Source organism: Diospyros lotus, chromosome 9 (genome assembly GCF_014633365.1).
Source record: "Diospyros lotus cultivar Yz01 chromosome 9, ASM1463336v1, whole genome shotgun sequence".
Classification (NCBI taxonomy): Eukaryota; Viridiplantae; Streptophyta; class Magnoliopsida; order Ericales; family Ebenaceae; genus Diospyros; species Diospyros lotus.
In genome coordinates this window covers 8,358,282-8,430,370 of record NC_068346.1, presented here as the reverse complement: position 1 = coordinate 8,430,370, position 72,089 = coordinate 8,358,282, and the positions used below count along the sequence as shown (strand labels likewise).

Here is a 72,089-nt window from a genome sequence, read left to right as displayed (position 1 = left end):
AGGAAAATTAATTATTCATACAATCATATAGTTGCATATATATAATATGAATGATGATTAATTAGAGGCATTCAAATAATCCAAACCGTAACATCATGTTTGGACTAAAGATGCAATAGAAATTGATGAAGAAAAAAGTGTCTTTCTCTAGAATAATAGTAAGAGAATATAGAATAAAATGAAAATTTTAAAAGTTGTTCACCTATTCTCTTTTCATTTAAGTTTTCTTTTATTTCTCTTTAATTGAGCGACTATGGAATGGGAAATGATAAAAAAAAAGACTTAATTTTGTTTATTGAAAATATTAATCTTAATAATTAAACTTTACAATTGACTTAGGAGGATATAGTGACTGGTTATTGTTTTGATAACGTTGCACTCCACCATCTTCTTTGCTCTTCCAAAGTAAGGCAAAACATTATATTTTACTTTTTATCCCTTATTCCTTTAAATAAAAAAATATTTTTTATTACATTAATTCTACTATTTTCCATTGCTTTCCAATATTAATTCTCTTGTAAACAAAGTCTAGTAACGAACATTTTGACAACATTAATTTCATATTTTTATGGGTTCTACTTCTACACTCTTCAGATTTTGTTTTTTTGGGCTAAACCCACTCGGCTGATTCACTATTGGCAGACACACAAAAAAGCAATAGATGGATGTCTTGTCTTCTCTCGTCTTGTCTACATTGCGTTGCCGAGCAACCAAACTGGACTGGATCGAAATCTCAATAAGTCTAGCCCAAGGGTTCTGGGCCAATTGGCCCGTGGTGTATGTAGCTACCCAACAAAAGAGTCCACCTGGTAATACATACTTCAGGGCATTGCGAAGAGAAGCCCATTGTTTCTTTTTCTTTTTTTTTTTTCTGAATAAAACAAATTGGCAGCGATTGATCAAAATTAAAAAATATATATATTTTTATGATAAAAAAGACATATATATATAAGAAAAATATTCCATATTCAATTATTCTAACTGTTACTTAGATGTTCTTCACCTTACTTTCATGATTTTATTAGTTGAATTAATATGTAATTGATTTTATGCTTAAAATGTATTTATATTCATAAAAAACTATAAAAGGGATATAAATATGTTAAGGCACTGATTTTCATAGCTAACTCAATATCTTATATGCATGGAGTACAATCTTTTACTCCATCCATAATAGAATGATATGTGAAACTCATTCTATGCTTATATCATCTAAGACAAATTATGTAAGTAATAAGACGAAAGTCTCCCATATCTAAGAGTACAATCAAATGGTAATTAAAAAACAACTATACAAGGATGAAGATGGAGGAGAGTCATCCTCTAATTATAAGATATAGACTCCAAGGTGTCATAAGGGGCTAATGTATGAACTCTTAAGTGATAAGGAGGTAATTGCTGATTAGGAAGTTGATTCATGTCTTCACTGGGTCTTTATTGCTATACTTAAGTGTTGGCTGGTAATACATATTATGGGTGTATTTGGCTTGAAATTCAACTATTCAGTATTTAGGGTGTGTTTGATTGTATTTAGTTGAAAAAAATATATTTTTCAACTTCAAAAACAGAAACCATCACCCTCTTAGAATTAATCTTTCATAAAAATAGATCAAAATATGCTGTAAAGGTTTATACCATAAAATTTAATTTTATAAAAATACAGTGTGTTAAATAAATTTAATTCCTTAGATATGACATTTTCTATAAAATTTTTAAACTATCAAACACACTTAAATTTTTTTTGCCATTGGCTCAGTTAGTCTATTAATTATTAATGTGATGACTCTTGTCACATTATCAATCAAAACGTAAAAGTATATCATATCTGAATCGTTATAAAATTATAATAAAACAATTTCATGAAATAAAAATAAAACATGCAAGTTTAATTTTAACATTACACAAGATTAGAGTTTCATAAGAAAATATCGGGGCATGAAGAAACAAAATGATTCAAGTCCCTGGGTCGTAGATTTGGATGAGCCCTCACAATATCTATCACTCTCCATAACCAGCACTCCTAGTCATTGCTATGGAGGCGAAACATCTAATCCTAATATTGAAACTGATAATTAATACCTCAAGATTGTAGCAAATAAGCTGGGGGAAAAATAATCACGCAACATATATATATATTTCCAACTAACTAAACTAAGAAAGTGGGGGCATCTGACCGGGTAATATCCCTATCCGTATATCACCGCATGTTGTTCGCTCTAAAAAATCTATGAGTAAATCAACCTTATAAGTCTTTGGCCCAAAGTTGATTGGGACCTTCGTTTCTAGTGATACACGAGCTATTGAATCAGGAGCCGAACATATATGGCTACCAGTCTAGGTATACAAACAAAGAGGTATCCCTTCAAACATACAGAAAGCTTCTGCAGGGTAACCGCATGCCACCAGTCTAGGTATACAAGATACATGTCTTCCTCGTCTGGGCTCTTAGTCCTTTTCTCTTTGCTACGTGCCCATTGTACGTAGATGCCTAACTAAAGTATCAAAGGGCTATTCTAGGCAAGGCCTCAAGCAGTCTACAGTCCAGGTTTCTTGCAAGATGATTGCGCGTGAAATTAAGGCAAGGTGAAAATGGAAGCCAAATCTCTAGCGAGGACCCACTATTTCAATGAGACCCTGTATCCGATCCAATTCGATTCTTATTTGGCGCAATTTGCTTTGAATAAATAAAAACTCTACTTTCATAATACATATGTATATATATAATAAATCATCTTCATAATAATTGTGACACCCAAGCAAGCGATGCGCCGACAGCACTCAACAATTTTCCTTAATTTTCATGGCGACGAAACCTTAGAAACGTAGAGATTAACCAACGCCAGAGCATTGCTCGTAACCTTCTTCGCCTCCCCAACCCGATCGCAGACCCCCATTTTCACGCCACCGTCCGGCACGTCCTCGAATCCATCCGTACACGTGTCCTCATTCGTGAGGGCGGCGCTCATACACGTCTGCACGTTGCTGAGCTGGAACTTCAGCGGCTCTCCGCCGGACCCCAGCTTCCCCATCTGCCCGAGCGAGTCGCGGAGCTGCGCCACGGCGTCGTGGAACACCTCCACGCAGTCGTGCAGGGCGGCGGCTGTGCGGTCGCGGCCGCTGCTGGCTTGGCGGGAGATGTTGGAGAGGAAGCAGGCTGTGTCGCGGGCGGTGGACAGGCTGACGTTGATGGCTGCGCAGGCGAGGCGCGCAGGGTCTTGCAGGACGTCGCCAGCGTAGGCAGAGAGAGAGGCGTAGCAGAGGTCTGGGTATTGGGTTTGGCCGCAACTTGTGCGGATGAATTCGTCGTCGGCGGCGGCACTGGAAGAATTGGGTGGAAGCTCGGAAGAGTATTCTGCAGAGACAGAGTAGAAGAGGAAGACGATCGCAGAGACTGAACGTAGAGTGGAGAGAGAAAATGGGGACTGGTTTTTCATGGTTACTTTAAAGATTGAAACTTTTCCGATTGAGATATCGAATGGAAAAAAGAAAGTTCCAGCGAAGAGAAGAAATCGCTTTGTCTCCCACGTTATACATGTATATATAGGCAATCAGTATCCACAGAATCATGGAAAATATTATAAAATTGGAAGTTTCTGTATCAATCCCCCAATAAAATTTGTAATTCTACATAAATAATAGTAAGAAAATCCCATCATTTTTTAATAAGAAAACAACATTGACATGATATTTTTAAAATCTATTGTGAAAAATGAAAATGATATGACTCAATATTGATTATAATGTACAAAAGTTATCACTAATATTTGTATATAAAAGTTATCACAAATATTTTTATTATAGTCTTCATTTAGAAGATAAGAGCATCACCAAAATTTATAGGGTATTTTTTTTTCTGTATATTATATTTTAATATTTTATTATTTTAACTTTTAAATGCAACTTTGAATGTTTTTTAGATGAAAAATATTCATGTTAGTTATAGATTGTTTCTTTTTAACTAATATGTTAAACAAATAGAATGACCGCAATATATCATTTTTATCTATTAATTTTAACTTAATTTATAATATTTAGTTGTTAGTTGGTTAATATCTATGTTAGTTACTTTTTAATGATTAACTGTTAATTTTAATTTATCTGTTATTTATATTTATTGTATGTATATTATTGTTTATTTTACATTTACATAGTTGTATATTTTGTATATATTATTATGTATTGTGTATATATTATTGATGATTTAAACAAGAAATCATTAGAAAATGTGTAAATTAAAAATAAAAAATTATTATGTTAATTTTTTAATAAAATATTAATTATATATAAAAAATAAAAGAAATATAATTTGATTTGTAAAAATTGGTCTTAAGTAGTTATTTATTAAATATATTATAATAATTTTAAATAAAAAACTTAGTATTTTAATTAGTTCTCATTTGTATTTTAAAATTAGAAGTACAAATATAATGTTATAAATATTGTTGGTGAGTTAGTTATTTATTAAATACAAGTTTTAAAATTAAAACTACAAAGATAATGTATAATTTCAATAAAAAATTATTTATTTGGGAAAAAATTTAAAACTATTTATGTTTGAAAGTACAATAAAAAATAATATTTATAAACTTCAATAGTTAAAAAATAAATTGTAAATTATTTTTATTACGATGATTTAAAAAGTAATTAGTTTAAGTAAATTATAGACTATTTAGTTTTTGTAATTATTTATAGATAAATTATAATTTTTCATGTTATTTTAAAAGATTTTAATATTTATTTTTTTCTTTAAATTAATGATTATATAAATAAATTTTTAATTTCTATTTAATTAATTACAATAAATTATTAATTATCAAAAATTTATTTATTTATATAAAAATTTACATTCAAATTTTAATTTATATTTTTATATATTTTATATTATTATTTTATTTACGATTAAAATTTAATTTTTTATTTTTTTTAATTAACTACGAAATCGACCACGGAAACATCCCATCACTAATGAGTGATGGAAAAATTTCTCATTACTAATTCTGTCATTGAAATCTTATGTCGCTAAATTTCGTCGTTAAAATTTAGTGCCAATTTTAACGACGGAATTTATCCATCATTAAATCCGTTACTAAATAATTTAGTTACAGAATTTTTAATTTTAGTAATAAATTTTTTAATCGCTAAAAGTTAAATTTTTTATAGTGAGTCCCATAATTGATGGCGGGTGAAAACTTTTTAATTCCTAAAAACTTGACTTGACATGCCTACTTTATGAATGTTTTCCCGTGGAAATAGCCAATGATAATGACCTAATTAAACTCAAGTCTGCAAGGGAGGCTTATATATATATGTATATAGTATTAGAAAGTTGATGCTTTAGGGTTTAGATGGACCATTGAAATGAAGCAACATCCACATCTCTTGTATCAACTTTACGAAAGGAATGTTTCATTTACACCTTCAAGTGAAGCAACCTATTATTGCTTCCACGCCATTTTATCAAATACCCTGTTGATATATATATACAAATTAATTAAAAGAACCAAATGTGGGTTGCAATACGTTGAGTTCCGGCAACGTTTGCATTACATTGTTAGCAATTATCTAACTGAAATTTGAACTTTACAATTTCAGTTAGTGATGAGGAGAATACCTTTGGGTCCGTAATTACTCCCATGCCCTGAGAAGGCGTCCTATAGCAGTCGTGCCACGTGTTCGCTTAAGGGGTACTTCGCATATGCTATCTTGTTTGGATCTAGAAGGACACGTGGCAGATATGTATCGCTACGCTAGTTGGCAGGATGCTCGATAAGTAAGTCTCCGAAATCTTAAGGACTAATCCTTTCGCCAAAGATGACGGAGGAAGAAAGCTATCCTGAACTCTTCGGAGAGGGCGACTATTAAGGAATCTTTATCGATAAGATTCCAAGAAAAGTGGGATAGAGATCTCGAAGATCTCTACCCAGAATCTTGATCTCAACGCAAGGATAAAAGAAGGAGGAAGGGTAAAGGTAAGGGAGGGAATCATCTTTTGATAATGAGAGCATAAGTAATTATACTGGTTTTTGCTGGTAAAAAGCTATCTGACTTGATTGTCGGAGATTGACCGGGGGAGTAAGTCCCCATCTCCATTGCAGGCACACTGGAAGAGGCGAAAGAGGGTGATCGGCTACCGCATCATCAATTGGCGTCCACCGTGGGGCCGAGGCATTTTCTTTTCTGTCTCTCCAACACAGTAGGTCGGGACATTCTTTAGTAATCTCCTTTTACTATAATAGCGATAAGAATGCAGCAATCTCGAGCCGCTAAGGGTAACCCCGTTCCAGAGCCCAGTCAGCAGAATCCTCCAAGAAGCCCACTAGGGAGAGATCGGAGTCTGGAGGGGCCTCCACCCCTTCCTGATCGGATAGCACTCCTAAAAGGTCAGGTGCAGCGGCTAACGAAGTTACTCACGGGCTTCTTGGATCGACAGTAAGCCCAGCATTCTCGGAAGGAGGAAAGACAAGGGCCCCCGAGGGAGGAGGAGTCATATCTGTGAGAGGCAAATTCACGGAGGCTAGGGCAAGACGACGGGCATGGCGAGGCAGTCGAATCTTATGACTTGTCGTATGTGCAGCAGCGGCAAGAAAGGAGACTACGACAATTGGAAGAGGAGATCACCGCCCTGAAGCCGAAGTCTGAAGAGGCTCAGGGGACAAGGGTGAATCAGCCCCTCAACCCGGAGATCATGGCGGCGGTACTGCCTAAGCGTCTTCGCATTCCGACCATCAAACCTTATGCAGGGACCTCTGACCCAATAGACCACCTCGATCTTTTTACCTCTCATATAATGGTGCAGGATGCCTCAGATGCGATGTGGTGTAGGGTCTTCTTGGCAACCTTGGAAGGGCACGCACGGGCTTGGTATTCCAACCTGGCCCACCATTTGGAGGCAGCTTTCTGGCACATTTTGCACCTCTTCGGAGGCATCGAAGGTCCACCATGGCCCTTGTAAGTATGAAGCAGAACACGCAGAGAAGAAAGACAAAAAGAAGCACCCCGAGGAAAGGAAGAATGATGACCGGAAGGAAAAACATTGTCCTTGGTGGGACTCGGGTGGTTTTACCCCTCTGAATGCCCCAAGAGCGAAGATCCTGGCCACCATCGAGGGTAAGGACTATCTAAAGAAGCCTCGACCAATGAAGGCACCGTTTGATAAAAGGAACCGGAATAAATACTTTGTTTCCATCGGGATCATGGCCACGATACGGAGGAATGTCACTAGTTAAAAAAGGAGATCCAGGAGCTCATCAACTGAGGTGTCTTAAGGAGTTATGTGGCCAAGGAAGGCAATTCTCGAAGAAGGAAGGATCGGCGGTCGCGGTCGAGGAGTCCCCCCAAGAGTGACTGAACGGACGATCGAGATCATGCTCGACGTTCGCCTCGAAGAGAGAGATCGCAGCGGGGAGAAGATGATCATCCCCAACTTCCAGTATTCCATACACTCGCTGCAGGGGAGGTCCCAGTCGTGAAAAGCGAGCGAGGCGCTGGTGGTCGAGCCATTGGGTTAAAAAGGTCGAGGTATGGTGAACCAATCTCTTTTTTAGATAGTGACCTCCTGGGGTACCCGAATCGAAATGATCTGCTAGTGATAACAGCCGAGCTCGGGAAATGGGAGCTTCGACGGATCCTCGTGGATCCAGGAAGTTCCTCTGAAATCTTGTATCGGCAAGCCTTCTTAGGCATGGGGTACGAAATGGCACAACTAAGGCCAACGATGGTCCCTTTAGTGGGATTTGATGGGGAGGCCGTATATTCAAAATGGATCATTCAACTTCCGCTGACTGTAAGGAAAGGCTCCCAAACTTCTCAAGTCATGCTAGATATCCAGGTAGCAAACGTGCCTTCGGCCTATAACATGATTCTAGGAAGATCTGGCCTTAATGCCCTTCAGGCTATTCCTAGCACGTATCATATGATAATGAAGTTTCCTACAGACAGTGGAACAAGCGAAGTACAGGGAGATTTGCGCTCAGCACGCGAGTGTTATATGGCCTCTATAGGCATAGCAAAAGATAGAGAAGCAATGTTGCAAGGAGAAGCTCCAGGTTCCCGAAGGGATTCCCAAAGAAGAAAGGGAGAAGATCCTCCGAAGAAGGTCAGTTTTCTACTAGAAGGACTGGAAGATCCAAAAACAGCAGAGCTGGTGGATAAATTGGAAGAAGTACCTTTGAAGGAAGATTGCCCAGATCGTTGTATAAGGATGAGTGCAAAATTAAAAGACCTGTTAAGGGGTCGGATCTTAGCACTTCTTAGGCAGTATGCGAACATCTTTGCATGGACTGCTCAGGACATGCCAGGAGTAGATCCAGAAGTTATGACGTACAAACTGGGAATACGACCGGGCTTCCGACCTGTCAAGCAGAAGAAGTGAAGGTTCGCTCCCAAAAGAGCTCGAGCAATTGAGGAGGAAGTTACGAAGTTAACGGAGGCACAGTATATTCGGGAAGTTGATTATCCGGAATGGTTAGCAAATGTCGTGTTGGTCCTAAAAGGGAAGAGCAAGTGGAGGCTTTGCATTGATTTCACTGATCTTAATAAAGCTTGCCCGAAGGACAGCTACCCTCTTCCGAGAATTGATGCCCTGATTGATGGGACTGCCGGTTGTTTACTTATGAGTTTTCTGGATGCTTTCCAGGGATACCACCAAATTCCATTACACTCGGAAGATCAAGAGAAAACAACATTCATTACTAATAAGGCAACTTACTGCTACACAGTGATGCCTTTTGGTTTGAAAAACGCAGGAGCCACTTACCAGCGCTTAGTAAATAAGCTTTTTTAACACCATCTCGGGAGAAATATGGAAGCATACGTGGATGACATGTTAGTGAAAAGCATGGAGGTAGAGCATCATCTAGAAGATTTAGAGGAATGCTTCAAAACCCTTCGTAAGTTCCATGTAAAACTTAACCTTGTTAAATGTGCTTTTGGCGTCTCTGTAGGAAAGTTTTTGGGCTACATAGTACACCACCGAGGGATTGAGGTAAACCCACAAAAAGTTAAAGCCATTATGGATATGCCAGCCCCGAGGAGTATCAAGGAAGTGTAGAGTCTTACGGGCAGGATGACGGATTTAGGGAGATTCCTCTCTCGTTTGGCAGAAAAAGGCCTTCCTTTCTACAAGGTCCTAGCAAAGGAAAACAACTTTGCATGGAACGATGAATGTCAGAGAGCCTTCGAAAAGCTGAAAGAGCATCTGGCTATGCCTCTGATTCTTACCAAGCTAAAGCTAGGAGAACCATTGTATATCTATTTGTCGGTGGCCGAAGAAGTCGTAAGCTCGGTGCTAGTACGAGAAGAAGATAAGATACAGAGGCCCGTTTATTATGCAAGTAAGCGGTTAACAGGAGCGGAGGTCCGGTATCCTCCCATGGAGAAGTTGGCCTCTGCCTTGATAGTTTCGGCTAGGAAGCTTTGGCCCTATTTTCAAGCTCATACGATTATTATGCGTACTAACCAACCTTTGAGGCAGGTTCTTAGCGAACCAGAACTTTCAGGGAGAATGTTGAAATGGGCAATGGAGCTTACCGCTTTTGACATTGAATATAAGCCACAGCCGGCTATTAAGGCATAGTCATTGGCGGACTTTATCTCCGAAGGGATAGGGACTCCCAAAGGGGTAGAGGAAAATCAGAGACCATGGACAGTAGCTGTAGATGGAAGCTCAACCTCGGGTGGTGGAGGAGTAGGATTAATGATAAAGAGTCCCGAAGGACAGATATGGCCTTATGCTTTACATTTTGAATTCCGAGTATCTAACAACGAGGTGGAGTATGAGGCTTTGTTGGCAGAATTGAGATTGGCATAGCAGTTGGGAGCTTAGAGCATCGAGGTGAGTTCAGATTCTAATTTAGTAGTGCAACAGGTGAATGGAGAGTACGAAGCTCAGGAAGGCCATATGGCACGATACCTAGCCATGGTTAGAGAATTAATGGCACGTTTCCAACATGTAAAGGTGGAGTATGTCCCCCGGGCTAGGAATGCGGAGGCAGACCTGTTGTCCCGAATTGCCTCTTTCTCTTTCCCTACAAGCTCTCGAGAAATCCGGATCGAGTCCTTACCACAGAAAAGTATTGAAGAGGTCGTTAATCAATAATGTGTGGAGGACGAGCCTAGCTGGATGGATCTTTTCCTGTTGTACCTAAGGGAGGAGAAACTCCCCGAAGATGATGCAGAAGCTCAGGAGGTTAGACGAAAGGCCCGAAGCTTCGTGTTAGTCAATGGGGAGCTTTACAGAAGGTCATTTTCGTAGCCATTGCTCTCAAGTGTATTCGACCCCGCGAAGCAGATTATATCTTGAGAGAGATTCATGAGGGCATATGTGGAAGCCACATCGGAGCCCGAGCTCTCAGCCAAAAAGCTCTTCGGCAGGGGTATTATTGGCCAACGATGGTAAAAGATTCAGAACAGTTAGTCAAGACCTGCGATCGATGCCTGCAGACATCCAACTTGGTCCATGTACCGACGGTCGCACTAGCTCATTTGGCTACGCCTTGCCCCTTCACTCAATGGGGTATTGACATCTTGGGGCCTTTTCCCCCAGCGGCTGGTCAGGTTAAATATATCATGGCCGCTATTGATTATTTTACAAAGTGGGTCGAAGCCAAGGCAGTGGCCTCTATCACCGCCCGGCGTGTGAAGCAATTTCTATGAAAAATGTGGTCTGTCGTTTTGGAATTCCTCGGGTACTAATCTCCAATAACGGCACTCAATTTACTGATCGACCTGTTCAAGAATGGTGCCAAGCATTGGGAATTAGGCAGCAATTCACCTCGGTAGCCCATCCACAGGCTAATGGACAAATTGAGCTCGCCAACAGGACTTTGTTACGCGGTCTGAAAGCGCGAGTGGATGAGGCAAATGGAAGCTGGGTGGAAGAACTGTCGAACATCCTGTGGTCTTACCATACCACGGTGAAAGTATCCACGGGTGAAACCCCTTTTAGCTTATGCTATGGCTCGGAAGCATTAATCCCAGTTGAAATTGGGGTGCCTATGCTAAGGGTGGAGCTTTTTAGCCCTGAATCCAACGAACAAAATTTGAGGGACAACCTTGACCTCTTTGATGAATTTCGTGATCATGTAAAGATTCGACAAGCTGTTTACAATCAGCGCATAGAAAGATACTACAATCGAAGGGTAAGGGCGCAAAATTTTCTTCTGAGAGATTGGGTATTGCGGCGAGCAGATGTTCGGGGGGCGCGAGAAGCAAATAAACTAACACCCAATTGGGAAGGTCCTTATAGGGTAACGGAGGTTCTCAGCCTTGGCGCCTACAAACTCCAGACCCCCGAGGGTACACCAATGAAAAACGCGTGGAACGTGTAGAATTTAAGAAAGTTCTACCAGTAATGATTTCTTTATTATTGTCATATGTTCTGTTGGTAATAATTCTTTATTACTTTCATATGTCCTGGCAACAGTATTTCTTTGTTATTTTCATATGTTATTCAGGAATAAACTTATTCTTTCCCCTATGAGTAAAAACTCTTCGTTTCCAAAGATCCAGGAGGGCGCACCTGAGTAAAGTGAGCCTAACTTCAGAGGGCCTCAAGCCCTAAACCTGAAAGCAACAGGATCAAATGCAATCCTCGGGGGGCCCAAACCCTCAACAAAAATAAAGGATCGGATGCGATCCTCGGGGGGCCCGAACCCTCGACAAAAACAAAGGATCGGATGCGATCCTCGGGGGGCCCAAACCCTCGACAAAAATAAAGGATTGGATGCGATCCTTAGGGGGCATAAGCCCTCAACAAAAATGAAAGGAATCAGACGTGATCCTTGGGGGGCCAGAACCCTGGGAGCAAATGAGAAGATCAAATTCAGCGATAAACAAAATAAATGAAGGATTAAGCCTGATTCCCCTTGATCCCTAAAGCAAAACGAAGGCAAAACGAAGGCAAAACGAAGACGACAAAAGCAAGGCAGTAGCTAAGGAAAATTTCCAAAGATCAGACGAAAAGATAAAAATTTTATTATGAAGTTTGAATACAAAGATATCTACTCTAAGGAGGATAAGGCAGCAGTAACATCGAAGGGGATGGAGTCCACATCCAGGTTCAGAAAACGCTCATTTGTAAGTTTCTTCATATGCTCGAACCTGCCCCGGAGTGTTGAGTTCTAACCTAGTCAAGAGGGGGGGGTGAATTGACACCTTTTAAAAACTTTAATGCAAAACCTATGCACGTATATATATGAGAAAACAAATTTAATATAAACCAAAATTGTAGTTGAGAGTACGGGAGCACTTAAATACTAGATGGATAATATGATATCCGCCAGCTGTGCTAGTATGTGCTTAGATCCAATATACTCTTCAAATTACAACTTGGTGAAAAACATGTGATTTGAATGCACACAATAACAAGACTTTAAATAAACCAAATGGAATATTGAATGAGTACAAAGAATGATCAATTAAAGCAAATCAGAATATAATAGCCAACAAGAATGTAGGCCTTAGGATTTGGCCACACAAAAACAAAAACAACAAGTATAATCAAGCAAGAATAAGTAAAGAGTGAAGAGAAGAAGGACACAGCGATTTATAGTGGTTCGGCCCTTATGGCTTACATCCACTACCTAAGGATTCCCTTCCTTAGGATTTTCAATCAAATCCACTATATAAAACTTTTCTTACAACCACCAAAGCCTTCACTTGGCTTCACCACCACCAAACTATTTCTGGAGTCTCACACTCACTAGTTTGGATTTTGTACGCTCTTTACAAGATAGTAGAGATTGAAAAATAGGGTTCTCTCAAAAATAATACAATGAAGTGTAGAGAACTCTCTTAGTTTTCTCTCAAGAAGATAGAGGAAAAGAAAGACTTGGAGAGAATGAGAATCTTGGCTAATGATGTAGAGAATGATAGGGCTTCCAAAAGTTATTCCAAAGCCTTCAAGAGACCCTTTTATATAGTGCTAGAGAAGGCTTTCCTTGATCAATCTCAGCCCTCCATGTGTCAAGTCTTCAAGCCAATCTCAACCCTTCATTTGAATTCTTGATTTAGCTTCCATAATCAGCTAACTTGATTGATCATCAAGATCTTTGACTTTTGTTGATCTCCAATCAGCCTTAAATGAGAAAATCAATTCCAATAATGCATGACTGATTTTAAGGATTAAAATATCATCAAAATCCTTCATAATTCGTGAAAAATCGACCATAAATAAGAAATAATAAATTTTGACTTCTAGTTGAATCTTCAATCACCTTTGATTGTGTAATTGGCTCCTTAGCTTCCATAACAAGCATAGCTAATTTGAAATTTGAATTTAAACCTCTAAATGGTGGAAAATCCATCCAAATATTCTCAAATAATGAAGCAAATTTGTCCAACAATGAAGATATCAATCATAACTTCAAAAGCCCTTAATTGATCAAGTTTCCATACTAAAAATGTTGACAATAAGAAGAGAATCAATTGGTGTAGCTGAATATATGCAAGATATCCTTAGAATATTCTCCCATAATGAAGATATCAATTAGCTATAATGAGGATATCAATTAGTCATAATGAGTAGGATAATTGATTCCATGATTTGAGTAGAGGATCCTTTTAATAAAAGAGAATCAGCAATAAAGGAAAATAATATCAATCAAGGTTTAACTTTCAAACCTTAATATCCTCCATTAATGTTGAACAATAAGGCTGAATCATTAACTTCTTCATTTGAATGCAACTCAAAAATTCTTCCATATTTAACTGAGTAAAGAAGCTTCTAAGAACCTTTAAATTTACTCCATGATTCTCTTACCATATTTAAACCAACGAGATGATGTAACCTTGATGAGTGTGCTCCACGTGGCTGCCATGTCATCAAAATGCCACATTAACAATGCCATGTCGCCAAGATACATATATGGCAACTCCATATAGTGGACTACTCCAATCTCCTCAAAAACTTCCATATATATCTTTTGAACTTCCCATATATGAACAAGGATTCCATATATATAACTTCTAGACTTTCCATTCCAAGAACTTTCCATACATAGCTCAAATACTCAAATTTCTAGAAAGCTCTCTAAAAACTTGTTTCCATATATAATGAAATCTCTATATAAGAATAAGAAGTTTCCATATATAACTTATGCACATTCACATTCACACATGCCAATCATCAAAATCTACACTCAACAATCTCCCCCTGTTTGATGATTGCAAAAACGTGAAAGAAGCTATACTTAAATGATTTAGCAAAAATATGATTTTCCCTTAAGCTTGCTCTTGCTCCCCCTTAACTTGCTCTCTCCCCCTTAATTTAGTCTCCCTCTTATCCTTTTAAATCACTATTTATCTACATATTTTCTCTCCCCCTTTTTTGTAATCTATCAAAAAAAATACATGAGAAAGAAAAAAAAATACAATTAGGGAATAGGAATCATACCAAGTGAGTTTCGAAGAAAAAGAAAATTTTCATTTGAAAGAGGCTTAGTAAAAATATCAGCAAGTTGATTCTTGGTATCCACATATTTAATCACAATATCACCTTGTAACACATGCTCTCTAATAAAATGATGTCTAACTTCTATGTGTTTAGCTTTGCTATGATACACCGGATTCTTAGATAAGTGGATAGCACTTGTGTTATCACAATAAATGGAAATATTCTTGAACTCTAAACCAAAATCCTCTAATTGATGTTTAATCCAAAGCAATTGTGAAGTGCAACTACTTATGGCCATATACTCAGCTTCAATAGTGGAGAGTGCTACACTTGATTGTTTCTTAGAAAACCATGAAATGAGCTTATTTCCTAGAAATTGACAAGTGCCAGTAGTACTTTTTCTATCCAATCTACAACCAGCATAATCCGAGTCACTATAAGCATACAAATCAAATAAAGAACTCTTATCATACCAAAGACCAAGAGTAGAGGTATCTTTTAAGTATCTAAAAATCCGTTTTACCGCGATTAAGTGTGATTGTCTAGGATTAGATTGAAATCTAGCAAACAAACACATAGCATGCATAATATCGGGTCTAGATGCAGTAAGATATAACAGTGAGCCAATCATAGATCTATATAGCTTTTGGTCTACTTCATTACCATTTATGTCACTATCAAGCTTTGTATTTGCAACCATGGGGGTAATACAAGGTTTAGCTAAATCCATGCCAAATCTAAATAGCAAATCTTTAGTATATTTAGCTTGACTAATGTGAATGCCATTCTCACTTTGTTTTATTTGCAAACCTAAAAAGAACGTTAGTTCACCCATCATGCTCATTTGGAATTCACCACTCATACAATCAGCAAAATCTTTACACAAAGAATCATTAGTTGATCCAAAAATAATATCATCCACATACACTTGTACAATAAGCAAATCATTATTTTTATGCTTCACAAACAAAGTACTATCAATTTTCCCACGATTAAAATCATTTTGAAGCAAGAACTTTGATAAACGATCATACCACGCTCTAGGAGCTTGTTTTAAGCCATAAAGAGATTTAAAAAGCTTGTAAACATGATTTGGGAACTTTTGATTTTCAAAACCAGGGGGTTGCTTCACATAAACATCTTCTTGAATAAAGCCATTTAAAAATGCACTCTTAACATCCATTTGAAACAATTTAAAACCTTTAAAGCATGCAAATGCCATTAACAACCTAATAGCTTCTATTCTAGCTACCGGTGCAAACGACTCATCATAATCTACTCCTTCTTCTTGACTATATCCTTGTGCCACTAATCTAGCCTTATTCCTAACCACTTTTCCATTTTCATCCATTTTGTTTTTGAAAACCCATTTTGTACCAATAATAGAATGATTTTCAGGTTTAGGAACTAAACTCCACACTTTGTTTCTTTCAAACTCATTTAACTCTTCTTGCATTGCTATTACCCAATCGGGTGCTTTTAGAGCATCATTAATACACTTAGGCTCAATTTCACAAATCAAAGCAAGAGAACTAAAATGATGCACACCATGAGATGATCTAGTTTTAACTCCATGAGAAATGTCACCTATTATTAATTCTTTTGGATGTCGGTGCTTATTTTTAATTTGATACCAATTTTGATCATGCAAAGGACCTATCAATTCATTATTTTCTTGCGATTCTAAGTGAGTCTCATTTTCCAATTTATCTGCTTCTATATATGAATCCATGTTATTAGGTGTAGATTCCTTTAAACTAGACTCTATTTGTGGTTCAAAAACTACATCTTCATCTTCTTCAATATTAGAACTCTTAGCTAGTGATTCATCAAATTTTACATGAATGGACTCTTCTATTGTTTTTGTCCTAGAGTTATAAACTCTATATGCTCTACTAGTAGAAGAAAAACCAACCAAAGAACCTACATCAGATTTAGCATCAAACTTATCCAAATTATATTTAGTGTTCAAAATGTAACATTTACACCCAAATGGTCTAAGATAATCTACTTTAGGTGTCTTACCATGCCAAAGTTCATATGGTGTCTTATTTAGCCCTTTTCTAATAGACAACCTATTTAACACATAACTTGCATGATTAATTGCTTCAGCCCAAAATGACTTAGGTAAACCACTTTCAATTAATATAGTTCTACCAATTTCTTGTAATGACCTATTTTTTCTTTCAACTACTCCATTTTGTTGTGGAGACCTAGGTGCAGAAAACTATTGAGAAATACCATATTTATCACATAACTCACCAAAACCAAAGTTATCAAACTCACCACCATGATCACTCCTAATCTTAATTACACATGCATTTCGTTGATTTTGTAGTTTTCGAATTAGACTATCAAAAACATGTAATGCCTCACTTTTATGAGAAATAAACAAGCACCAAGTAAAACGAGAAAAGTCATCCACAATCACAAATGCATATGATTTACCACCTAAACTTTTAACCCTACTAGGACCAAACAAATCTAAATGAAGTAATTCTAATAGCCTAGTTGTGGTAACATCTTGTTTTGATTTAAATGACTCTCTAACTTGTTTTCCTCTAATGCATGCATCACACATATGTAGGTCATTCAAATTCAATTTAGGCACTCCTCTAATCAGATTTTTCTTTATTAGTTTAGAAAGAGTAGATGTGCTAATATGACCTAATCTTCTATGCCATAGATCCATAGAGTTATCATTCACCATAAGACAAGTAGCATCATTAACACATAAAGAATTCAGATTTAGCACATAAATGTTTCCTTCTCTAATGCCTTTTAAAACAATCTTATTTAAAGAATCTTTAATCAAGCACTCATTACCTTCAAATGCAACCATGTAGCCTTTGTCAATTAATTGACTTATGCTAAGCAAGTTGTAGGATAAGCCACTCACAAATAAGACATCTTCAAACATGAGTTTAGAAGGATTACCCACATTTCCAATGCCTACAATTTTCCCTTTTGAGCCATCGCCAAAAGTAACATTACCTCCATGCTTTTTAGCTTTAAGAGACGAAAATAAGGTGGCATCTCCAGTCATGTGCCTTGAACATCCGCTATCCAAGAACCATTGGCTTGAAGTACCTTTGGCCTTCAAGCAAACCTATTAAGCAAATCAAGGAACCTTAGGTACCCAAACTTTGGGTCCTTGGGGGTTAGAGAACATGAAATCATAGCCATATGTATCAAATATATGTTCCTTAGCTTTTTGATCATTTAAACCCTTAGGAATCCAAAAACTCCTAGTTTTAACAACTTTATTATTTCTAGTTCTAGCTAGTTTTGCATATTTAGCTCTAGGGAGATATTTTGCTCCTTTAATGATTCTAGCATGATGCACACACCTAGAATGAGTAAGATGAGTGGAAGAACCAGTTTTTTGGATTTTCTCTTTTAGTTTACTAGGGTCAAAACCAAGACCAGCCTTTTCAAAATATGGTTTTTGAGATGCAAGCAAAGAATCCAATTTACTGGAACTCAAAGAGAATTTTAAAAATGATTTTTCCAAGTGCTCATTCTTTTCTTTTAAACATGCTATTTCATTTAGTAACTCAGAATGATCACATACAATGCATTCGTGCTCCCTAAGACTATCAATAGTGTCATGCAATTCATTTATAGTATCTTTTAATGCACACACTTCATTTGGTTTATTTTCTTCCATTTTCCTAATTTTAGAGTTCAACTCATCTATTTCTTCCATGTACTCTTCCTCTTTCTTTTCTAATCTACCATTTTCTCTTTTAAGCTCCTTGATTTCTCTAATAGCCATTTTATGTTTTTTAAACAGAAAATCAAACTCTTCTAGCAATGCATCCATTTCAGAAGTGTTTACCTCCTCATCTGTGGAAGATGAGTTATTTTCTCCTTTGGCCATCAAACAAAAGTTGGCCTTTTCTTCTTCTTCATCGCTTGAAGATGATTCAGATTCACTAGAAACATCCCAAGTTGCTTTGAATGCTTTTCTATCTTTCTTCTCTTCCTTTCTCCTTCCTTTGGATCTACCCTTCTTTGATTTGGGACATTCGGACTTGTAGTGTCCAATCTTGCCACACTTGTAGCAAGTAACCTCCACTTTCTTTTCATTTGAGGCTTCTACGGGCTTAGTCTTGCTGAAACTCCTTTTATTCTTTTTCATAAAGTTTCGAAGCCTCCTAGCCAACATGGCAATCTCCTCTTCTGAATCCTCCTCTCCATTGGATTCCTGTGCAACAGGTAAAGCAATTGATTTAGATTTTAAAGAATCTTCTTTGTTTTTATACCTGTTTTTGAGAGTAAGCTCATGTGTCATTAGTGAACCCATTAGTTCATCTAGTGACAACTTCTTAGTATCCTTGGCCTCTTGAATGGCTGTCACCTTTGGATCCCATGCCTCCGGTAAAGATCTTAGAACCTTTTGCACCTTTTCAAAATCTGAAAATGATTTACCAAGAGACTCAAGAGAGTTAAGAATATCAGTCAAGCGAGTATACATTTCAGAGATAGATTCATTAGGTTTCATAGAAAACAATTCAAAATCATGTATGTACATGTTTATTTTTGTTTCTCTAACTTGACTAGTACCTTCATATTTTAACTCTAACTTCTTCCAAATTTCATAAGCAGATTTACAACACTGTACATAATTAAATTCGGATCTACTTAAAGCACAATGAAATGCACTCTTAGCCTTAGCATTTAAAGCAATTAATCTCTTATCTTCATCCGTGTACTTATCTCTACTCTTTTCTACTATCTCTTCTACTTCTCCTCTCTTTACCTTTTCCTTAGGGACATATGGACCATCTCTAACTATTTCCCACAAATCAAGACTATATGCAGTTAAAAAATCTTCCATCATTGTTTTCCAATATGCATAATCGGTGCCATCAAAGAATGGTGCCCTAGATAAAGAACAACCCTCATTTTCATAAAAACGTGAACTCGATGCCATGGATACACCTAGTGATGATTAATCACTCTCTTAGGAACCTCGCTCTGATACCACTTGTTGAGTTCTAACCTAGTCAAGAGGGGGGGTGAATTGACACCTTTTAAAAACTTTAATGCAAAACCTATGCACGTATATATATGAGAAAACAAATTTAATATAAACCAAAATTGTAGTTGAGAGTACGGGAGCACTTAAATACTAGATGGATAATATGATATCTGCCAGCTGTGCTAGTATGTGCTTAGATCCAATATACTCTTCAAATTATAACTTGATGAAAAACATGTGATTTGAATGCACACAATAACAAGACTTTAAATAAACCAAATGGAATATTGAATGAGTACAAAGAATGATCAATTAAAGCAAATCAGAATATAATAGCCAACAAGAATGTAGGCCTTAGGATTTGGCCACACAAAAACAAAAACAACAAGTATAATCAAGCAAGAATAAGTAAAGAGTGAAGAGAAGAAGGACACAGCGATTTATAGTGGTTCGGCCCTTATGGCTTACATCCACTACCTAAGGATTCCCTTCCTTAGGATTTTCAATCAAATCCACTATATAAAACTTTTCTTACAACCACCAAAGCCTTCACTTGGCTTCACCACCACCAAACTATTTCTGGAGTCTCACACTCACTAGTTTGGATTTTGTACGCTCTTTACAAGATAGTAGAGATTGAAAAATAGGGTTCTCTCAAAAATAATACAATGAAGTGTAGAGAACTCTCTTAGTTTTCTCTCAAGAAGATAGAGGAAAAGAAAGACTTGGAGAGAATGAGAATCTTGGCTAATGATGTAGAGAATGATAGGGCTTCCAAAAGTTATTCCAAAGCCTTCAAGAGACCCTTTTATATAGTGCTAGAGAAGGCTTTCCTTGATCAATCTCAGCCCTCCATGTGTCAAGTCTTCAAGCCAATCTCAACCCTTCATTTGAATTCTTGATTTAGCTTCCATAATCAGCTAACTTGATTGATCATCAAGATCTTTGACTTTTGTTGATCTCCAATCAGCCTTAAATGAGAAAATCAATTCCAATAATGCATGACTGATTTTAAGGATTAAAATATCATCAAAATCCTTCATAATTCGTGAAAAATCGACCATAAATAAGAAATAATAAATTTTGACTTCTAGTTGAATCTTCAATCACCTTTGATTGTGTAATTGACTCCTTAGCTTCCATAACAAGCATAGCTAATTTGAAATTTGAATTTAAACCTCTAAATGGTGGAAAATCCATCCAAATATTCTCAAATAATGAAGCAAATTTGTCCAACAATGAAGATATCAATCATAACTTCAAAAGCCCTTAATTGATCAAGTTTCCATACTAAAAATGTTGACAATAAGAAGAGAATCAATTGGTGTAGCTGAATATATGCAAGATATCCTTAGAATATTCTCCCATAATGAAGATATCAATTAGCTATAATGAGGATATCAATTAGTCATAATGAGTAGGATAATTGATTCCATGATTTGAGTAGAGGATCCTTTTAATAAAAGAGAATCAGCAATAAAGGAAAATAATATCAATCAAGGTTTAACTTTCAAACCTTAATATCCTCCATTAATGTTGAACAATAAGGCTGAATCATTAACTTCTTCATTTGAATGCAACTCAAAAATTCTTCCATATTTAACTGAGTAAAGAAGCTTCTAAGAACCTTTAAATTTACTCCATGATTCTCTTACCATATTTAAACCAACGAGATGATGTAACCTTGATGAGTGTGCTCCACGTGGCTGCCATGTCATCAAAATGCCACATTAACAATGCCATGTCGCCAAGATACATATACGGCAACTCCATATAGTGGACTACTCCAATCTCCTCAAAAACTTCCATATATATCTTTTGAACTTCCCATATATGAACAAGGATTCCATATATATAACTTCTAGACTTTCCATTCCAAGAACTTTCCATACATAGCTCAAATACTCAAATTTCTAGAAAGCTCTCTAAAAACTTGTTTCCATATATAATGAAATCTCTATATAAGAATAAGAAGTTTCCATATATAACTTATGCACATTCACATTCACACATGCCAATCATCAAAATCTACACTCAACACGGAGAACTTCTTCCAGCTCCGCGGCGTAAGCTTCAAAGCTTCGGAAATCTTCGCGACCATTCTGGAAGGCCACTTGGGCATCCTTGAGGGTGGATTGAAGTTGAGCATGAGCGGTGCGAAGGTCTTCCTTACACCGAGAATAGGACTCTAGTGCCTCGACTTGCCTCTTTTTTGCCTCCTTCAGCTCTAAGTGAGCTTCCTGATATTTTCTTGGAGCTGGTCATTGGCGTCCTTCGCAGCATCCAGTTCCTCCCCGACCAAGGAATTGGCCTGGTTAGCCTCGAGCATGTTTCTCTGGACTAGCTCTAGATCCTCGCACACCTGAGCTTTGGCTTCGTTGGCAAGTCTTGCATCTTCTTGCGCCAGCTCAATAGATTTGGTCAAAATGTGGACGCGGTGTTCGAGACCTGACACCTGGGAGGAGAGGGACTCAAACCCTCAGAGCCTCTCGACCTCGGACTCTAGGGAGGTGATCTGGGCACGGAGTTCGAACTCTCGCCGGAAGACAGAATCTTGGAAACCCGTAAGGTTCTGAGAAGTGGAAACAAGGTGAGGATTAAGATCCATCCACATGAAAGAAATTCAAAAGGAAAAGACTATGGTCATACTTTTAGAATCTCGACACAGTAATCTGGTTCGCTCGAAGTTGGTAGAGTGCTGGAGAGGGCCAAAGTCATTGGGGAGGCATTGTTGGTGTCGGGAACCGAAGGTTCAGAGATAGTAGCGGTAGAAGGTGCAGTCTCCACCATACGACATTTCGTTTAGCGCGCTAGTATCTCCCTCGTTGATAGCACCGAAGCCCCTTCCAACGAAGCCTCCCCCGTCAATTCTGAGCGCCCCTCTGGTGTTAGTGGCATTAATATTCGCTTAAACACAGAACTAATAGGAATGATGGGAGACGTTATAGTGGGCTCCGTACCTGCATAAGTTTGTTTTCTCTGTGCTTCCGTGCGAGTCGCGTCGACTACCTGGGCGATGGTCACCGTATCATCTTCGGAGGGGATCGGCAAGAGGACAGACGCGATTGGGGATCTTTGTTGCGTAGAAGGGGGGTCTTTGGTTTTTGAGGCGGGGGGCTCCGAAGAAAAGCCCTTTGAGCCCCCATCGGCGTCGTTCTTAGAAGTCTCTTGGAAAGTCCGAGGATCCCCCTCTACCGTTCTTCGTGATCGGGAAGGTGTCGAGGACTTTTTACTCTTTTTGCTCTTCGGGGCTCGCTCAGGAGGGGCAGCCCTTTCAGGTATCTTCTTGTTGCTAGGAGGGGCCGAGGGGCCCTTACTCTTCGAGAAGTCTAAGATCGTCTTCTCGGTAATGGGAAAATAGGTTATCTCCCAAAGATTTTCAACTGCGAAAATAGCGACAAAGGTCAACGTCTAATAGGAGTGAGAAATGAAGAAGAAGGCAAAGGACGAAAGCTTACAATTCACACCGTCCAAACCCGCTTCGGTAAGAGTTGGGTTAGAAAGCCATCCCTCTACTCAGTCCCGGATGACCTTCATAAGCTTGCTGGCAGGTTCCTTGATGTTCTCAATGCTCGGACGTTTGTGCTTGGTATCCAAAGTTTATCCATTGCTAACAGACCAAATTTCTTGGGCAGAGCCGGCTGATTGAGGACGGACGAAGACGAAATGCTCCTTCCAATCGTCCGAGTCTTTCGATCCACCAGAATGCAATAGGGTTGAGACTTTGATCTCAAGTTCGGGCCGCTCTTTGGGGGTAAGAAGGCAACCCTCCTTTATGATTCTTGGAGAGATTGAAATCCAACCACTGGGGTCGCTATTGGTGGTAAAAAAGCAATCAAAGAGCTCTCCTGTGGGTTCCACTCGAGCAATGCGACAGATAACGATGAAACCCATCAAATACCTCCACCCGAAAGGGGAAAGTTAAGTAGGGGCGATAGTAAGATGTTGAAGAAGTGACATAACCCACCCCGAGGAGGTAGTCGAAAGCTTCGTTCAAAGGCGCACTTGTAAACACAGAGTCAACCCGCGACGGGATGGCACGCTCGGAGATGGGTGTTGAACTCGACCTCCTATTCGTCGGGAATCGCGTACTTCTCCCGAAATTGTTGGCATTCCGACTCACTCATCCACTGGCAAGTAATAGAGACCGCATGATGCTTTTCCCATTCTACGAGCTCGACGCCAGTTGAGGTGAAATGTCCGAAGCCAGTGATCACCATTGTAGAGAGATTGATCAAGGAAGGTAAAGAGGATGAGAACACCTGGCCGCGTGACAATGAGGAGGAAGTGGAGAATAATCGGAAGAAATAAAAGAAAAGTGGAAGACCCCTATTTAAATCATAGGAGCGGAAGATCAAAGGGCAAGTAATGATGAACATTAACTACCCCAGATCGTTGCGATTCCAAAGACGAAAAGGTTTGGATAGAGCATTGGGAAGAGAAAATACTGCCGGAACAAAATGGATATATGTGCCCTCCATATACACGTGAGTGAAAAAAGACGCATAAGCTCTTTGGGCCCCGCAGATACTGACCCTCGGGATAATAAGAGTTTGAGCTTCGGAGATTCCAGCACTCCACGAGCCCTTCGAATCGAATAGCTCAAGGAGTGAGGGGGAAAATGATGAGGAGAATACCTTTGGGTCCATAATTACTCCCATGCCCTAGGAAGGCGTCCTATAGCAGTCGTGCCACGTGTTCGCTTAAGAGGTTTTTCGCAGATGCTATCTTGTTTGGATCTAGAAGGACACGTGGAAGATATGTATCGCCACGCCAGTTGGCAGGATGCTCGGCAAAGAAGTCCCCGAGGTCTTAGGGACTAATCCTTTTGCCAAAGATGACGGAAGAAGAAAGCTATCCCGAACTCTTCGGAGAAGGCGACTATTAAGGAATCCTTATCGATAAGATTCTAAGAAAAATGGGATAGAGATCCCAAAGATCTCTATCCGGAATCTTGATCTCAACGCAAGGATAAAAGAAGGAGAAAGGGTAAAGGTAAGGGAGGGAATCATCTTTTGATAATGAGAGCATAAGTAATTATACTAGTTTTTGCTGGTAAAAAGCTATCTAACTTGATCGTCGAAGATTGACTGGGACAGTAAGTCCTTATCTCCATTGCAGGCACACTGGAAGAGGCGGAAGAGGGTGATCGGCTACCGCATCATCAGTTAGATATTGTAAATTTTTTATCTAACAATGAAATGTTTACATTGTTAGCAAAATTTGGTTAAGACTTAATTTTGTTTATTGACAATATTAATCTTAATAATTAAACTTTACAATTGACTTAGGAGGATATAGTGACTGGTTATTGTTTTGATAACGTTGCACTCCATCATCTTCTTTGCTCATCCAAAGTAAGGCAAAACATTATATTTTACTTTTTATCCCTTATTCCTTTAAATAAAAAAATATTTTTTATTACATTAATTCTACTATTTTCCATTGCTTTCCGATATTAATTCTCTTGTAAACAAAGTCTAGTAACGAACATTTTGACAACATTAATTTCATATTTTTATGGGTTCTACTTCTAAACTCTTCTGAATTTTTTTTCCGGCTAAACCCACTCGGCTGATTCACTATTGGCAGACACACAAAAAAGCAATAGAGGGATGTCTTGTCTTGTCTCGTCTTGTCTACAATACATTGCGTTGCCGAGCAACCAAACTGGACTGGATCGAAATCTCAATAAGTCTAGCACAAGGGTTCAGGGCCATTTGGCCCACCAAGTATGTAGCTGCCCAACAAAAGAGTCCACCTGGTAATACCTACTTTAGGGCATTGCGAAGAGAAGCCCATTGTTTCATTTTTCTTCGTTTTTTTTTCCTGAATAAAACGAATTGGCGGCGATTGATCAAAATTTAAAAAAATTATATTTTTATGATAAAAAGGCATATATAAGAACAAGTTTCCATATTCAATTATTCCAACTGTTACTTAGATGTTCTTCACCTTACTTTCATGATTTTATTAGTTGAATTAATATGTAATTGATTTTATGCTTGAAATGTATTTATATTTATAAAAAATATAAAAGGGAGATAAATATATTAAGGCACTGATTTTCATAACTAACTCAATATTTTATATGCCTGGACTACAATCTTTTATTTTATGAATTATATGTGAGATTCGTCAGCTATATCATTTAAGACAAATTATAAAAGTAGCGAGACGGAAGTCTTCAACATCTAAGAGTACAACCAAGTGGTGATTAAAAAACAACTAACATATTTGTCTCCAAATACAAGGATGAAGATAGAGGAGAGTCACCCTCTAATTATAAGATATAGACTCCAAGGTGTGATAAGGGGCTCGTATGAACTCTTAAGTGGTAAGGAGGTAATTACTGAGTAGGAGATCGATTCATTTCTTCACTGGGTCTTTATAGCTATAATTAAGTGTTGGCTGGTAATACATATTATGGGTGTATCTCGCTTGGAATTCAACTACCTAACACTTAAAAGTTTTCTGCCATTGGTTCAAGTTAGTCTATTAATTATTAATGTGATGATTCTTGTCACATCATCACATAAAAAAAATAATAAGAGAATTTCATGAAATAAAAAAAAAAATATTCGAGTTTGATTTTTACATTACACAAGGTTAGGATTTCATAAGAAAATGACCTATCAGAAGCAAAAAGATTCAAGTCTTTGGTTCATAGATTTGGATGAGCCCTCACAATATCTACCATTCTCCATAACCAGCACTCTTAGTCATTGCTATGGAGGCGAAACATCTAATCCTAATGTTGAAACTGACAATTAATACCCCAAGACTGTAGCAAATAAGCTGGGGAAAAATAATCAAGCAACATATATTTCCAACTAACTAAACTAAGAAAGTGAGCGCAATTGACGGGGTAATATCCCTATCCGTATATCACCGCCACGTTGTTTGCTCTCAAAAGTCTATGAGTAAATCAACCTTCTTATAAGTTTTTGGCCCAAAGTTGATTGGGCCCCTTGTTTCTAGTGATACACGAGCTATTGAATCAAGGGCCGAACATATATGGCTACGTAGCCCAGCGGCAATATATCAAAGCAAAGAATTGAACTGGATACCCTTTCCCCAAACAAAGAGGCATCCATTCAAACATACAGAAAGCTTCTGCAGGGTCACCGCATGCCACCGGTCTACATATACAAGATACATGTTTTCCTCGTCTGGGCTCTTAGTCGTTTTCTCTTTGCTACGTGCCCATTGTAGATGCTTAACTAAAGTATCAGAGGGCTATTCTAGGCAAGGCCTCAAGCAGTCTTCAATCCAGGTTTCTTGCAAGATGACTGCGTATGAAATTAAGGCAAGGTGAAAATGGAAGCCAAATCTTTAGAGAGGACCCGCTATTTCAATGTGACCCTGTATCCGATCCAATAAGGGCCGATCATGAGATTTTAGGGATTCTAAGCAAATTTTTTTATGGGACCTTCTACAACTATATTTAAAAATAAAATTAATATGTGTTCCTTTTTTATCAAAAGAGGACGATCGGAAGCTGGAACGCGATGGTAGGGCACGAGCTCCGACGACGGATTCGTCCGGGGGACGGCTAGCACCTGCAAACACTCTGATGCTCGAGTAAGTAAGAAAATAAGGAAATGACAGTGTATCAGTAGACCAGAGATCAGAACATACCTTGGCTTTGAGAAGAGCTGGCTGATATAGGAGGAGGAGACGTCCTCCTGCATGCATGCGTCGTGCGTTTGCAGATGATGAGATTGACTTGATGTTTTGCCTTTGTTATAGTTTTGATGATGAAAAACCATTGTATTTTGATGATATTTATTATATTAATGCTTCAAATCAAATGATACTTTAAGCAATCTCAAATATTTGTGGTCAAAGTATTTTCCAATATATATATGTTGTTTATGATTTAGGATATTGAAAAATGAAGTTAAAAGTTTTTTGTAACATCTATCGACTAAGTGTTAAGTTTTTCTAAGAGTATAATCAACTATGTGTTTATACTCTGTCGACTGTGCTTGTGAATAGTCGACTATGTGTCTATACTCTGTCGATTATGCCTTGAATAGTCGACTATATTTTTTGATCTGTCAACTATCCTCATGGTTTTGTTGACTACATAATTTGATCTGTCGATTATCCTTGTGTATGATGATAGAACTTTTCTTTATATTTTTGTTCTGTCGACTATGTTTTGTTTTATTTATGAATCTATCGACTATCTATTATCTTCTGTCAACTAACTCTTTTCGCAGAAAGCCATAATGGCTAGTTTCTCAGTCTCCAACGGTCACAAAACGGCTAATTTTGGCTAAGGCTTTTGGGATGCTTATAAATACAAATCAAGGAAATCAAGAAAAGGCTAATGGATGGGAATGAAGTGATATGAGCTTATATTTATTCTCATTTGTCTTTATATTGACCGTGCTTTATTTTTCTTTCTTCAAGACTTTGATCTAAATTTGTATTAATTCATTCAAGTCTTGTTTCGTATTTTGAGAGATCTTATAACTAAGAGATTTATCTCTTAAATTATTTCTTTATTACATTTCTTGTATTTCCTAGCTTGTGCAGGTAGAGGGGCTATTTGAGTGGGAGGTTTTGTAATTTTCCTAATCGTGGACTAGAGGACCTATTTGGTTTAAGTAGGAAATTTTAGTGGATTGTTTGAAAAATCCTTAGTGAGGAGCTAAGGTAGTGGATTAGGCTTAGGTTAAACCGAACCACTATATATTTTGGTGTTCTTGTGTGCTTGTGTTTTTAAATTATCTTTATTGTCAAGCACATATCCAATCCTCACTTGCATTAAATTCTTATTTTTCATCAAAATGATATCAAGTTTTTTAAAATAATCAATTCACCCTTCTCTTGGTGTGTGTTATAGCACTTCCCGGTCCCACAATTGATATCAAAACCTAACTCATTGTTTCAAGGTCTAACAATCTAAGGAGAGATCCATGCCTCTTAAGGAAGGTTATCCTACAAATGTGGCGCCATACTTTAATGGCTCATTCTAAGATTTTTGGAGAAAAAGGATTTGTATTTACTTGCAATCCATTGATTTTAATTTGTGGTATATTGTAGAAAAAAGATTTGTTTCAAAATCAAAATCCGTTTGGAGTGAAGATGATAAAAATAATTTTGTTTTAAATATCAAAGCCATGAAAATTTTGCATCAAGCTTTGCATGAAAATATTTATGCAAAAAATTCTAAGTTCACTAATGCCAAAGATATTTTAAACACTCTTGATTTATTATATCTCTCTAACAAATGTTGTGAGCACGTTGATGAAAATTCACAGGTTGAAAATTCATTGAATCATCAACAAATAAAAGAGAAAGGAAGTTCCCATGCCTCTAGTGAAGAAAGCTCAAACATGTGCTTCATAGTAAATGAAGAAGAAGAGGTAACCTCTACTTCTACTCTTGTTAGTGATATTGATCACGAGTCTAGTTGTTCGTATGCTAAAAATGATGAGCATGATACTTTTACAAATGAAGAGTTGTTGAATGCTTTAAATGATTTATATGAAAATTTTGAAAAACTATGTTTGAAAAACAAAGCTATTCAAAAGCAATTAGACTTAGTGACAAATGAATTGGAAGATTTAAAGTCAAAGAATGAATATTTGCTTGCTTCCAATAAAGAATTTTCAAAAGAAAAAGTTTTGAAAAAATTTATATTAAAATCCTCAAACAGTGCATTAAATGAGAAATCAATTTTAAAAGATGAGATTTCAAATTCTTGTGATCATGACAAAGGTGTTCAAAACTTTTATAGTCAAAGAGCTAATGTCAAAAGCTCATTTTGTCACTCTTATCATGAAATTAAATGCTTTTATTATTGTAAATTAGGTCACATTGCATACAATTTTCATTTAAAAAGGAAATCATATTATGGATCTAAAATGAAATGGATTCCTAAGGAAACTAAGCCTTCAAATGTTTCTCATGCAAATCCTCAAGAATCTAAGCATGTTTTCATACCTAAAAATTCTCATTTTAAGAGGAATGTGCATAAGGATAAGAAGCAAACAATTTTCATAAAAATGAAATAAAAATCTTTAGCTTCATATCCTAGCAATTGGTATCATATTATAAACAAAGGTTTTGTAAGAAACAGTCCACATAAGTTTAAACAAATTTGATTTCCTAAGAAGGAGTTCTATGCTAACATTAGTGAACCCAAGGTGGTTTGGGCACCAAAAGCTTGTGGATAGTTACTTTTGCAGGTTGCTTGTCATCCAAATATATCTCAAAGAAAAATCTTTATGGATGAATCAAGCATGAAGGAAAAAAGAAATGAACAAGAAGATCACTCCTTATTTTACCAACCAAGTGTAACAAAAATTTTATTAATTAAAATCTTGACGGTACATTTATATCCCTAAATTCTCTATGTTTATAATTTTGATGATTTTGATTCATGTATTGCCTTTATGATTTTTACTTAAGAATTTATATCTGAAATTTCAATCATATTAAGGGGGAGTTATAGTGTTAAAATGACTTTCAAATTTTATGCTTTGATCAAGGGGGAGAACAAATCTTTTTGATATGTGTTATTAAGGGGGAGTTTGTAAAAGTTTATTTTTCTCAAATGTACTCTTACCCCATTGATGTTTTGCCCAATCCCCTCCTAGTCTTGTGTTAAAATTCTTTCAAATATATATTTTTTTATTTATGACAAAAGGGGGAGATTTTTGGGTATTTCATAAAATGTTTTGTCATCATTAAAAAGGGGGAAATTGATGTTTTTCTTTTGTTATAGTTTTGATGATGAAAAATCATTGTATTTTGATGATATTTATTATATTAATGCTCCAAATCAAATTATACTTTAAGTAATCTCAAATGTTTGTGGTCAAAGTATTTTCCAATATATATATGTTGTTTATGATTTAGGATATTGGAAAATAAAGTTAAAAGTTTTTTGTAGCATCTGTCGACTAAGTGTTAAGTTTTTCTAAGAGTCTAGTCGACTATATGTCAATACTCTGTCAACTATGCCTATGAATAGTCGACTATGTGTCTATATTTTATCGACTATGCCTTGCATCTGTCGACTATGCCTTGAATAGTCGACTATATTTTTTGATCTGTCAACTATCCTCATGGTTCTATTGACTACATAATTTGATTTGTCAATTATCCTTGTGTATGATGATAGAAATTTTCTTCATATTTTTGTTCTGTCGACTATGCCTTATTTTGTTTATGAATATGTTGACTATCTATTGTCTTCTGTCGACTAACTTTTTTCATAGAAAGTCACAACGACTAGTTTCTCAGTCTCCAAAGGTCACAAAACGTCTAGTTTTGGACAAGACTTTTGGGATGCTTATAAATACAAATCAAGAAGATCAAGAAGATCAAGAAGAGGCTAACGAATGGGAATGAAGTGATATGAGCTTACATTTATTCTCATTTGTCTTTACACCGGCCGTGCTTCATTTTTCTCTCTTCAAGGCTTTGATCTAAATTTATATTAATTCATTCAAACTCTGTTTCATATTTTGAGAGATCTTGTAATTAAGAGATTTATCTCTTAGATCCTTTCTTTATTACATTTCTTATATTTCCTAACTTGTGTAGCTAGATGGCCCATTTGAGTGGGAGGTTTTATAATTTTCCTAGTCACAGACTAGAGAACCTATTTGGTTTAAGTAAGGGGTTTTAGTGGATTGTTTGAAAAATCCTTAGTGAGGAGCTAAGGTAGTTGATTAGACTTGGCTTAAGCCGAACCACTATATATCTTAGTGTTCTTGTGTACTTGTGTTCTTAAATTCTCTTTATTGTCAAGCACTTATCTAATCCTCACTTGCAATAAATTCTTATTTTCCATCAAAAGGATATCAAGTTTTTTAATATAACCAATTAATTCACCCCCCTCTTGGTGTGTACCATAGCACTTCTCGGTCCAACAGATGATGGGACTGACTATCTAGCGCCGGTGAAGGTTCCCAGGGGGTAGCATGGTGGCAACGGAACCCTCATTAATATGGATGAGATTCGCCATTAATGACGATGGGATTTGAGGCGGCCACGCGGATACCCAGCAGGGGTTGCAATGATGCCGTGGTAGGCTGGCATCAAGCCAAGGTTGGGCCTAGAGAGAGGACCAAGATTGGGCCTAAAGAGAGGGCCGAGATTGAGCCTAAAGAGAGGGCCGAGATTAGGCTCGAACGGTCCATAGAGGGAGGGCTGAGATTGGGCCTAAAGAGAGGACTAAGATTAGGCCTGGATAATCCACAACCCCCCAGGTCGGATGCTCGAGTAACTAGCGTTCGAGCTAGAAAATGGAGGTTTGGGCAATTTTTTCTTGCATGCGCTAGTTTTAGAGAGTTAGATTGAAATGTGACTAAGGCGGTAGGTCGAGCTGACTTCGGCTTTGCTTAAATGGTGGCCCTGGAGTCATTCGAGGCTAGTCTGACCTTGAGGGCAAACTGGTTTTCTCTATGTGCTGACCTGCAATGTGCATGGTTTTGGGATTCGAGGCGTTCCACCTAGGAGATAGGGGTGCTATCTGGGTAATAACTGCTGATTCTTTTCGATGTGTGGCAGGTGGCAGCTTTGTGATGGTAGATCCGTGGGACGTGTCGTAGGCGCTATTCGATGATCCTTATAAGGATCCTCTTTTGGGTGAGGGATTCCTCTCTTTCTCAGTGACAAGACGAAGGAGGTAAGCACGCGGGTTTTTGGCAGACTCTGCAAGCGATAGTCTACTCGATTGCTCTTACTCCTGCATGCTTTGTAGGGTGAATGGCTTTCGCATATCGCAAGAAAGATATCAAGGAAGAAATAGACTTGCTTCGCAAAGAGGGAGGTGCGGTTGCGTCGGGTTCTGCTCCGACGGATAAGGCAGTTGGGAGAGCCTTAGCTGTACTGGTACTGGCTGTTCCTAACACCCAACCCGCTTTTACGATTGCTACTACCACGGCTCCAGGAGCTAGCTCTGGGGAGCCTAGCATTTTTTAAGAGCTGGCCCGATATAAGAGGAGTCAGAAGGGTCTTGATGGGGAGGCTCGATCACCTAGTGGTTCAAATCTTGCAGGGTGATGGCCGCTTGGTTTCGTTTCAAGACCCAAAGTTTGGAAGTGACCTCTTCATTGACGTCTATCTTGATCCATCGTCGAATAGGGGGAGATTACCAAGTGCTAGCTCGCCGACGTCATTTCATCAAGTCGAGCACCAGGCGCACCAACTTGCTACGGATTGCCGCCTGCTCGAGGTGAGCGTGGCGACTTGTCTTTTTGAGATGAAGGCGAATTATGAAGAGAAATTGCGCCAGGCTCGGGAGTTAATAAATAGAGAGGTTAAGAAGGCAGTGGAGGCAGCTACCGTCAAGGAAAAGAAGCAAGTTGATGAGGCCGGTCGTACAGTTGGTGTTCTCCAAGTTTAGTTGGATGTTGCCGACGTGGAATTGAAGAAGCTGGAGGCGGAGGTGGCATTAGCCAAATTTGAGGTGACGGTGACGAGGATGAGAGTGAGGGCCGAGGTGGCTGTTGCTCAATTCGAGATGGCAAGGGCGAAGACTGAAGCGGATGAGTAGAGAAAGAAAGGGTATGAAACGGCCATGTCTGATGTCCGTGCTACTTTCCCAGAGCTAGATCTTTCGAGTTTTGGCTTTTTCAAGGAATTAATTGATAATTTAAGAGGTAATAAAAAAATCAAAAGATATACTTGATAAATCATACAACGGGATGATGAGGACGAAAATGGAATCGCTGAAGTGAAGGCAAAGTTTTGAAACCTGTTGGATTAAGAACCTACGCCTATGCAAATTAATGGCAAATGCTAGTGATAATAGATGGATAAAAAATTGAGAATGAGAGGAATTGAGGAAGACGTGTTAGGCGCATGAAAATAGTTGTGATATAATTATACAAGGATGAGATTGAGATTAATTAAAAATACATAGAATAGTTGTGAGGGGATGAGTGCCATTGATATTAATTAAAAATTATAGTGATACTCATAGATTAATTATTGATAAAAAAAAGGTAAAAAATTGAGATTAATTAAAAATTTTATAATGGCTTGAAATGGGCATGAGCCCCTAGTGTCTCTTTAATTTTTTTAATTTATTGTTTTCAATTAATTTTATTTTTAATTAATTTAAAATTAACAAAATTAAAATAGGCACAAGCCCCTAAGTGGCTTGAAATGGGCATGGCCCTAGGCGGTTGCCTAGACAGCCTATGCCCAGGGCCCCTGGATCCAATTCGATTCTTATTGGTTCGATTTTTATTGGCGCAATTTGTCACACCAACAATAATAATGTAAGAATAAATAAAAAATAAAACATAAAACATGCAAGCTTTGTGCATAGATATTAATTTAATTAACATCCAGACAAAAACTATACCTTCGTAATACATTTGTATATATTTATATAATAAATATTCTTCATAATAATTGTGACACCCATGCAAGCGATGCTCCGACAGCACTCAACAATTTTCCTTGTCTCTTTATTCTGTTCGCATTCATTTTTACGGCGACGAAACCTTAGAAACGTAGAGATTAACCAACGCCAGAGCATTGCTCGTAACCTTCTTCGCTTCCCCAACCCGATCGCAGACGCCCATTTTCACGCCACCGTCCGGCACGTCCTCGAATCCATCCGTACATGTGTCCTCATTCGTGAGGGCGGCGCTCATCCACGTCTGCACGTTGCTGAGCTGGAACTTCAGCGGCTCTCCGCCGGACCCCAGCTTCCTCATCTGCCTGAGCGAGCCGCGGAGCTGCGCCACGGCGTCGTGGAACACCTCCACGCAGTCGTGCAGGGCGGCGGCTGTGCGGTCGCGGCCGCTGCTGGCTTGGCGGGAGATATTGGAGAGGAAGCAGGCTGTGTCGCGGGCGGTGGACAGGCTGACGTTGATGGCTGCGCAGGCGAGGCGCGCAGGGTCTTGCTGGACGTCGCCAGCGTAGGCAGAGAGAGAGGCGTAGCAGAGGTCTGGGTATTGGGTTTGGCCGCAACTTGTGCGGATGAATTCGTCGTCGGCGGCGGCATTGGAAGAATTGGGTGGAAGCTCGGAAGAGTATTCTGCAGAGACAGAGTAGAAGAGGAAGACGATCGCAGAGAATGAACGTAGAGTGGAGAGAGAAAATGGGGACTGGTTTTTCATGGTTACTTTAAAGATTGAAACTTTTCCGATTGAGATATCGAATGGAAAAAAGGAAGTTCCAAAGAGATGAAATCGCTTTGTCTCCCACGTTATACATGTATATATAGGCAATCAGTATCCACAGAATCATGGAAAATATTATAAAATTGGAAGTTTTTGTATCAATCCCCCAATAAAATTTGTAATTCTACATAAATAATAGTAAGAAAATCCCATCATTTTTTAATAAGAAAACAACATTGACATAATCTTTTTAGAAACTATTGTGAAAAATGAAAATGATATGACCCAATATTGATTATAATGTACAAAAGTTATCACGAATATTTGTATATAAATGGTTGGTGATTGTGCCTTTGAGTCATTTGTAGTTGATTATAAATTAACCTACAACCCAGTAAAAAGATTGCCCAATATTTGTCTCAAAAAGTTCTCAAAGCTTTAAGTCTAGGTTTTTTTAGGGGACATTTGTTAATCAAGATATGAGATGAAAAAGTCAAGATATGAAATATATGTTGAACTTTTATTCTTTTCAACATATTTGTTAAGCTTATATGATCATTCTTAAAAAAATTATTAATGACCTCTTATATTGATCTTTCAAGACATGCTTATCTCTCATCGCTTAAGATAAGCATATCTTAGTCTTTATTAATAAGAAAAAAAAATGATATTTGTGTCCTTTAGTGAATTTTAAAAAATTTAACAAACAGTTTGATAAAAATTTTAAAATACTTCCCAACTTTATCTTGATTATTCCATATCTTGGTCTAAAAATCATTCTGACCGATCTTATCTTGATACTTCCTTATCTTATTTATTTTAACAAACGCTATCTTAAAAAAAAATATAAATAAATAAAAATGTATACGACAGAATAAGGTAGAAAAAGTCCGTTTACATATTTTCGTATACCATCTTATCATATATTTATAAAGACATGGTCTGTAGGGTTGAAGTGTTCGAGACCAAAATTGATAATACCAGAAATTTACCTCACTTGACAGTGGCTAAAACCCACTTACTTTGGTCTACATGGTGATATAATTAATCTTGTGAATAATTACAATATCACTGAATATTCTCTAACATAATCCATATCTAAATTAAATTGAATTTTGACAATATTATAACTATCTATCATAGTAAAACCCATCGCTGCCGCTGTCAATACCACAACAAAACGAGGAAAAATTCATTCGTTGGCCTCTTACAACTTCTCCACTCGACTAAAACATCCAATTTTACATTGGATAAATTCATTCTATGCCCCTTTTACCATTAGTTATCGCAATTATTGCCCATCGTTGATACACCATTAATGTATAAAATATTGTTATTATTAATTATTCGCAAATTTGCCCGCCGGAGACGGACAACATGTACCCCATTCACAACAACTAATTAAGTATATATGGGCCCTATGATTAGCACGTCCTAGCTACAAGCCTTGAAGCCCTTTTTGCATTTTGAGATCATCATTCGAATGCCATATATGTTTTGGCAATGTACGCATTTATAACTCACACATTTGAACTTGGAATTTCTAACATAAACATGTGAGACATATGGATATTTCACTTTTGACCGCATATGTTAATTAGGGCACAACACAAGCATCAGCGTGTCATATTTTTCGGCAACTACGTACAAAACTCTAGCATAAAGTAAATGACATGGCCCATTAATTGGCCGATACATTTGCATTCAGTTAGGTCTGGTAGCAAATTCTCGCATATATAAGCAGCAACATACGACGTACCACGTCCACTAGCTAGGCCCCACAACCCAATTCTCAAAACCGTATATATCACGAGTTCTTTCTTTCCTAACTTATTTTGAGCTTGTGTCTGCCTCTGCGTGCATATGGCCTAACTTTATAATGCAGTTTTAAATTGATTTATGCATGCAACCTGACACGTGTTTTTACATGGAATAATTATATAATTCCTTGGTTATTAATTGTTAGAATATGTAAAAAAAAATTAATTAAAATAAATATTATACTTGGATTACCGCCCTTGCGCGGTCCCTCACCGCTGGTGCTCTCAATCTCGACAGAGAAGGTAAATCGCAGATAGAGACTTTGTATCACTGTGTAGGACAAAAAATCGAACCCATAATTTATTGGTACGAATTCTAACTTATAATGTCTCAAGCACTTGACCTGTGTTCTAAAGACAAATAATAATAATAATAATAATAATAATAATAACTATTATACTTAATTGCTAGGCATGACAATTTGTTAAGAAATGAGTCTAATCTAGTCACTTAATATTAAAATAATTATAAAAAAATTATTTTGAGTTATAAAGATACAATTTATTTAGACATTTACTAAAATAAACCCTAATTACCTATTTAAAATTGAAATAAGTTTAAAAATTCATATTTAAAAAAAATAAATATAAGACATTTTGAACATTTTACTAAATAGGTATATAAATAGGTAAAATCCTAATCCCTCTTGTTTTCTTTCCTTTACCACGTCATAATCTGTATCACCTCATTCAGTGTCATTACTAATTAAGACTCCATGCCTGTGTTGCTAATGCAACTCGTTGAGGAATAAGACTTGTAGGTCACGGCCTCTTTAAGTTCATTGAAGAAAAAACACCACTTATTGTTTGTTGTAAAACGATTCTATTCGATTTGTAAGCGTTCGTTCGGAAATTTGGCTCAAAGTGACTTATCTAAATTGTTTATCGTGTTTCAAATAACTTTTTTTTTTTCAATCTTAGGAGCTTGATTAGTTCTTATTTGAGTGTTCATTAATATTGTGAAATTTAGCAGTATTTATCAGTTATACCTATTTTGACACCCATCTTTTAATTTATTTCAATCTAAATTCATTTAAATTTTATTTGAATTCAAAATAAGTTATCCAACTAACCCCATCATACATTTCAACTAATCTTGGACTCGAATAACTTTTAACTCAACTTGTTTATTTTCGACAAACTAGAGTTCCACAAGTTCTATCGTACCTCAATCTACAATGTTCAATATTATGTTCAAGTCAATTTAATTCAGTTTGATCTAATTTTTGCACTCAAAGTTGGCTCCTTAACAAAATTAGCTTATCTTACATTTTTTAGCAATTTACACTTAGGCCAATTTGATTCAATTTGATCTAATTTTTGCACTCAAAGTTGGCTCTTAACTCCGCAAAATTAGGTTATCTTACAATTTTTAGCAATTTACACTTAGGCCAAATTTTTTGTGAATTCACATTTTAGTTCTCCTGAATTCATCTCAAGATCTAATAATTCATCAAATTATCACTAAACCCTCTTTCAGGTCTAATTTTAATTAATTCAAAAATTAATTTGTAATATCCAAATCATATATTACATCTAATATTACTAAAAGAAATGTGAAATTTCCTTAGACTTAACTCTTTGTGATATTTAAAAAAAAAATCCAAGATATTAAAATTTATTGGCCTAAAATGAACCCCGCACCAATCAGATAAGTTTTCAAGCGAATTGATTTACATAGAAAAATAATGTGATTTTGATGATTTATTGGAGGCTGGAGTCACATCTAACACCAAGTCAAATATTCTTGAAGCATTTGCACATTATCATGCCAATTTTATACTTTGATTCATCATATCGGATCGCTTAAAGTATATCGATCATGGAAAATTCTACACAAATCACTCTCATTCTGATTATGATACTTTTTATTAAGGAATCTTGTACCCTGCCCACTTTATCTCTACTCTGATGTTCGCACCACACAATTCACCTAGTTGGCATACAAATGCATGGAGGAATTAGGTATTCCAATACTTGAGACATTTTTTACTTACATGCCTTGCAATGCAGAATCATACTTGAGATTATTGTCCTTGCATAATTTTTAGTCGTTCGTGTTCTCAAATTTGGTAGAGAAAATAAATCGCAAACAGACTTTAACCCTTGTCTACTGATACTAACCCCAGCCTATCACTTGTGCCACTTGACCAATGACCTGGGGCCAGCAGTCATATGATATTTGCCATGATATGTAGGCTTGTATTTTTGAATAAATTCTTACAGCACAACTCATGACCCTCGGGATTGAGACATCATCTAGCTACCTTATATGATTGCATTATTTTTCTCTTTTTAACTGGTGAACCCAAGTAAACACCTAGCACCCTTATTATCCATCAAGAAATCGAGGATCACTTTTGCCTTGTACTTTATATAATAGACGTTTGCCTCCACGACATAGGTCAAGCAGTTAGATAAGTGATATTTCGAGTTCATACTGGTGGGTTGTGAGTTCGATCTTCGTTTTGTACAATAAGACAAAGTCTCACACTTGTGATTTACCTTCTCTGTCGAAATTGAAGGCATGAGTGGCGTGGGCAGCGCAAGGGTGATCATACCAAGAAATCGAGGATCATAGCCAACATTAGTATTTCAGAGGCCTAGTCACGGTTCCAAAACTGATGGTTCCTATTTCGAAATCGACTATTTCAGTTTCACTTTCTTGTAGAAGCGGAATCAAACCGTCTATAAATGGTTCTAGTTTTGGTTCCTTGACGGTTTGGTTTTGGTTTCCAACAATTCACGTTTTGGTTCGAATCGATTTAATAAAAAGAAAAAAAATAAATTTGAATTTATATAAATCAAGTTACCTATATCATTTTGGGGCTTAAATTAATCAAAACCACGTACTTCATTTATCATTTGAATTTATAACTCATTTACTTTAATCAAAATTATTTTTTAAAGTATCGGTTAGTGTGTATTGTATTATATATTTTATATTTATTTTATTTAGTTTTTAACAGTTTGGATCGGTTTCAGTTCCAGTTCCTTATTTTAGGACTTGGAATCGAATCATAAGTTTCGATTCTGATTTCAATTTTTGAATCGAAATCAAACCGTAAATTTTGATTCAAATTTTAAAAGAACGATTTTATTTCGATTTATGATTTAAAGCGAACTGTGGTCAAGCCTAGTATTACGGACTCCTAGAACAAGAGCTCACATTATTTATGTACTTGACATTTTAGAAACATATATTTTTTTTTATTCACCTTGGGTATCCGAGCTTTTCCCTACTAATCCCCAAGGGCAAGTGACTTTCTCCCTTGATGCATCTTTTAGATAAATTCAGATACAAACACAATCTATACATACTTAGATTTGAACATTCGGTGCAGTTTATGCGATATTTGCCTTCTAACATTACTGTTGTCTTCTAGTTAAATATTGTCTTCCAGTAATAAACCTATTTTTTAAGTTATCACATTAATTCAAACCTTAATACTTCACCTAAAATTTTAAATATTTTACTATGACCCCATTCCCATAAAGGTTAAAAATATATTTATTATTATTTAATCCTGTAGGCGTACTCTCTCTTACAAGAGATTGAGACCCAATTATGGGCTACTGTTGGCTTCAGAATGTACAAGTCATTCTCGATTCTAGTGTTTTGAACTTTCAAAGCCCAATGGTAATAAGCCTAAGCAACTTTGGATTTTCCTTGCGAGCCCAGTGTCTTAGGTCATCCCCAACCCTCCACCTCATTCCACTATTTATTATATTATAAATAATTTATATTTTACCTTAATTTTATCTAAAAAATTATGCGTACTCCAATCGCACTCTCTATTATTCTCTTTATTTCATTCTCTATCTCATTTATTTATTAATAAATTTTAATTTTATTTATTTTATCTCACTTATAATTTTTATTACTATACAATTTATTAGTTATTTGATAATTTAATAATAAATATAACAATATTAGATTTTTATAATATTTAATATATTTGTAAATACATTTACTAATATTTTTTAAAAATTATTATTTAACAAAATTATTTGAAATATTTCCATAATTCAAAATTTAATCAAATTTTGAATACAAACAAATGTATAATTAAATACACAAATTAATCAAATTTTTGCATACAAACAAATGTATAATCAAATACACAAAATAATCAAATTTTCGCATACAAACAAATGTATAATCAAATATACAAAATAATCAAAATATAATTAAAACCTAATACATCAATATATACAAAATTTATATAAAATACATAATAAAAATTACAAACCCAGATTGAAGAGGCATTCGTTGGATGTTGGAGGAGGGAGCCGCCACCGCCACCGTTGTTGGAGCCGTCACTGCCACTGTTGGTAGCTAGATCTGGTTCTTCTCCGGCGTGGCTGTGCTACTTCTCCTCGTCGGATCTGGTTCTTCTTCCTCGTCGCGGCCACGCTGTTTCTCTTTGCTGGTGCTCTTTCTTCTCTGTTGCTCCTAGCCACAACCATCTCATGTTGCCTCAAGTTTTCTAAAACTTTCAGATGCAATAGAGAGTCGTTGGAGTTTTCTTCAAATCTTAAATACAACAGGTGATAGCCGTTGGAGAAAGGTTGTAACGACCCAAGTCGGGTATATAGCATTAAGGTATAATTCGGTGATAATTTATTTTTGATGTATTATATTTGGATGGCATTAAGATTTTTTTAAGGTGGGGAAATTTTTTTTTTTTTTTTATGTGGTCTAAAATTGTGTTATTGTGTATTTAATTTTTGGCATTTCATGGGTTTGGCCAAGTGGAAAATTAAGCCTGGTGGGCTTGGTATATATATATATGGGGTATATGTGGTTTGGGCTTAGGCCTATGGTGATAAATAATTTAAAAATAATGGAATTGGTGGTGTAATAAGAAAATGGAAAAGAAAATAAATTAAGGTAGTATTTGTCAATAGAGTCCCTGGATATTTTTGTCTATAATATGAGAGGAATGGCATTTTAGGTAATTGCTAGAGTTGGCGTGCAGATCTGTACGCACTTCATTTTTCCATCAACCTTTCCTCTATTGGTGTTGTGTGCAAATCTCTTGTTTCAGTGTTGTATGCTCTCTTTTTTCATATCACTGTTCTATTGCTCTTCTTCCTCACCTCCTATGCGTTTTTTTTTTTATTCTCCTCATTATTGTTCATGTTCCTACTGTGTGCTTGCTCTACCATTGAAGTGAAGAGAGAGCTTTTCAGCTGGTAAAACAATTCCAGAGATCATTTTAACATTCCAAGCAAGTTCATTTCCACATTCTCCTTTAATATTTTTGCAAGTTCCCTTGCATCTTATCTCATTCTTGTGCAAGTTCCTTGTTCGTCTCCCCATTCTAGCTTACTATGATGACTATAAATATATATATATATATATATCTGTTACTCCGTGTAATTTTCCTCCCTTGTTATGGTTTCATCCTTTCTGAATCTTCTTGCTAACAACTTGCAGTCCCTTAATGTCTCATTTGGGGGTTTGTTACATCCCAAATTTTTTTGCAATGAATGGCATATGGTTGGTTAGGATCGAGGGTGCAGAATATTGTTCGTTTGGCAAATCCAAGTAACAGTCATTTTGTATATCATTGAACTGTTTGAGTTTAGCATCCAAATGCCTGGGCATCATTTGAATACATCCCTTGCTAAATTTTTCAAACCATTCCAATGTATCCCTTGCCATCCAAATCAAGCCTGGATTTTCGAATAGTTATACGCTTATATCCGAATGACCACACAAACCATCCGGATATCTTTGTTTAATGGCCGAATAGACTAATATATCCTAAACTTTGGGTCAATTTGGTCATCGAACTTTCACATTTGTTTCAATTTTATCTTCGATCAGCCACCCCAAAATGGGTCTAGGTATTTTATTACTTAATGTTAGTTTAAAGGCATTTAAATGTGGATTTAAGTATTTTAATATTTAATGATAAACTGTCTTGATTTCATAGAAATAATTTTTGGGTTGTATAATTTTATTCTATGGTTCATGTGATCGTCAAAATAAATGTATGGCTCGAATTTTAAGAAATTGGCATAATGAAATGGGCCGCAATTAATTAGTTAACGAGAACACGAGTTTGACCCGGGTGGGAAATTAAGCCTAGTGGGCTTGATATATATATGAGGTTTATGTGGCTTGGGCCTAGGCCCATGGTGATAAATAAATTAGAAATAATGAAATTGGTGGTGTAATAAGAAAATAAAAGAAAATAAATTAAATCAGCATTTATCAATAAAGCCCCCATATATTTTTGTCTATAATATGAAAAGAATGGCATTTTGGTAATCTTTGGAGTTGGCGTGCAAGCTGTACGCACTCCCATTTTCTGTGTGCAAATCTCCTAATTCCAGTGCGTATCATCTCCTTTTTTTCCTCCTGTTCCATTGACCTTTCTTCATTTACTCTCCGTGTTCTTCTTCTACTTCATCATCTCACATTTTTTGTTGGTGATTGTAACTCCAAAGGCAGAGACCCAGTTATTTCTCCTTTGTTGAAACAACTTCTTCAAACAAGTTCTTCTTGCACTTCCACTTTATTTTTAGTGCAAACTCTTATACATACTCGGTATTTCAATGCAAGTTCCCTTTTGTTCTTTGGCAATACAAACTATTGCTTATTGTGTCACCTCACTTTAGTGTTTCCCACTGTGTCTATTTTGTGTAAAAATTTCCTAGTTACTGTGAAGTCCATTTGATGTCTCAAGCAGGGTTTGATTCACCCTAACATTTGTTCAGTGAAACACTACAGTCCTTAGTTACAATGGAGTTCTTATTTAGCTTCGTTGCTCTCTGTTCATGCATTTATACATGCACATGTGCATTATATCCGAAACCTCTCTCATAGTCAGATGTTCCTTGCCCATCCAAATGCCTCTTATATATATATGCGCTATGTTTGAATGTAAAATGTTAAGTCTTGCACAAATAGCAAAAGCCTCAACTGAGAATATATATTATTCACCCATATATGAGACCCATTTATAAATACACATATACATACATGTATATGTAACGAGCTGTTACCCCTCACTGAATTGAAGAGCTTATTTAAGCTATGCCCTACCTAGCCAATGCACCACATATTCATGCTTAAATAGTCGTTTGAATGCCCCTATTCTGTTCGGCCAACCTATATATATATATATATATACACATTCAACTTCATTTTTATTCTAGTGAGCTATTTCCTTCAGTTCTTTCTGCGAGCTCTTTCCGAGCTCTCTCCGTAAGCCACGAACTCATGACCTCGAGCTCATCCCAAGCTCTTCCCATAAGCCTTGACCGCAAGCTCTCCCGAGCTCTTTTCGTAAGCCTTTACCAACACGCTCATCTCGAGCTCTTCCCATAAGCCTTTGATTGGGAGTTCTCTACTCACACCCCATCCATTTACATTCCTTCAATTTAAGTAAATGTTTTTATTTTCTTTAATTTATATTTTAAAATCCATAACAATAAAAAAATAGAATTTTAGTTTTAGTACAAACTCAATAACACCACCCTCAAAATACATAGCTTCTGTTTTCTAAAAAAATCATTAAAAATCATTCTTACAACAATGAATGTTAGTTATCAAAATACTGGGAGTTAGTTTTTCAAAATGAAGATATTTACAAAAATATGTTATAGTTGGTCCTTTGCCTTAGAAAAATTTTAGATTTATTTTGACCAACAATTTCAAAGCTAATTTTAAAATTCATTTTAAGAGATTTAACGCTCCGCTCCCACTTAAGAGTGCTACTAGTGAACAATCAACTGAACTGCACACATGCCTGGCCATTTGTGAAGGGCGGACTATGTTTCGACATGAAACGCCCTAAGTGGGAACTAGGGTTCGTCCTTCCCTTCCCTCAATCCTAGGATCAACTAGCAGACTTGGGCTTTAATCACACTACACTTGGTTCGATTAATTTTCATTAAATTTTATCCAATCATCATTTTATTATTTTAATTCTTCTTCTTTCCAAGAATTCCACCGGGCACCATATATTTCAAAATTCCAACAACCCATTGATTTTCTCAAAATTCAAGGAAAAATTCAAAATTTTTATTTTCCAAAAATTCGACATTTATCTCAAAAAATGTCTGAAAAATTCTTTTATTTTTGAAAATTCATCTGGACCCCATAATCAACCAAGAAATGTCCCAAAATTCCAAAATTTCTAAATTTTTTAAAAAAATTGGCCTTCGAGGCTTGTTACCACCAACGTCCCACCATTTTACTTTTTTTTTTTTCCTTTAGGCTTCCTAGCCCAAAATTTTTAGAATTTCAATACCTACTTTTAACATCCCAAAAAGCTTCATTCCACAAAAAAAAAAAAAAAAATACTCATTTTCTTCTTCCACAAAGCTTAAACAACAAAGGAAAAATATTACTTCTTACACCCACTCATGGTGCTTATTACCACATAAATCAATACAACCAAAAATAGGCTTCCATAAGCCATACAATGGTCTTGAATCTTCATTCTGATGCATCCATATGTTATCCCATCTTTGCCTTGACTTTCTCATGCCTTGACAACCTATATGTAAGGGTAAAAACCTCATGAGCTATTAAGTTCAGTAAGGGTGCAATGACAATAAGCATGAACATGAACATAAAATGTGATGCCAATGCATGCAATGCAACAAAGTCAGAGCTTCCACATTCTCACAACCACCTTGGTTTGAGGCTTTAATCTACCCTACCCCACACAACCTTATGGCCATAGGTTATTGAACACAAACAACATACCAATGCACATATAAAAATTCATGAACCATACTTACAACCTTGCTAGCCACCATCCCATAGGGTTATCCCTTACCTCTTTTCTTTTAAGAGCTTCACCAACTTTGCTTTCAAGACTTTTTCATGATTCCAATCCCTTAAAAATAAAGCTTTTGATCATTAATTACTCTCTTGAAGACTAGAAAATAAAGAAGTAAGAAGACTCTTATTTCTTTTCTTCTTCCCATTACATAGCATAAATCAATACAAAGAAAGCTTACCTCTTTTGATTCTTTTCTTCTTCCTTTCTTTCTCTCCATTGGAAGACTTCTCCTTCCAAGCTCTTCAAAGGGGAAAATTTTGAGCATAAAGCTCTCTTTCCCCTTTTGTACTCCTCTTGTCTTGATATCTCAATTTCAAGACTTTATGTTAGCTCTTGATTTCCCTTTACTTTTAAAGAGAAAATCCTAACCACATAAGAAAGCACAATCCATGTGCTTTTACCTTCTTTAATCTCATCCATTAGATTTCATTTACTTTCCAAGAGAAGATCTCAACCATTGGAACAAGCACAATCCAAGTGCTTTGCTAAGATTAAGCCTTTGGATTTATTTGGAGATTTAATCTCCACCTTTCACCTCATCCCTTTTCTTAAACCATTACAATCCACTTGGCAATTCATGCCAACTTGAAGGATTTTATCTCATCCCTTAGATCACTTCCCATTTTTAAGAAAAATCCTCCACCCTTGGATCATCTTGAGTTTCTATTTCCTTTCACTACAGGAAATTTGGTCATTAGTGGCGAAACAAAATCGTCACGTATGATTAGAATTTCGTCCCAAAACTGTATTGGTGACGATTTTTTGGCGTCACAGCCATTGTCACGTTAGGTCCGTAGGGAAAAGTAATTAGTGACGTTTTTTATATTTCGTCACAAATGCATAAAGGAAAGGTGACGAAATTTTTGTTGTCACCGAAGGCATCTCCTTTAGTGACGAGTAATTTTGCCATGAAAACCAATAAAATTTCGTCATATTAGAGTTCAAATCGTCACAAAATAACTGTGATGGGGTTTCTTATTGCGACAATTCCTATCGTCACTAAAAAATTGTGACAACTGTGACGGTAATATTGTCACTATAGTCTTTTTATATTTCGTCACTATTAGATAAAATCGTCACTAAATAGTTTGATCAAATTTGATTTGGTGACGCAAACTAAAACGTCACAAAATATCTTGTAATTGGTGACACAAAAAATCATTGCAAAAGGCAACTTATTTTCGTCACAAATATTGATTTCGTCACTAATAAGTTGGGTCCATATGTTAATTGGTGACGCACACATATCGTCACCTATGAAATATATTTTTTTTACAAGTTTTTTTGCCATAAAAAATAGAAAATGTTTGTCACATATAGACCTTTTCGTCACTATAGGCATGACTTTTGTAACGTTAATAAAATTGTCAAATAATAGGATAACCAATTGGTGACAATTTAAAAGTCTTAAATTCATACAATTATATATTATCTTTATTTAGTGACAAAAAAATAAATTGTCACCCAAATATGTATGTGTAGATAGGTGGCAAAAGTTTAATTGTCATAAATTCATAAATTAAACTTGTTAATTTGGTGACAAAAACAAGTCGTCACCCAAAATTGCACAATCTAATAAGTGACAAAAATTATTTTTGTAGCAAATTGTATAAACCTGTAAATGTTTTCTTTGACAAATATTATACTCACTATCAATTAATCCAAAATTTGAAATTAAAAATACTAAAATTATATTACACACGCAAAATGGATTGATATATGATGATCAAATCTCTGTCATAAAAAAGAAATCTCAATATGACACATCCAAAAATATAGAAGTAATTAACATCTAATTAGTATCTTAGTAAAAGTTATGAATTAACGAAGTAGATTTCACAAAACTTGTTCAAATGTGACAATACAAGTACCACCACAATGTACTTCAAACTCTTCTCTCCAATCCTTCAGTTGATTCTGCGTGCGATTCATTTGAACCTGAAATCAATCACATTTGTAATTGTGTTGTAAGGATAGAAACATGCAATGTAAGATGGAAATTTGATTAAGTTGGACACATGTAAAGTTTATTTAACAATGAAGTGAATAGAAAAGTAGTTATTTTATTCTTACCTTGATTTGGGGTTAAAGGAGATAGAATCGAAGGAGGCAGTTGGGTCCCTGAACTCACCAAAAATTGTAGTAATTGGCTGTAATTGCTCATCATAGTATCCAATTTCCCTTCTAATTGAGTTGTTGTTGTTTCAAACTTTGTTTGACAAGTTTGTAACTCATCTTGAGTCTTCTTAAGCTTCTCCTCCAACTCATAAGTCCTCGTTTCTGAAGCTTTAAATGATTTAGGTTTAGGTCCATACCCAAGTCCCTTAACATATCCACACCTAGTGCCTAGTACACTATCCACTATGTCATCTACAGACATTGGGTTCTCACTATCTATGGGTTGGTTTTGCAGCTCAACCATTTTGTCCTAGATATTGAAGGAAGAAAGCAACATCAATTAAAATGCTCAATATAAAATTTTAGTTATAAAGAGAGAATGATTTAATCTTACATAAGCTTCTTCTGCTGTAGGTGTTGTCCATCCCTTTTGTGTTGAGTAGTGTGTGGCTTTGAAAAACTCTATCCTATTAGGCTCTTCATTATCCATGCACTATTGATATTCAAACAATGTAAGTAATGAAACACAACCAATAACTTATCAAAATATGTGTAATAAAAATATTACCATCTTGTGACGACTTGCTACAAATGCCCTTGAGCCTTGGTTATGAGACCATTGTACCATTTGGCGATTATTTGCATTCTTTGCACATCTTTCCTATAATTTTAGTCAATATGTATAAATAATGAAGTAGAACATTTAATTTAAAAGAGTTAGTGACATGTGTCATGATATATATATATATATATATAAGAATGAATCAAATGTAATATCACATACTTGGAATTTGGAATCACTCCACATGTCACATAATTTGTCCCAATTTTCTTGACTCAAGTTAAAATTGGTAGGCTTGTTTCGACGAGCTTCTTGCACTGATGAATACTTTTTAAAGCATTGGTGGAGTCTATACCTTTGGTTTCTTGATAACTTTTGTAAAATCTTTTCAACACTGCTCTTCACATATTCGTCATCAATTTGAATTTGAAACCTAGTCTAAAATGATTAAGACATGTAACAAACAATTAATTTTCATAAGTGACATAGTTTAAACAAAAATAACTTTCAATATAAAACAATTACTTACTTCAAGTCTTTCAAATGCATGCCTTTTCTCATCCTCAGTAAAATTTTTCCACTTTTCTGGTATTGGTATGAATTGTCGAGAGATGACTCCAAGCTCCGATGATAATTTTGCAGATTGAACCTCACAAACTGGTCTTCCTTTTCCAAGCGGTATGTCAATTACCATTTTCCCATTCACCTTGAGTAGTTTCTCAAGCTCCTTACCTCGTGTGGGTCCTCTTACTCTTTTGGAAGAGTTAGAATCTGTATTTAATTTGTTTGTCATAACATGACATCAAAATGAAAATCAATATCACAATCAAAGAAATGATATTTTAGACCTCATTACTTTAAATTATTTTCTGATTATCTTGCAAGCCTTGTATAATAATAGAAAATAAAAGAGATAGTTATATATATATATATCTAACAAGTAATCAATCACTAACCAAAGAAAAAATTCATTAAACCTCATTGTTTTAAATTATTAAATTAAGTTATATTTTCGTCATCCATACTTTAATTTTCAAAAAGGATTACCTGTATTCTCTTGCGAAGATTCTAATTCCACTCTCCCATTTTGACCAGTTTGATTTGAGGCAACGATCTTCTCAACATGTTGACCACTTGGAGTTGTAGATGCCATTTGATTCGAACTAGCTGAATGTAATTGTCTATTAACCAACCTTTTCTTTGCAGTCAGTCCTGGAGCCATTATTTCCTACAAAAAGCATCTGGTAAGAGTAGTTTTAACTTTACAAAATACAATTCATTAAGAGTAGAAATCATATTTATTAAGAGTACAAATCATAAAAACACAATTGTTACCAAATCTAGCAAAAGTTCGTTATTATGAACACAAATCACAAAAGTTCATTTTTACTCCATTGGATCTGAATCACTATTAGTCGAAGTAAAATCAGTCTCTTCATTTGCTTGAGAAAAAGCGTCCATCTCTTCATCTTCCACACCATAATCAAGAAAATCGTCTACATCATGTCTTGCTCCTATACTTGTCTCTAAGATATCAGCATTAACAATGTCTGGGATTACGTCATTCCTTATTAGTGGTCTGTTTTCCTCTTCCTCTAATTGAACATGTCTACTGTTCTCAGATATTTCAATGTCTTGGTAAATGATCTCATTCTCAACATTAGCCAGTTCTTCTGTCTCAATTGCACTACTTGACATCTCAGGAACATCATATATGTGTCTGTGGCTAAAATTCTGGGGCACTCTCCAATCTTTTCCTAATTTTAAGTCAACCAAGTAGAAAACTTGTTTTGCTTGCAATGCCATCACAAAAGGGTCATCTTTATACCAATACTTGCTAACATTGATGCTTGTTAACCGTCCATCGTGATGGATTCCTTTCTTCTTCTTGTCAAGATCAAACCAATCACACTTGAATAATATGGCTCGATTATCTTTGATGTAGTTTAACTCAATGATGTCTGTTACAACACCATAAAAGTCAATGTCTTCATCTTCATGCATCCCTCCAACAACCACACCACTATTTTGGCTTCTGAGATTAGTTTCATGCTCTTTTGTGTGGAATCTTACACCATTAACAATGCACCCACTATACCGTCTCACTCGATTATCAGGCCCACAAGCAAGAGCATACATTTGCTCAGTTAATTTAGATTGATCTTGACTTCGCAAAGATGTCATCTGCCAGATTAACATAAAGGAATAATTAGTTAATATTTAGATATAAATTAAATAACTATATTACTTAAGTTAATGCTTTCACTGACTTTTTCTTTAAACCACTTTGGAAATTGCTGTCGATGTTTTTCTTCTAAAAGTGTATTTCTTTGTTGTTTCAACATATCTTTATGCTGACTGCATAGCCAAGAGGGTAAGTAATTAGAACATCATACTTTTTAACACATGTAAAGGAAATAGGAGAGGAAAAAAAAAAAAAAAAGAGAGATACGAATGAACTCACTTAAAATATTGTTCCACTTCATCACAGTTACTTAGTATGTACCATTGCACCTTTTCAAATTCTTCAGGTGTCAATGTATCATATTTTGAAGCTCCAAATGGGCGCACATTACGGGAGAAGACTAACATTCCATCTATATCATCTTCCTTACCTTTGTCATCATTCCTTTCTTCTCGGTTAAACCTAGTTTCAATCCCGGCCAAATACATTGAGCAAAATGTTAAACATTCAGTTGAAATGTATGCTTCTGCAATTGATCCTTCCGGATGAGCTCTGTTACGTACAAACCCCTTATAACGACCCAATGTCCTAATAAGTAATATTTAACGGTGTCATTCAATGGAACTGAAGTTGGTGAGCTATTAGTTTGAAACAAGATTAATAAGTATGAGATTACCTTTCAATGGGAAACATCCACCTATATTGGACAGGTCCTCCAAGCATGGCTTCAAATGGTAAATGAACTGCTAAATGTACTGAAATGTCAAAAAAAGCTGGAGGAAAGATTTTTTGTAATTTGCAAAGAATTATGACAATGTCTTCTTTTAAAATCTCCAAATCTTTGCGTTTCAAAGTTTTGCAGCATATCATTTGGAAGAAATGGGCCAACTCATCCAATGTTGTACAAATTTCCTTTGGTAAGTATTTACGAATTCCAATAGGGAGTACTCGTTGTAATAGGACATGACAATCATGGCTTTTTAATCCAGATAATTTTCCGTCGCTAATATTTGCACACCTTGAGATATTGGATGCATACCCGTCTGGGAACTTCACAGATTGTAGAAATTCACAAAATTCATTCCTCTCCTCCTTTGATAACGTGTAAGATGCTGGAGGCATCATAAAAGACCCATCAGGGCATTTTTGCAAGTGTAACTCCTTTCTGATTTTCAAATCTTGCAAATCTAACCTTGCCTTAAATGTGTCTTTGGTCTTTCCCTCGATATTCAACAAAGTACCTACTATATTGTCACAAATATTTTTCTCAATGTGCATAACATCGAGATTGTGTCTTAACTTTAGTTTTGACCAGTAAGGTAACTCAAATAAAATAGGCTTTCTAGTCCAATTCAATTCTTCAGGAGTACGCTTTCTTTTCTTGTTATTTGGATGCTTTCCGAACTTGCAATCTGACAACACTTCTAACTGTTGTAACAACTCACTACCAGAAAATTGGTGAGGCTTTTCTCTTCTTTCAGGCTTCCCATCAAATTTCCTACTTTGACGCCAAATGTGGTCATGAGGAAGAAAGCGTCGATGGTCCATGTAGCAGATTTTACTCCTTAACCTTCGTGATGAAGTGTCCTTGTTACAAACAGGGCATGCCAAATACCCTTTCGTGCTCCAACCAGAAATATCACCATAGGCAGGGAAGTCATTTATTGTCCAGAGAGCAACTGCATGTAGATTGAAATTTTGTTTTGTAACTGCATCCCATGTCTGCATGCCAGTATCCCATAACTCCTTTAACTCATCTATTAAGGGTCGCAAGAACACATCTATGTCTTTCCCTGGTGTTTTTCGTCCAGGTATAAGCAATGAGAGGAATAAAAATGGCTCTTTCATGCACTTCCAAGGGGGCAAATTGTATGGAACAACAATCACAGGCCACATGCTATAAGAAGTACTCATGTTACCGAAAGGGTTGAACCCATCCGTTGCTAAACCAAGTCGAACATTTCGGGTTTCATTTCCAAACCACTCATATTCTTTATCAAAATCCTTCCATGCATTACCATCTGCTGGGTGTCTCAACACTCCATCATCAACCCGTTTCTCTTTGTGCCACCTCATATCCTCAGCTGTTTTTCTAGACATGTATAGTCGTTGAAGTCTTGGTTTTAGTGGAAAGTAACGCAAGACTTTCCAAGGGATTTGCTTGTAATGACGACCTTTATTAATTTTCCACCTAGATGTGCCACAAACTGGACAACTTTGGTAGTCCTTATACTCTTTCCAAAATATGGAACAATCATATTTACAAACATGGATTGGCTCATAACCAAGACCCAAGTCACGAAGCATGTTAATTGCCTCGTAATAAGAATTTGGAACTTTATTACCCTCAGGAAATGCCTTCTTCAACAATCCCAATAGCATATCAAATGATTTATTACTCCAACGATTATACACCTTAACATGCAAAAGCTTGACAATGAAAGATAACGTAGAGAAATTCAAACAACCAGGATAAAGTTCATCGATAACTTTTCCAAGTAGTGCACTAATCTCATCTATGTTCTCAGCTACCCTATTAGTTTCTCTTATTGTGCCATCATCCATGGCTACTCCATTTTGCAAATCTTCTAACATATCAAGCAACCCATCATCATTTTCCATTTCATTATCCCAATTTTCATTAGTCTGATTATCATTCTCATAGCCATGACTATTATTGTTAGAGGAATTAGACGGTTCACCGTGATAAACCCACTTAGTGTAGCTAATACTAATTCCGATCAACATCAAATGGTCCTCAACTTCTTCTTGACTTAAGGTGTATACATTCAAACATTCTCGACAAGGACATCGAATTTTACACTCGCCTCCCAAACTATCACGGACAAACTTCATAAATGAACGAACTCCCACTATATATTTGTTACAGAACCTATGTTCCATCATCCAGCTCTTATCCATGTTCCAATATGAATACCTAACAATTATTAAAAAAAAACAATTAAAAGAAGAAACAATTAAAAAAATACCCTTAAAAAAATAAATTTGAGCCTTGTAATGATTAAGTCATCCTACCTTTATTACATTTATGAAACTGGCAGTTACTACATGATTCATAAAGAAAAAAGATTTAGTGTTTGTCATCATGTGGCAATGCAATTGGACAATTAATTAGTTAATAACAATACAACTTAATTATTAATAATAATAATAATAATAATAATAATACAACTCATCAGGAACCACAGGATATGCATCTTAATTAGCCATCCACTATTGCTCTTATACACTCACAAACAAGCAATTGCAATGCAATTGGCAACAAACAAATGGTATGCTGTTATGTATAGAGGCACTTAAGCATTTCGTGATTGATGATCGTGATCTATATTTAATATACACATTTTATTATGGAGAAGAGAACAACAAAAGAATAGATGGCGGAGCATAGAGAGCATGTGAATTATGGAAACACCAAAAAAACTATATATCATTTGGTTGGTCCCCAACATGTTTTATGGCCCATAAACACACACACACTGTCTATGTGCATGTAATCATAACTAAACTTGTTTACATAATTGCCCTAATTTTTTTTTCCTTTTAAATTATATTTTAACATTAAGTCAAATATGAGTGAATGTTTAAAAGAAACTAGTTATGGGTTTTTATCTATAGATTAAAGGCTATTTTGGCTTATGGGATAAAATAAGATAAATTAGTGAATAAAAAATTATCATGTCCAGGACATCTTACAGAAACATAAATAAATACATGCTCAAATCAGCTCTCATGCGATAGATATATGCATCATGATATAATATTATTGTGCATGCTCAACAAAATTTATCTAGTACTCATACACACATAGAGGTTAGTGGTCGCAAGTTCTCATCCATTCTTATAAAAAAATGAAGATATAAAACTGCCCTCTCTAATGATATTATTATCATTTCAATTGTTATAACAGTAATACAATCCGCCACATCTTCATCATTGGCACCATTGTTAATGCCCTTGTTAAGTAGAAGTAATTATACAGTTTGTTTCCATTATAATTGCACAAAATAGTTCTCATTTTCATTATTAATGTTCTGAATTATTTAAATTTAAATGCCTCTCTTATTGATTTTTGCAGCAACTGCTACCAACAACATCAATAAACCCTTGACAAACAGCTGGAATTCCACAGAGAAACAGGGATATTAAAAAACAGAGACATCCGCTTACATCCGCTTGCATCCGCTTCCGTCTCCTCCAATTCTTTTAATAATTGGCCGTCTCCATTCTCCAATTTCTCCTCCAAAAGTCTTCTCTATATATATGTGTGTGTGAAACATTAATGAACGCCAAATCATATATATATATATATATATGAATGTTCATGTATTTCTTCATGACAGATGTTTGATAAAAGTCTATATATGATTTTTTTGCAGATTCACTTGTTCTGATAGAAACGTGATAACTTTTAACTGAAGAACAACAATACAAAACTAGCAATATAACAGTTTTCAAACAAGAATAACATCATACGCACATACAAGTTTTAAAACAGAAATAACATAAGGCAAACATAATAGTATAAGAGAGATTCTTGAACCTGATGGAGCAACAGAGGAAGGAATGGATGTAGTGCCGATGCAATAACAGTGGCGATTCGGCTCCCTTCTCTAGTGTAACAATGGAGGAAGGCTTTAGGGCTTTTTTAATTTGTAGAAGACGTGGGGGGGGGGGGGGGAATGCAGTGTTCATTCCCGCCCCTTTGCACTTATATATTGAGGTTTTTTTATAATTATTTTTGAGAAAAATATTTTCTAATTTTTTGAGGAAAATACTTTATAATTTCTGATTTTTATATACTTTAGTTTCTTTAGCTTGTTTTTTTTTTTTTTTTTTATAATTTTAGAGTTCTTTATATAATTTCTGATTTTTGGGGGAAAATAGTTCTATTTTCTTATATTTTCTGATTTTTATTTACTTTAGTTTCTTTAACTTGTTTGCAATAACATTAACCTTCATAAGTTGTAAAATTGATTTAATTTGGTTTTGATATTTGATTGGTTTTGTATTTGATTCAAAATTTAAGACACAAAATTGATTGTTTTTTTTTCTTTTTTCTAAATAATAATGTGAAAAATATATGTTAGAATGTGAAAAAAAATATGTTTGGAAAATATTTTCTATATGTCAAATAATGAAAAATATTTTTTTATCATCTTTTCGAATAGTGTACTCATAAAAATAAATGTGGAGAATGTATTTGGTTTGTTAATTCATGTTTTTGTTTTAAATTCCAAAATCATCGACTTGTGTAAGTATTTTATTTTTTTCTTAATAAATATCTATTTCCATTCACATAACTGTTATGAATTTTAAGATAATAAAAGACAAACAATAATAACAATAATTTTACATATAAAGTACTAACTTTACATGTAATAACTGTTATTAAATATCATCAATAAAAGACTCAAATAATAATAATTGTTATTAAATGTTATCACAATGTGATCAGATTATTATTTTTACATCAAATCTTAAAAATTATTAATTTTATATATTAAATTTAAATTTTATATTAATTATAAAGTACTATGAGAGAAGTTAGAGTCCTGTTAAAATTAAACTTAAAACAAGGTAACATGACAATATGTTTATTTTTATAGTTATGGTAAAAACTCATTTTAAAACCAATCCATTTATTTGTGACACATTATTTTTCACGTAAAATTCTATGTTCATTTGTGTGATTGATGGTTTAATTGTGGTTTGTATTCAATCCAATTTTGTAAACTTTGTATACCTAAATAAATTCACCTAAAGAAGAATAAGTTATCTACAAATAGTTATCTTTTTTTATTTTGTTTGACTACTATTTTTTTTATTCATAATATAAAGTTATAAAATTGAGTTTTCTGTTTTAATATTCCAATAAAAATAAGATAAAAATAAAAGATATTCTTTATAACTAAACAGGACCTTAACTTTTTTAAAGAATTTATACATAAAATTTTCACATATTTATCTAATACAAGTGTCTAATAAATTTATATAGTTCACAAATAAAAATTAATAACTTTAAATTTTAAATCCTAAAAATAATAATTCTATTAATAAAGATAGATTCGTCTTAATCAATGGATGACCCATGGAAGTTGGGGGTCCTAGGCCATTTAAAATTTAAAGTCTTTTTAAAAATTAATAAAAGATATGAAAAAAATTATTGAGACCCCCCTTTTAGGGGGTCCTAGGCATAGGCCTCACTGGTCTATGCCTTAAGTCGACCCTCCTTAAAGAACCAAACAATTATCTAAGAGATTCATTGTTATTTTATTTCAGTTCGACAATTTTTTCATTAGTCCCAAATAATCAAGTCTAAAAGTCTAAAAAAAAAACTTCGAGTGTCCCATCTTGTTGTCCCGTCTTGTTTCACTAATACATCTAACTCATTTTAGGTATTACATATTTATTACTCAAATTCTCCCCTAATTCGAGTGTCAAATATGAGAGTCCAAAGGTGAGAGCAAATTGAAGGAAATATCAAACAGTATAATGTTGAGTGTGACAACCAACTGTGTTTGGATAAGATTGAGAGGATAAGGTGGACTTATGGTACTATGGCCAAAGGCTTCATTAATTTTGTCGATGACCACAGGAAGTGTAATTAATTAAGCACTTGGGTGATCAGATTATCAAGTTTGGAGATTGATTAATGGATGCTTCCTAGATCAAACTAATTAAGGTTTAATTCATGTCTGTAACAACTAGAAAGGTGATGGTCCAAATAGGTAATGATGGATTATAAAATTCGGTATTATGGTGGAAGTTGGGTGGTTAAAAGAGTTTTAATGCTTTAAAACAGAGGCGTGACTAGAGAGGATGGGTTGGTTTTATAGAGCGGTCTGGCCTCGACAGCGAAGACTTCTCATGGTATACAATATAAAATAGTGTCTAATTAAAGTGTCCTATATTTATATATATATTTTTATAAAATGAAATTGCTTAAAGGACTTTTCTTTTTCAAAATATCACCACTTAATCAGGATTTCTGGAATATTAAAGCATCCACCCAACCCATTAATCAGTTTTTCGATATTGCTTTAAAAAAGGTAGTTTTGTAATATTAAAATGAATATTTCATTTTATTATACCTAATAGAGAAACTGATAATGGAATGGAATGGGAATTAAAGCCTGAATTGTTAGATGGAAGTTGGACGGGCCTCAATCAAAATAAAATTTCCTTTCATAAATAAATTTAAATTTAAATTTTAAAAATAAATGTATAACTTATAACATAATCTGATAATGGACTCCAAAATTAAAATTCACTAATCGATGTTATGTTACAAATTGTGAATTTATATTTTAAAATTTTAAATAACTCTCAGAATCATCTAAAAATAAAATTTTAGACATTCATAATTTTTATTTTTTATTTACACATACAATATATTTTAATTCAAAAATACAATACGAACCAAAAATCAGGACCTTTTTCTGTAACATAACGTGAATTAAAACTCAAGTTAACAAAACGTGTTTTGTTAACTTGTACACACAACACAAAAATTATCAATAACTATTAGTGATGAAACTCAACATCACTCAATGATACTCACAAATGTGACTATTTGTAATGTGTCACAAATAAATATTTTTTCTTATGTGATGTAAATAATTATCATCACCTAATGTCTTCACCTTATGTGTCCACCTAAAAAATTACTAACAATGGGTGACAAAACTCACCGTCACCTAATACTATTCACGAATATGACAATATGTAATGTGTCACAAATAGATAGTTTTAAATACGTGACGCAATAGATCATCACTATCATGTAATATTAATTAGTGACATTTATCAAATTGTCACCAAATGCATCAAATTAAAATATTACTAAGAATGGGTGACGAAACGTAATGTCATCTAATATCATTCACAAATGTGACGATATTTAATACGTCACAAATAGGTATTATTGCATATATGACGAAAAGAAAATCGTCACCGACTCTAATACTCATTATTGACATTTCAAAAGTAGTCACCTTATGCATCAAACCACAATATACTAATAATGTGTGTCGAAACTCAACGTCACCTAATATTATTCACAAATGTGACAATATGTAATGCATCACAAATAGGTTATTCTTGTATACGTGACACAAATAATATCGTCCCCAAATGTAACACTGATTAGTGGCATTCCTAAAGTCGTCATCTTATGCAACAAACTAAAATATTACTATCAATGAGTGACCAAAGTTAACGTCACTTAATATTATTTACAATTGTGACGATGTTCACTGCGTCACTGATGGTCATTCATTCATTTGTGACACAAATGTATCGTCACCCAATATAATATTAATATGTTGACGTTATATTTTTTGTCACCTATGTATATCAAGCGTCACGAAATCATTTTCTGCAATTGAGTGTTGGCGCTAAAAGTTGGCGCCAACTTATGCGTGACGATTTTTTGTGACGAAATCTTAAAATCATCATTAACAAATAACAGTTCACAAATTTTGGTGACGAAATGCTTATATCGTCACCAAAAGAGTATTTTTTGTGACGAAAATTCATAGCGTCACTAAAAAATTGTCACTAATAGCAAAATCTGTTGTAGTGTTTCTCACTTAATTAAATTCCCATATTTTCCAAGGAATTAATGGTGACTAATTACAATTTCTTTTGGATTTTCTTTAATTCACCATAATCATGCCTCTGATTAAATGCTTGAAAGACTAATATTATTTCTTTTGTATTTATTTAAATTTCTCAATTATCTTGGACAAGAACTTGCCAAATGTCACCCTTAGACACTAACATTGGCTACCAAGCTTCAATCTAAGCCATCCATGTGGCATCACCGTATTAATTCACCAATTTAGAGAAAAATCAATTATTTTCTCTCATAATTGAATATTCTCTATTTTTTTCATTTTTCATAATTAAATTCCTTTATGGAATTTCACTCCAAATTACTAAAATACCCTTTATGAATTATTAATCCCATTTATCTCCACATAAATATAAAAATTAGAAAATTAATTCACTTCCATACTTAGTTCCACCTAAGAATTATTTTTAATTTACCAAATTACCCTTTATTGGACTTCACTATCCAAATTACCAAAATGCCCTTCTCATAGGACACCATTAATCTCAAGATCCATCACATTCTCAAGGGTATTTTTTTAGAAGTTTCTTACTTCTTTTCTCATTCTCCTAACACCAGTAACACTGGGTGTTACAAGAGATTCTTTTAAATGTTTATATATATGTGGAAGTGAATGCATGACACATTTCACACACATTCAGTAGGATCATATTATGAGGCATAGTATTATTTATCTTTGTGCACCTAATATTTTGCGCAGAGGGAAAGGGTAACCTAGAACACTTGGTGCGGGACGAGGTAACCATAGCCCGACAAGTTGGCTCCATATTGAATGTGAGTTTTTATTCTCTTGATGCACTTTGTCATTTATTACTTAATGCCTTGCGAGCCGACGAGATTTGATTCTGACATTTAATTTTATATGCACATTTGCATGGTGATACATGGTAATATGATACATTTAACTTGAGATTGATCAAGTCATAAATCATGAATCTTGTATATAACTGTTGAGTTCTGGATTACTCCGTTGGGTGTCACCATATTCTTGGATCTTATATACTATTCATTATTTCTTGAACTTGATAAGCCTTGTGGCTCACTTGATCTTCTTTTCCATTCCAGGTAAAGGAAAGGCTATTATTGGGGACGAGTCTAGTGGGATTAAGTTCTAAAAATAGTGGTGTACGAAAACATTTCCTAACTTAATGATCCAGATTTGTAGTTGGTGAGGCTTGTAATGAAATGAACTTATGTTGTTAGTTAACATTAAATCTCTTATCTATTTTTTATGGTTGTCGAGACCGAACTCATGAGTTATTAGAAGTGTAATTGAACTTAAATTTAGTTTCCGCTGCTAGTGAATGAAATGAGTTGTCTGTTTATTTATTGTTTGTTTTATATCATCTATGTGATGACCTCCTTTCGAATATCCTATGCTAGCGGGAATATTCGAGAGTGGGCCCTTACATATGCCCCAGCTTACGTGTCGGCTGATGTGGCATGATGATGTGTTTAATAATAGACACATCAGCAAAACACTTGACCCGATCCATCTCTCCCTGACCCGCTCGCTTAAACCCATTATCTTTATCATTTAGCTAGGGTTTTAACCCCTCTATGCACTGTTGCCGCCATGTTGCCTTCTTTCGCCATGGCTGTGGGTCTTCTTCTTTATTGTGGATGTGTCACCTATCGCCATCCCCTAATTAGCAGGCCTCTGCCACAACAGTCGTCGTCATCGTCGGTCCTGCTATTGCCACCACCTAGGAAGTCATCCTCCAAACAAACAGCCCGAGTTCTACGAGATGTAGCGCCACAAACTTATCGCCACTAAAAGAACCCAGAAATAACATCCTTAGGATTTCAAATTCCATCATTTTGCAGACAAGTTGGCCAAGCTTGAGCCCCGAATTAGACGTTGCTACCACAAGTACTTGGATTTTAACAACGAGACCTTAGCCTGTATGATGGTCGTCGATGCTACCTTCTCGCTTGAATTCATTCAAACTCCTGTCGGAAGAAAGTCAGCGCACAAGGCCATTCTTCGAGATTTGGTGATGCTCGAGAATCAAATTCCCATGTTTTTACCCACAAAGTTGTTAAAGTTTTTGTAGCTGGAATCAGCTGACAAGAAGCTTTTTTCCATGTTGATGGGATTATGTAAAGAGATTTCACCATTTAAGATGGTTGAAAAATTCCCAAATTCCAAACTTAGGCAATGCCTACACTTACTAAACTTTTTGTACCACGTTATTGTGCCCAAATTACACAAGCCACCATTTGAGATCTGTATTGAAGTTGATGATCAACAAAGTGAAGCCAAAGAGAGCAAAGAAGAAGAAGGCAACCAATCTTTTTAGAATTCAAATCAAGTTAAACAACTGCTTGTTGAACTCTGGAAAATGATCCAAAAACCAAGTTGAGGCCCACTTCATGGCATCAAAAGAATACTTATTTCCAGGCCGGTTCAGGTTATACTGAAACTTCTATGGATGATAATCTCAAATTTTCCTGGACTCAGGCTCTTAAAACTGCCATTAGAATACTTATTCTTCTCCCAGAACACCCAACAAACCAACGAAGAGACCCATACCTCAATCTCTGATGCTAACCGTTGGCAAGCGGAAGGTCGAAGAAGGAATTTTATTTTCAGTTTCGGCATCTGTTTTGGTGACAACAGTAGCACACAAAGGGGTTAAAACCCTAGCTAAAAGATGAAGATAATGAGTTTTAAGCGAGCGGGTCGAGGCGAGATGGGTTGGGTCGGGGTTTTGTTGATTTGTCCATTATTGGACACATCAACAAGCCACATCAGCTGCCACGTAAGGTGGGGCACACGCTTGGCCGATCAAGGATAAAATTGAAACAAATGTGAAAGTTCGATGACCAAATTGAAACAAGGGCCAAAACTGGATAAAATTAAAAATTGATCCAAAGTTCAGGATGTATTAGTCTATTCGACCTTGTTTAATTCCAGCCCAATCACCTATCCATTTGAATGTAAGTTTTGTGCATCCAAATACAACTTTCAAATCTATTTACCATTTATTTGGGTGGATTCCCATTCTATTTGAGTGTCCTATACCGCAATACCCACTCTCAAAAATACATATATACATATTATATACAACATCTGATTGTCCCCTTCATACTGTCAACCATCCGAATGCACTTATCTTACATCCGAATGTATCTTAACTTGAGGGAGCCGCATATCTGGATGTTTTTAACCCCATTCGAATTCCCTCTTAATTCATCCCAATGCCATACCCATTTACCTGTGTAGCCATCCGAATGAACTTCAAACCATCCAGATGCCTCTCATTTTAATACACTAAAATCTTATCAGACTGTCATAACCCACATCCAAATGCTATACCTTGATTCATTTGAAAATAATCTCCACATCTGAATATTCACTGATCCTATCTGAATATGTATAAGGCCATCCGAATAATGTCCTGCTCATATGAAAAATACACTCGGTATCTAAATGCATGATTTATCTATTGTAAATGATCCCAAATATATCCAAATTATGAGATGTATTAATCAAATGCCCTACTTATATCAAATTTTCCCTGTGCTTCTCTCTAAATATTCATCAGAATATGGTTATTAAATTAAATACCCATTGTGTGTAAAAGATCAATACAAGCTTAACAATGAACTAACACGCTTGATGTGGTCATTTTAATCACATGGAGACTCAAATCATGAATATGAGATTTTAGTGGAGATGTAATTATCATTAGTATGTGGATTGGAAACCTGTGGATATTTATATATGCATATGGGTACATGGCATCAATGTTGGTAACCTAGCATGAATGCATATGTGTCAAGATGCAAATAATGATGCATTATTATTATTAAACTTTACGCACCTATTATTTTGTGCAAAGGGAAAGGGTACCTTAGAGCACCTAACATGGGATGAGGTGGTCATAGTTCTGCAGGTTGGCTCCATATTTATTTGTGAGATTCTATTTACGTAATGCACTTTTGCACATGTTGATTTATGGCTTGCGAGCCTGCGATATTTGATATTGATACTGAATTTATATGCACATTTGCATATGGTACATGGTGGCATAAGCATTTACATTGGAACTAATGAAGTCATAAACTATGAATCTTGTACATAACTGTTGAGTCCTTGATTACTCTTTTTTTGGTGTTACCATGTTCTTGGATCCTATTCATTGTTCATTGTTTCTCGAACTTGTTGAGCCTTGTGGCTCACTTGATCCTCTTTGCCATTCTAAATAAAGGAAAGGTTGTTATTGGGGGTGAGTCTAGTGGGATTAAAGCCCAAGGATAGTGGTGTACAGAGATACATTCCAGCTTGAAGATCCTTAGTAGCATTTTGGTGAGGTTTGTATTGAAATAATTTTTATTTTGTTAATTCACACTAGAGCCTCTTATTTATTTTGTATAGCCTTCGAGCCTAGACTTTTGAGGTATTGGAAATGTAATTGAATCTTACTTAAGTTTCTGCTGCTAGAAATGAAATGAAATGTTTGTTTTAATATGGTCTTATTCTATATCATCATTGTGAGACCTCCTTCCGAATATCATATGCTAGCGAAAATATTCAAGAATGGACCCTTACAAAAGTAGGGAACAAAAAATCACTCCTCATTTATATGGAGCCTTTTGAAGCTCCATATAAATTTGAGGAGGAAATTACTAGATATGGAGACCCATTGGAGAGGTTTCCAACGATTCCTTCCTCAAAATATGACTTAACGAGGAAATGAAGCTAGCATTGGAGATGGCCTAACAAACTCGATCACCTTCATTTCATTATCTCGAAATTTTGGATTTCTCTCCTTACCTAACCTATATGCAAGAAAAGTCACCCAAGCTTCCACCCAAATGTGGGTGTCAATTCAATAAATACCAAAACATGGGTGCCAATTTCATAGCCACTTGAACATGGTGTAGTGGCAAAGTCGCTTAAGCATAGCCTAAACCACCTGAATGTAGGGCTAATTTCGAAAGTTGTTCAATCAATGGCACAAGGGCCACCAAAACATTGGTGTCATTTCCCATATCGCCTAAACATAGATACAATCGTATTAAGTACCGAACATTAGTGCCAACACAAAAACCACCCAAACAAGGGTAGCAAATACACCTATAAGATTACCCTTGAAGGGTCTAACATTGACTAGCAAGCATCAAACCATGTTAATCGCAAACATGGTGTCACTCTTAACACACGCTCAGCTTAAAAATATTTGTGCCCTATGTCCTTGGACGAGAGTCACTTTTGTAGCCCTTTAATAAGATAAATAATTATTAAAAATTATTTAATTTTTACTTTACTTATTTTTTAAGATACAAAATTACTAATTAAATTTTTGTATTAAAATTCAAAAAGTAAATCTTTTCAATTGACAATATAGACAAGAGAAAAATATTTGAAAACGTAAGAATTGAATAAACCAAAAAAGTAGAGGGTCTAGACGTAGGTCCTGCAAATTAAAAAGTCACAAATTTACTTTTATTTTTTTTATTTAATGTCCAAACAGGGGCGGAGCTAGCATTTTGATCTAGTGGGGGTGAACTTAAATATAAAAAATATAATTTCAAAAATAAGATAATAATATTAAAATATAAAAAAAATTACAATTATTTCCTATAGTTTTGCATACTTTGATAATGCTGTATAATGACCTCATTATCACTTTTATTAAATACATCATTTTTAATATATACAACTAAGCTATCGGTCATCCATTGGTCTCCAATTCCATTACCTAATCGATTTTTCATAATGTTCATTGCAGAAAATACTATTTCAACTGTAGCAGTAGTAATCGAAAGAAAGAAAATCGGGCAGAAATTGGGAAAGAAAACAAGAAATAGGATAAATTTGGAAATGAAATAGATTAGGACTTAGGAATTAATGGATAAATCTGGGCCTCACTTGGCTCCGCCCCTGTGTCCAAATCAATGAGGATTTTTCAAACGAAATTTTTGCGAAGTATCATTTTATCAAATTCTTCTTCTAAAGTAACGTCATTTCTTGTATTTTTTTCTATTGAGTTACTCGTTTACACCTCATTATTTATTACCTAATATTGAAAAATAATTTGTGGATTTAAAGAGTTGGGGGCCTTCTTGTTCAAATAGAATAACAAAATAAACAAAACATGAATTTAAACAAAAATTAGCATAAAATAGAATTAATGATTTTATATATCAAAAATTAATAAATTTTAATTAATAAGTGATTTTGAAGGACCTAGACATAGGCCTTAGTGGCCTATGCCTCCAGCCGGGGCTGCATTCACGTTTAAGTAAAATTAATTCTCAAAAAGGTCTGACATCATGCTACAAATGCCAACTCATGCATAAGAAATAGGTATACGAGGTCACCCACTAAATTGGTCTGAGAATCACTAACATTCACCTTGCCATCAAGGAGAGTCCCTTAAGTAAGTCCAAATATAACTATAATCTTAAAGATTAATGGACCATAGGGATGGTGTAACTCCGAAGGTTAATGATATATGCTAACGGGTCATTTGGTTAAAAATCCATCAAACCCTTGATCAACTAATAGGATGATTGTCGAACTCTTAAGGATTTTGAACCTTGAGGATGGGTGAATTTAAAGACATTTAGCCTTAACCCTAAGCCTTGAGCAACTAAAAGTAAAGCATTAGTCAAACCTGACTCAGGCCCTTGAGTAATCGGGACAAATGGAATAACAAACCCATGTAGGAGGGAAACTAAAAGCTTTGGGAGCTAAAAGGCCCTCGAGACTTATGCAAAGTTTACAAGTCCTCGACTTCATCATTTACGGGCAATCATTAGCCTCTAAATTTATAAGGCACCATGGTCTTGGAATTTATAAAGCTCAACTATAATGAATCTCGACGCCCTAGAGTTTCAAGTAAAGGTTAAGAAAAACTTTGAAACTTAGGAACCTTAGTGAAGAGGGTGACGCTACTTCAATTTACATTGGACTAAGGAAATGGGGACTCTTGATGATAGTAGATATAACACCCCACTTCTTGAGGTGTGTTATTAAATTGAAAATTGGGGATTTTTTTTTAAATTAAGAAGTAATTATTCCCTCGTTAAATTAATTCCTTCTCTCTTGTCTCCTCCAGTGAATCTCTTAACATTTTTTTTTTTTTTTTTTTTGCTAAGGTAATACTTGTTAACCAAGACATGAGCTGAAAAATAAGAGATTTAGAAAACATTCTAGACAATAGTGTTTTTTATTGTGTTTATTAAATTTATCTAGTAACCCACTAAAAAAAAAGTCATATAACTTCTTAACTAAAATTTTACAGATAAATTTATTTGGAGGGGAAGAAAGATAAATTTATTTAGAATTTTATAAATAAAAAAAAATAATCTATATGCCCCCCATCTCATAAAAATGTAATTCTCAGTACATTACAAAAAAATTCACAAATAGTTTAATATACATCTTAGAATACTTCTCAGTTTTATTTTGATCATTTCACAATTTTGTTTAAAAATATTTTAACATTATCTTGATACAATCATATCTTACTCATTTTAACAACCGTTGCCTAAATAAGTTAATCGATCATTGGAGATCCCCACTCTAAACATGTTTATATCAAATCTTAATAATTTTACTATTTTATACTCTTTTGGAGTCATTTTTTGATCACCCATAGCCTTAAGAGGCTCACAGAGTTTTATTTAATATGCTAGTTACTCAATATCTCATCAAATTCAAATATTTAAAATATATAAATAATTATCAAAATCCATAAAAATTTCACAATTATAACATTTATGAGATGGCCTTTTGTAAAAATGTCAAGCTCAAAAAACATTGTTTGACAACTATAACATTGTTTCACAACTATAACATTGTTTAACATTGATTTATTTAATATGTAAAATTAGGTGTTCATAATTTCATTCTTGTTATAACGCATTTCTGTATTTATAATATTTAACTAACCAAATCTCTATCTTTTCATGGGAGTCATTAGGCGTGTGCAAATCGAATCAATCGAAATTAAATAACCAAAAAATCAAATTATTATAAAAAATTAAACTGAATTGACCGAATAAACTGAACAAATCAAAATAATTTTTGACCTTAATTATTGTTGTTGTCGACCACCAAGCCAGCTAGTGTTTCCAATGGTCGAAACTGGTTATTAGATTCTCCCAATCACGATGGTTAATATATCCAAGAATTAATTTAATCCAATAGTTGATTTTTTGTAGATTTAAAATTAATTTTATTGCCAAAACTTGTGTTTTTGGAAAAAAAATATCGTTGGCCACTATCCACAGCGAATTCCAACAATCGAAACTGACCATTAGATTAGAATTGGCTCAATGATCCTCATACCCTAAAATCAAAATAATTTTAATGGTCAAATTTCAGTAGATCTAAGTTTTAATGTCCAAAATACCCACCCCATTCATGTGTGTATATACCAAAAAATTGAGGTGGTCATTGAAAACCTTACCGAAGGGGCCGAAGCCCATATGTCGTAAATTGCTGAAGGAAACATAGGCGGTGTTTGAGGCGATGGTAGTTTCCAAAGTGGTATTAATGGGCAAGCATAGTGGTGCGAATCGTGTGATAAAGCTAATGGCTTGCGATGGGAGAAAACAGTCGTCTGAGGGAAAGAGAGATGCTAGTAGTGATGGGAACATGGCTGTCCATCGTTGGTGTCGGAGGTAGAGAGGAAGGGTCAACCAATAGGAACTAGGGATCAGTCAAAGATAACGATGGGAGATTAAGAGAAAAGGGAAGGGCTGAAGGGGAAGAGGAAGACGAAATGATCGAAGGATCAATTTGGTTCTTTCGTTATTTTGTTCTTTTTCTTTTATTCTAGGCTAAAAATAACGTCGTTTTGTAACTTTAGTAATTTGGTTATTTCTAACACAAAAATCGAACCAAAACTAATTAACCAAAATTTTCAAAAAAAAAAGAACTAAACCAAATTTTTTCAAAAATTAAATTGAACCAAACTGATAATTATTTTGGTTAAACCAACATTTTACACACCCCGAGTCATATACATTTGGAAATATCACTTGAGCTACAACATACTCAATAATCATTTGATTTATTAAGGTTTGGATTTCTTGAATTTGACTCTAGATCGGCAACTCTAACTGAATGACTACATTGCAAAGATATTTCTAAATCAGATATATCTCTTTTCACTAAAATCAAAAAGACATGAGTCCTAGTTTTCTTTAAATTAGATTTCCTTAGCCATCATTTAGAATTTAATTATTATTTAATACATTGTCTACTATTCTCAAAATGTTGTCAAAATGAACTGGTTCATATTAGTGTTCTAGTTTAAACCATTTAGATAGATTTTACAAGAAAATTCATAACTAGATGCAAGAAATGTGACGATCTAAAAAATTTTCTCAATTTTTAATTACAATTCACTAATAATCATATGACACACCACAACAGCGGAAGCTAAATAAATATGAAATAAACCACTCAGGGGCTTAATCATACATATCAACATCACAATATCTGAGCCCCTGATCGCATCTCATGCCTCACAGATCTTTTAGTCAGGATTGCCCTATACACACAACTAACTACAACTGACATGCCCAACGGCTAACCACGACATCAGCTTCCACACCTAGAATTATGATAAAAATAAAATGAGCCACAAGACTCAGCAAGTATAATAAAAGAATGGAGATAAGGCTAGGCACAGATCTCCCACATCGGAACATCCCACTAAATGCAGGTAAGACAGACCAAAACCCAAAATAGCCATACCCGACATATACCTCGCTAGACAAAAATAAACCAAAAATAAACCACAATCGAAGTACACCTCGCAACATAACAATGACAATGTTGGGAATATATCCCTCACCCAGAATACTCCCGCACAAAGTGCAATGCAGCATATGAACATGCCATGCCATACCGTGCAACAGAGAATCCAGTACTCCGCATAAATACAACAATGCACATAACAGTCCTTGGGGTTCACATAGGAAATGCACATCCCGGCACCCAAGTCCCGGCATACAAACCTACCACAGCCATGAACTGGCTGGCATAAAGCCCATGAGCCCGAGGCTCCCACAACACGATCCACATGAGCTCAAAGCTCCCATCACACTCACATACTGGAGTTCCCATCATAGCTATCTGGAGCCCAACTCATACTCATATCTATCGAGGGTCAACTCCATAACACGGTCCACAATCATATACTAAATCAAACGGTAACCACGTAATGCAACAAACAATAAATGCAATGGCTCTTGCAGTATTAACGTGATGACAAAGCCCCTATAAGCCAAACATCAGGCCATGCTACGCCCATATAAGAACCCACATAGGAAAAATGCTCTAAACGCACATGCTCACGTATCGTACCCAAATTGGCACTCAACAGGCCAATCGGGTTATGCCAATGAGCACACTTCCCCACACATACAAAGCATGACCTCCAATGAATGTAAGCCAAATCCCATGCACTTGTAATATCATGCAAAATGCCACATAATGGCAGAGCCGGTCGACAGTGATCAGGTACCAGTCGACAATCTGTGACTAGGAACAACCAGTTAATAGCCACCCTCAAACCGATGATGGTTCACTCCAGTGTCACCAAACAGTCAACACGTTACCTCATCGGTCGACAGCTCACGCCGCCTGTTATTACCACTCACGCCTATAGAAAACCATAACCACATCATAACAGGCACAACACCAAGGGTGGGTGTCCGGCGATACCAGCTTGCCCGACTCGTCTATAATTTATCGTAACAGTTGATAACTGATGCCCATACATCCAGCTATCAACTGTCATGACCCAACGATCGACGGACAGTAACTGTATATCCCACACCCTACGACTCACACAAGTAAAACCCCAAGACTCCCGGTTACAACAACTCACCCCAGAGAGTACTCACAACCACAATTGACTCGCTAAGAACCTAGCCCAAACCAGGTTCGGCATCATTCCCGAAGAAGTAGGGACGACACAATACCCTGTAAGCACTTACCGAATTAAACCCCAGAAGTCTCATACTTAATTTAATTTAATAAAATTCACATAATAATTAACTATAACGTTCACAATTAATTTCTATAACCAAATCGATTTGAGGGAGGACATAAAATTCATAAATCGAATGAGAATCACCAAGGGAGTAAAGAGTTTGTCTTAAATTAACTGATTTCGGTGTTTATACGCCCATACACCGCTAAATTATTACACACTGCAAAATAAGATATAATCTCCTAAAATTAAATTTCAAACCGTACAATGTTTTTAATACAATTTTAATCACTTATCTGAATATTTAAACTTAAATTAAACCAAATTTAATCTTGAATTTTCATCAGATTTTTCCACCTTCCTCACCAATGTGCGCTACTTCTTCTTCTGAAATTCCTCCTCATTGTTGGTGCTCAATTTCCCCGTTACGCGTAGACATGGCCACGGTTCATGAACCGCCGGTTCCGGTTCATGAACCGCCGGTTCCGGTTCAAGAAATCTTTGAACCTGAACCGAACCGCCCAAGGGCGGTTTGGGACGGTTCGGTTCCGGTTCCGGTTCGTGCCGATTCGGTCAACGGTTTGGACCGGTTCGGTCAACGGTTTGAGCCGGTTCGGTCAACGGTTTGAGCCGGTTCGGTCAACGGTTCCGGTTCCGGTTCAAACCGAATTTTTTTAATTTTTTTTAAATATTGTTGTATTCAATTTTGGTCCTTGTTCCGTTGTTCGGTTCGGTTTGGTTTCGATTTTTAATTGTTAAATGTAATTGTAAATATAAATATTCTCAACCATATTTTTAATAAAAAAACACTACTAAAAATTGAAGAAATATAAGTAATAATTTCATTAAAAATAATTAAAACAACTAAACAAGTATGTAATATAAGTAATTAATTTTTACAAATGTGAAAAATAAAAAATAAAAAATAGAATTAGACTTAATTTCATTAAAAAATAATTACAACAAAAATGTAATACAAGTAATTAATTTTTACAAATGTGAAAAAAAATAAAATATGGACTTGGATCCTACGCATCTTCATTGGAGTCGGAAGTCGCCGTTGTTGAACCATCATTAACCCATTCGTCAGATGATGATGAATGGATAAGTTCTTCTTGACGTCGCATGTTAGCTCTTTCCCAATCATCGAGGCAAACTTGAGCTTCCAATGATTCTGGAGCCAATCTTGATCTTCTTTCGTCCAAAATGTTGCCTCTACTACTGAATGTTTGTTCAACGGCTACAGTTGAAGCTGGAACTGCAAGAAGTTGACTTGCAATAATTGCAAGAGTTGGAAATGTCTCCTTGTGCCTTTTCCACCACTCCAAAATTTCAAAATTTAAACCTGTATCATCACCAAACTCAAAAACTGTGGTTAGATAAGTTTCGAGCTCCGAATGTGAGCTCGATCTAGGTTTTTTCCTCCTTTGATCTAAAAATTTATGACCCCATTTCATTGGTTGGGAGGAAGAGGAATGCGGAGCCATGGATGGAAATGATTCTTCACTACTAGGAGCAATAACATATGCTTCATATAATTGATTGCATAAAGTTCTAACCTTAGAAATTATAATATTCACATCAATTTCTTCATTATTTTCTAATCCTAACAACGAATAATAGTTAGACAAACACTCAATTAAACCATCAAATTTATACCTAGGATCAAATACCATAGTAACAAGAAAAATTTCAGGAATAAATTGATAATAACGTAACCATTTTTCTCTCATTTCTAAAACAGCATGACAAATTTCTTCAACATTAATTCCTTCCATTAATACACCGGCCACATTCATTGCTTCTATTAAAAATTGATGTGAAGTTGGTTTATAAACACTACTAAGTGTATGAGTAGCATCATTAAAAATTCGTAAAATATTCAAAATTGAACTACAAACATTCCACATAGTTGGAAAAATAGGATATTGTGGAATATAATTTGCTGCAAAAGAACACAATAAATCTTTATATTCAAAAGATTGATTAAGTAATTTAAAAGTTGAGTTCCAACGAGTAGGGACATCTTTTGAAAAACGTTTTGGGGTTTGACCATTGGAGGTGCAAAAATGTGCCCATGCTTTTGCAGTTCGAGGGTGTACCCAAATATAAGAAATAACATTTCTAATTGGATCTAAATAAGAATTAAGTGACTTAATACCATCTTGAACACATAAATTTAAAACATGACATGCACATCTAACATGAAAAAATCTTCCACCAAAATTTGGTTGGCAAATTCTTTTCAATTCATTAATAGAAGCAGTATTAGCCGATGCATTATCAAAAGAAATTGAAAAAATTCTATTAACTAATCTATATTCTTGTAAAATTTGTTGAATTAATCTACAAATATTTTCAGCATTATGACTTTCATCAAAACATCGATACGCAAGAATTCTTTTTTGTAAAACATAATTTTCATCAACCCAATGACAAGTAATACCCATATATGAATGAGTTTGCCAATGATCACTCCAAA

The 72,089-nt window shown here is 35.4% G+C and overlaps 5 protein-coding genes across 5 annotated transcripts; all 5 read right to left on the bottom strand.

Moving 5' to 3' along the window:
* Window positions 1-2,621: 2,621 nt before the first annotated feature.
* LOC127809539 (21 kDa protein-like) lies at window positions 2,622-3,490 on the bottom strand. The gene has a single exon (XM_052348404.1). The coding sequence runs from the start codon at window positions 3,432-3,434 to the stop codon at window positions 2,799-2,801; it is 636 nt and encodes a 211-aa protein (XP_052204364.1). The 5' UTR covers window positions 3,435-3,490; the 3' UTR covers window positions 2,622-2,798.
* A 30,206-nt stretch (window positions 3,491-33,696) lies between these two features.
* On the bottom strand, window positions 33,697-34,543 carry LOC127809540 (21 kDa protein-like). The gene has a single exon (XM_052348405.1). It carries the CDS (start codon window positions 34,481-34,483, stop codon window positions 33,848-33,850), a length of 636 nt encoding a protein of 211 aa, XP_052204365.1. The 5' UTR covers window positions 34,484-34,543; the 3' UTR covers window positions 33,697-33,847.
* Window positions 34,544-46,660: 12,117 nt separating this feature from the next.
* On the bottom strand, window positions 46,661-47,517 carry LOC127809536 (uncharacterized). Its single transcript, XM_052348395.1, has 2 exons — window positions 47,190-47,517; window positions 46,661-47,054 (listed from the first exon to the last, which is right to left on the bottom strand). The coding sequence occupies exons 1-2, from the start codon at window positions 47,494-47,496 to the stop codon at window positions 47,002-47,004; spliced, it is 360 nt and encodes a 119-aa protein (XP_052204355.1). The 5' UTR covers window positions 47,497-47,517; the 3' UTR covers window positions 46,661-47,001.
* Window positions 47,518-48,238: 721 nt separating this feature from the next.
* Window positions 48,239-49,181, bottom strand: LOC127809535 (uncharacterized). The gene is made up of 2 exons (XM_052348394.1): window positions 48,844-49,181; window positions 48,239-48,567 (listed from the first exon to the last, which is right to left on the bottom strand). Exons 1-2 carry the CDS (start codon window positions 49,016-49,018, stop codon window positions 48,287-48,289), a joined length of 456 nt encoding a protein of 151 aa, XP_052204354.1. The 5' UTR covers window positions 49,019-49,181; the 3' UTR covers window positions 48,239-48,286.
* Window position 49,182: 1 nt separating this feature from the next.
* On the bottom strand, window positions 49,183-52,903 carry LOC127809231 (uncharacterized). Its single transcript, XM_052347996.1, has 4 exons — window positions 51,000-52,903; window positions 50,303-50,569; window positions 50,067-50,154; window positions 49,183-49,980 (listed from the first exon to the last, which is right to left on the bottom strand). Exons 1-4 carry the CDS (start codon window positions 52,901-52,903, stop codon window positions 49,183-49,185), a joined length of 3,057 nt encoding a protein of 1,018 aa, XP_052203956.1.
* Window positions 52,904-72,089: the final 19,186 nt, after the last annotated feature.

Excerpts from the sequence above, each read along its gene's own strand:
- LOC127809539 (XM_052348404.1), bottom strand. The coding sequence starts at position 3,434 with ATGAAAAACCAGTCCCCATTTTCTCTCTCCACTCTACGTTCAGTCTCT.
- LOC127809540 (XM_052348405.1), bottom strand. The coding sequence starts at position 34,483 with ATGAAAAACCAGTCCCCATTTTCTCTCTCCACTCTACGTTCATTCTCT.
- LOC127809536 (XM_052348395.1), bottom strand. The coding sequence starts at position 47,496 with ATGTCTGTAGATGACATAGTGGATAGTGTACTAGGCACTAGGTGTGGA. Across the intron at positions 47,055-47,189 it reads TCCTTTAACCCCAAATCAAG|GTTCAAATGAATCGCACGCA; the intron begins GTAAGAATAAAA and ends GATTGATTTCAG.
- LOC127809535 (XM_052348394.1), bottom strand. The coding sequence starts at position 49,018 with ATGGCTCCAGGACTGACTGCAAAGAAAAGGTTGGTTAATAGACAATTA. Across the intron at positions 48,568-48,843 it reads ATCTTCGCAAGAGAATACAG|ATTCTAACTCTTCCAAAAGA; the intron begins GTAATCCTTTTT and ends AATTAAATACAG.
- LOC127809231 (XM_052347996.1), bottom strand. The coding sequence starts at position 52,903 with ATGGATAAGAGCTGGATGATGGAACATAGGTTCTGTAACAAATATATA. Across the intron at positions 50,570-50,999 it reads TATGCATCCAATATCTCAAG|GACATTGGGTCGTTATAAGG; the intron begins GTGTGCAAATAT and ends ATTACTTATTAG. Across the intron at positions 49,981-50,066 it reads CAAAGTGGTTTAAAGAAAAA|ATGACATCTTTGCGAAGTCA; the intron begins GTCAGTGAAAGC and ends TTAATCTGGCAG.